Source organism: Vigna unguiculata, chromosome 8 (assembly GCF_004118075.2).
Source record: "Vigna unguiculata cultivar IT97K-499-35 chromosome 8, ASM411807v1, whole genome shotgun sequence".
NCBI lineage: Eukaryota > Viridiplantae > Streptophyta > Magnoliopsida > Fabales > Fabaceae > Vigna > Vigna unguiculata.
Window position 1 is genome coordinate 4768268 of NC_040286.1, and position 64167 is coordinate 4832434.

The 64167-nt window shown below is 29.1% G+C and overlaps 3 protein-coding genes and 1 pseudogene across 6 annotated transcripts in view; 1 reads left to right on the forward strand and 3 right to left on the reverse strand.

Annotated features, from left to right (window-relative positions):
- The window catches only part of LOC114193137 (formin-like protein 18), a 16296-nt gene extending 8163 nt beyond the window's left edge, over positions 1-8133 (forward strand). For 3 of the 4 annotated variants that reach the window (XM_028082840.1, XM_028082842.1, XM_028082841.1), the window contains 9 exons: positions 2101-2181; positions 2290-2340; positions 2428-2509; positions 2741-2835; positions 6231-6302; positions 6400-6516; positions 7009-7077; positions 7171-7237; positions 7359-8133. In XM_028082840.1, coding sequence (XP_027938641.1) covers positions 2101-2181; positions 2290-2340; positions 2428-2509; positions 2741-2835; positions 6231-6302; positions 6400-6516; positions 7009-7077; positions 7171-7237; positions 7359-7546 — 822 coding nt within the window. In that variant the 3' untranslated portion in view covers positions 7547-8133. The remainder of the gene's footprint in view (positions 1-2100; positions 2182-2289; positions 2341-2427; positions 2510-2740; positions 2836-6230; positions 6303-6399; positions 6517-7008; positions 7078-7170; positions 7238-7358) is intronic. The other variant, XR_003606228.1, reaches the window with a different exon arrangement.
- Positions 8134-8700: 567 nt separating this feature from the next.
- On the reverse strand, positions 8701-10677 carry LOC114193929 (probable WRKY transcription factor 40). The gene is made up of 4 exons (XM_028083932.1): positions 10358-10677; positions 9901-10164; positions 9659-9775; positions 8701-9251 (listed from the first exon to the last, which is right to left on the reverse strand). Exons 1-4 carry the CDS (start codon positions 10400-10402, stop codon positions 8874-8876), a joined length of 804 nt encoding a protein of 267 aa, XP_027939733.1. The 5' UTR covers positions 10403-10677; the 3' UTR covers positions 8701-8873.
- Positions 10678-27618: 16941 nt separating this feature from the next.
- On the reverse strand, positions 27619-29216 carry LOC114193721 (WRKY transcription factor 18-like). The gene is made up of 4 exons (XM_028083625.1): positions 29053-29216; positions 28571-28906; positions 28354-28470; positions 27619-28189 (listed from the first exon to the last, which is right to left on the reverse strand). The coding sequence occupies exons 1-4, from the start codon at positions 29113-29115 to the stop codon at positions 27899-27901; spliced, it is 807 nt and encodes a 268-aa protein (XP_027939426.1). The 5' UTR covers positions 29116-29216; the 3' UTR covers positions 27619-27898.
- A 21982-nt stretch (positions 29217-51198) lies between these two features.
- Positions 51199-53358, reverse strand: LOC114194257 (annotated as a pseudogene).
- Between the last annotated feature and the right edge of the window lie 10809 nt (positions 53359-64167).

Consider the following 64167-nt stretch of genomic DNA (forward strand, 5'->3'; position numbering starts at 1 on the left):
CTTGACCAAGAATGTGTTAAACAAAAAGCTGCTTGTTTTTGACCTTTTTGTACTCACCAAACTTCATGTGTGAGCCAAATTACATTGTCACACTGAATTAGGGATGGCAACGGGTCGGGTCAGGTACGAATAGTGCTTACCCGCAACCCGACTCGCAAAAGAAAATCCGCCCGCTAGCTGCCCGTTTACTCGTTGGGTATCCGCTTAAAAAATACCCGCAGATATTTTTAAAACCCGCGGGTACCCGTGGATACCCGATACCCACAAATATTTAAAAAATATATATATTTTATAAATTGTTTAATATAAAATTATAAAAATAAAATATAAAATTAAATTAAATTTTAATTATAATTAAATTTGACATAATAAAATATACAGCTAATTTTAATTTTAATTAAATTTAACTTAATAAAATATAAATTAAATTTTAATTTTAATTTTTTTACGGATAACGAGTACCCGCGGGTACGGATAGTATGATACCCGCACCCGACCCGTTTATAAGCGGGTATTAAAATACCCGTTACCCGCTATTCGCAGGTAATAAATACCCACGAGTACTAACTATCCGCTGCGGATTTTATCCGCAGATATCCACAGGCACGGGTATTTTTGCCATCCCTACTGAACAGTAGGAGTATAATGAGGAACTGAAAGATCCTTCAGAAGAGTTTGTATCCATAATGTGTGACCAGTAGGAGCAGCTAAACCCCTATATTCAGCTTTTGTGCTAGATCTTGAAAAGAATTTGTTTTATTGACCACCATGAAATTCAATTAGGTCCCAAGTAATTGGAAGCCCCTAAAGTACATCTTTTGTCATTAGCATCTGTTGAATATGGAGAAAATAGGATTTGAGATTAATCTCCCTTGTATATAAATCACACATAGGATAATCTATTTATAATAGAGAGAGGTACAACTAAAAAGAGTAATTGAAAATAAATAGAGTAAATAGAAGATATTGTTTGATATCGTGATTAACAATATCTAACAATATCTTACCAATATCAAACAATATCTAACAACATCCGTTGCCCAATCTGCATCACAAAAACTCTAATAGCTAGAGATTGATGACGAATGGCAGGATGAACAATGAGACCACCATGTAAAGCCCTTTTAGGATATCACAATATTCTCTTAACAGCAACCCAATGATATTCAAGAGGGAAAGCCATATACTGGCATACCCTGTGTTGACTTCAAAACTTAATTTTGGATGAGTTATAGTAACATACCAAAGTGCACCAACAATAGACCTGTACAAAAAAGGTCTTGTATCAGATCTGAACCATGTTTGGACAATTTGCAGTTAGATAGCATAAGAGATGAAATGGGCTTGGATTCAGCATATTAGTCATGTTAAGTCAATCTAATGTACTTAGCTTGAGTTATAACAATAGATCCATTAGGTAAATGTGAAACTCCAACTCACACTTGACTCCAACAAACTCCCCCTCAGGTGAGTCCCTTTCACATTGGTTACGTTTTCCCTCGAGCACAAACTTTCTTCACCAAATCCACATTTGTACTCATCCAAGCTGGTCACCATGACCAACGACTTTGATTCCACTTTGTTGGGGTTTGTTGAGGAGAGACACTGAGGAGATTTGAGGCATATAAGTCATAAGGAAATCCATATAAGGAACTATGACATCACCTTCAGCCCAAAACTTTAAGACAATAAGTTTGTGGGTCTTTTCTCCTTGTATGTTACTCTTTTTGCATATTTTTTTACTCAATGTGGGACTCTAACTCACATTTGACTCCAACCGTTGTAATTGTCCAATGTATTACACTAGCCAAGAACATTCTAACAGAAACCACTGCTGTAACAAAAATAACATTTAAACTGAAACAACAACACTAGCAGAGCCAATACATGTCAAACAGAGTATTACACTAACAAGACACATCAATTTTTTATTTATTTAAACCCATGTATTTGTGGGCAGTGTTAATTTTGATAAAGGAGATATCACTTAAGGTCAACCTCTCAAATATATCTTGCAATATATAGCTTTTGCAGACCATCTTCAAGATTGCTTCTTTCATTTCTATTTTTTTCTTATTTGCTTTTTGCATTTTGTTATAGTTCTTCTTAGAATTGATGAAAGTGCCAAGAGTGGAAAGCAAGCTAAGAGTTTTCTCTTTTAAGATGCAATTCTTATCCCAGGTCAGAAGATAACCACACAATATTTTTAGTTATTATTAAATAATTCTGTTTTCGTGCCACTGAAAAATTTAGCTGTTCTGATGCACCTTGCATGTAATTTTCATGTAGGTTTCAGAGCTGAAAAGAGATTTGAATATTGTGAATTCTGCATCTGAAGAGGTGAGTCATACCTTTTTTTTCTGTTGAATACTCTATTTCCTGAGTCAATATACTTTTATCTTCAGCTTCCATTGATATGTGTATCAGATAAGGAATTCAGTCAAGTTGAAAAGAATCATGCAGACCATTCTTTCTCTGGGTAATGCTTTGAACCATGGAACTGCAAGAGGTGAATTAAAGCTTTAGCTTTCACAGTCACAAATCATGTTTCTGTACAAATAATGTAGTGAAGTTTTTATTGAAACATGGACTTTTCAAATACTCACAACTCAGATAGTTTATGTTCATTCTATTGCTCGTGTTTAAGATTTATTCTTGGTCTTGATAAATTAAATTTTATATGAAAACAAAACCACTGTAGCCTTGATTGCTTTCCTATTAATTTATGTGATTACTGAAGGTTCGGCTGTTGGGTTTCGATTGGATAGTCTCCTTAAACTAACTGATACACGAGCAAGAAACAACAAGATGACTCTTATGCATTATCTCTGTAAGGTAAACCACCTGATATCCTTAAATTTCAATATGAATTGTTTCTGTACAAGAAGTTTAGTTTGTCGTCAGTTTATAAGTTGTTGGTAAAATGATATTTTCTAAGAAGCATCTTCATTTCTTAGTATATATTGATACACTGGTTGGTGAAATGCAGCAAGTAATAAAGTTGATGAAGTGATTTATAGTTTATGTTTATTATAGAACTTCTAAGTCTCACATCGAGTAGTACAAGATGCTTGGTGGAATATTTAATTATTGGGTTATTCCCTATTAATCCATAGCTTTTGAGGGTGGATTCCTCAAATGCTTGGGTGCTTATAATTGCTATCAGGTGGTGGTGTCTGTGCCTGGGAGAAACATATATGTGTGTGCATGTGTGTTTCTTCTGTTTTCTGCTTATTAATATTTTGAGTGATGGAGAGGGGACTATTTGCCACTGTCCATTTTGCCCTTAATGATAAGAATGAGAAAACTGGACCGTAGATGTCGGCAATCAATATAAAATATGATATCTCCCTCGAGACATGAAAGAAAACCTTCATAAACTTACCATAAACTTGGTAGAGCATAATTACATTTCCAGTAGAGTTGATAAGAATGAAGTCCCAAGTAAGCAAGACTTGAATTTACTGGATGTCCAAAATTCAGTGAGTAACATATATATATATATATATATATATATATATAGAGAGAGAGAGAGAGAGAGAGAGAGAGAGAGAGAGAGAGACATAGACACAGCATTTTTCATAAATTTCAAAGACTTGGTTTTGAGACCTGGAGAATTTTCAGCTTGACCTTCATCTTCTTTGCTAGCTTGATGCAGTTCAGTCTTAAGGGTTCTTTGAACTTGACTATTTTCCCAATCTCAATATGCATTCTCATCAAATTAATATCCCTAATGCATTTAATTTTTCTACATACTTTCCTTGCAACAATGGATCTTGTTGATGATTATGGTCTTTCCAAAAGGAATGTCGCAAAACTAAGGGAGGGATGTCTTTCCTTTCTTCTATAAATCCTAAGGGTTGGTGAAAGTAATTTTTTAGATTCAAAGTTTTCAAGAATGGGAAACTATAGTTGAGGTGAATTTGGTTCTGCTAAGGATGTGCCACACAGTGATATCCTAGCGAGATTTTTTGTTTGGCCTACCGTGCTACCTACTATTGAATTATCCATTAATATCTAATCATACTCTCAATATGTATATACTTTGACGTTAAGGGATGTTTGGAGATTCTGTATAAACTAGAGATAAGGTTAATTTATAGTATATAAGTGGGTGCAAATCTTACCTTACAAGTCAGTTTTATAGGATTGAGTTAGGTTTAAAGTTCACTTCTTTTTAGTTTTCTGAAGTGAATATTCCCCTTATGTCTAACATGAAATTCACTTTCAATTACATCACCATCCTCAAAGAACCTCTGCTCTAGAGCTTGCAATTTACTAACCATCTAAGAAATAGATAATTTCTTGAGATCACATGACTCTCCAATAGCAACACCTTTGGTTTCAAAATTTTGAGATAGTCTACATCAACATTTTTTCGGCAACCTTGTCTTCTACGACCTCACCATATAGTTTCATATTCACCAAACGATACAATTATGAAGTGTACTCCTTGACAGACTCATTCTCCTTCATATTTCAAACTATCTTTTTAGATTCATAATCTTCGTGAACCTTACTGTTGGAAGTCCACATCGACTAGAGATAAGGCCAAGTTAGAGTATATAAGTGGGTACAAACCTCACTTTACAAGTCGGTTTTGTGGGGTTGAGTTAGGATAAAAGTTCACTTTTTAACATGGTATCAAAGTCATTGTTAGAGCCTATACTAGTGAGATTTGTTGTTTGTTGAGCATATTGTTCCACCCACAATCACCCATTAATGTCAAATCTCATGCTCGAGATGTATATACCTATGTGTGAGGGGTGTGTGTGTTGGAAGTCACACATTGACTAGAAATAAGGTCAAGTTAGATTCATAATGCTAGAAAACATCTCATCAGTCAAAGTTGAATGGAGACTTGAGAAAACTTTCTCCTTCATAGTCTCCTCATAGTTGGATTAGCCCTGAATTGTATAGTTTGCTTACCTTGGTCTGCGTACTCTCATAAGCCGTAGGACTTTAAACATTGTCTCATTTTGACAACCCACACGTGAGAATTTTCCCTGAAAAATTGAGGAACAACAAAAACAACATTGCCTCCTGAAGTTGTATTGACCTCTGACTAGTGTTTATTCACTCATCTCAATATTTTTCAGTTTCAGCTTATAAAAATACTGCTCCAGATACAAAAGTTAAAGGAAGAAAACTTATACCATAAAAACATAAAACAGTCGTGAAAAGAGAGGAGTGGTGAATAGAAACACAGCAATTTTGTATTTGCTGCGTTATCATACTGTTATTCATATTTTGATTCATATTTAAGGATGAACACATGACAAATGACTGTGCATCGTCATACTCATACATGTTATCAGATAAAGATCACGTGCCCACTACATTTAGAGTACAAATCTGTCCAAATTCAGACAAAACCCATAACTGAACATTACTACTACGGAGACAAGCAAACCTACTTTAATAAGCAAACATAATTACAGAAGTAAAAAAGTAGGGTTTTACAGTGAACTTAATAATTACACTGGAAAGTTTTGATTCATATTGAGAAAGATATCAATTGCTTCTCCAGTAACCATCCATCCCTCTCGGCTTGTTGAGAAAAAAATTATGTTTCTTCCTTTCGTAATTTTACTGTGGTTGGAGATAGTGATATAAATAGATTGTTTTTCACACAAGGATTTTATAGCTTCTTGGGAAAGAAACATGGAAAAGGGCTAAAATCTGGATATTTGGAACCCTTCCTTCGTGGTGCTTGACTGTTCCTTTGATACCCCATATCATTTTAAAAATATAAGACAGGTGTATTCATCTGGAATTGTTAAGTAAATATGTAACTGATACTATTAAGATTACTAAAATCTTTTTCCTTCTACATTTTTTTCACTAAAGAAATAGACACTCCAGGAAAATGATAGGTTCACTCTAAAATTATAGGTCAACATAATTGCAACGCATATTTGACATTTGTTAGAATATTTCATCTTTCAGAATGTCTTAGGCTATTTGTTGGGATTAGTTTTTCTATTTCTTCACTATCACTTAGGATTGATCATCATATTTCCTTAATTGTCATGATTTTTTTGGAGATTCAGCTGCGAATGTATGCTGTTTCCATGGATGACAGTTTCCTGCACTCTGCTTATGCAACATAAGTTTGCCAGAGAATTATCAACTTCGATTGTGTTTTACTGCAATTATTCAATGTAAATCTTTGGCTTCGCTTCTTCCTGTGAAGTAATATTAATTGTTTGGTGATGGCTGAATTGTAGGTGCTTGCTGAAAAACTAGGAGAACTTCTCGATTTCCATAAAGACCTATTGAGTTTGGAGGCGGCAACCAAGGTTTTTTTTTTTTTCATTTATGTTACAGTTATACCAGGTGGTTTCAGTGTCTGTTTCAATTTTGATGTATTGAGTTATAAGCTTGTGTTCCATACAGATACAATTAAAATACTTGGCAGAGGAAATGCAAGCTATTAGTAAAGGACTGGAGAAAGTAGTTCAGGAATTGACTGCATCAGAGAATGATGGACCTGTGTCAGAATTCTTCTGCCAGGTATGATATGTAACTGGTCATCTAAAAATGCTTCAACCAGAATGAACTGATTCTGAATTCTCATGAATTTGGATCAATATATATTGTGAAGCTTGGCCTAGGCTATGTATGATACAAACATCAATGTAAATCATGGCATACTGAATATTAACATGCTGTAAACAAGAGTGCATTTGAAAGCACCTGCTTTCCTTAATAAGAATTTGACGGCACAATCATTTAGAATTTATGTTGACTTTAATTTTATGACAAAGAACTCCATAGCTAAATTGTTTTCTAATAGACTAAAGCAAATCTGGGTCAGTGATGCAGCATCATATATAATGATTAAAAGGGATGTGAAGTATCTCAGATACGTAGTTACCCTTCTGTTATGGTTACGTGCATGTGCAACTCATCTGAATTATAGATTTTGCTAATAAATTTGAATGGTGATAAAATGTTTAGCTTTACCTTTGAATGATTTGTTTTTGTTCTCTTGGTAATGTTCAGATTCTGAAGGAATTTCTTTCTTATGCTGAATCTGAAGTAAGGTCTTTGGCTCAACTTTATGCCAATGTGGTATGGATTTAGTTTTTTTAGGTAGCTTTCTGCTTACATGATGAACTGCAGATACTGGAGATGTATCTGATTTCCTGAATCTGGATGCACCAGGGTAGAAATGCAGATGCATTGGCTTTATACTTTGGTGAAGATCCAGCACGTTGTCCATTTGAACAAGGTAAACTGTATTTTTAATTAGCCTTTATTACCATTTTATGCACCAGTTTGGTCCGTTTATATGTTGTGTTTAGTTGTCTGGTTCAACTTTTTGGGGGATTTGATTCTTTTCCTTTCTCTAGTTGTATCTACGCTGCTCAACTTTGTGAGGTTGTTCGTGAAAGCACATGACGAAAATTGCAAGCAGATTGAACTAGACAGAAAGAGAGCAGAGAAGGAAGCAGAGCATGAGAAGTTGAAGCTAGCTGCTGCCAAGAAGGAGGCTGAACATATGATGAGGACCACCATAAAGAGTGGGGATATTAAATGATATGATCCTTTGAAGGCCTCAAAACAAGAGTTGTTCCACAGTGATAAAGATCCCGTGTGGTTGGATGAAGAAAACCCTTTGCGCAAGTGCAGAATCATCTTGTTCTTGGCTGCATTGACATTGATGATGACCCTATAACTCAAGTTCTCTAATGAAAGAAATGTGGTGCTCATGGCATATATGGCTGAGGATTATGTTCATGTTAAGTAATAAGCCTTCTCAAAGCTCGTTTTATGTTGATGTGTACCCTGCATAGTCATGAGTTTTTAATTGACATTCATTTCAATCTCAATTTGTTCCATGTCATGCAGAAAAGCAGTTTTATGGTGTTCACTTCAGTGAGGAGTGGTGAACTGTCAGTGTACAAATTGATCTAGTTTTACTCTTCTAGTCCAAAGTTGTGTACTCACATTAGCGATGTAAATGTTAATCCAGTGGTATATCCCCCCTATAAGATAGAGCAGTATTTAAATTTTACTTCAACTTGAGAGTGCTTAGAGGCACCAATACTGAGTTTTCATTTAACTAACTGATGAAGGAAAATGCTTTGTAAATATTGAACTTCTGGTTAGAGTACATGTTATTCATTTTACTGAAAACTGCTTTGTTTTTTTGTATCAAATCTCATCACCTCTTCGATCAAATAGCCCTTGGAGGAATACTTATGGCATGCTTGGATAGAAGAAAAATAAATTACTAATGATGATGTTATTTTTTCTATTTGGCTAGAAAGATAGTGAAAGTGTAAGGAAAATAAATGTTAATTTATAGAAACAGTTTATTTCTTCTTTCCACTATTGTCTAGATTTAAATATTAAACTTTTGCTTTCTTTTAATTGTACCAAGCAGATTAAGGTTAATGAAAAATAACTAATTGAACCTGTCTCAATTGAGCTATTATTTTATCTTAAATTTTTCCGAATGGCATTAAAAGTAAGAACAACATAGAAAAACTGCAAAGCTAGTATTCCAATCTGGCATGGAAAACTAAGAGGTGGTTTGATTTGGGTACGCGCTTTATATTTTTTATATTTTTCATTTTCTAGTTTGTTTCCAAAAGTTTGTGTTAGTAAGGGAAATATTCTTACCATTTTCTTTACAAACTTTTGAAAGAAAACCAGACAAACAATGTAACATTTGTGCAACTAGAAGTGTAAACAGAAAATGAAAAATAATATATTTCTTCAAAGTAAACCGACCTAAAGAAGTTTTCCTCTCTCTCATTGCTACCAGCTAGCATTTCACTGAACTAAAATTTGTCTTTACACTTGTATTTGGGTTTTGGGGGTTGTGGAGTTGGAGAAAGAAAAGAAAAAAGATTGAGATTTCACTCTTCCGGAATATTCAAATTGAGGTTTAGATCTTGCTGCTTGAGCTCCCCAGTGATGGTGCGAGCAACTGCTTCAGCTAATGACATGGTGAAGTCAGGATCTTTGATTAGAGAACTTACATATTCTTCAACTTTGACGTTGGTTTCATGGTTATGTTGATGCATTACTTCTTCACTGTGTCTTCTATCTGTTTGAGACAATGCAGAAAGAGCCAAAATGTTCATTGCTTCTTTGTCATTTGCTATGCTAGGCAACTGATTGGCCACTGAAGAGCCTCTAGGTGTGGATGAAGATGGCTCATGAAGAGCACCATGGTTGTGCTCTCCATCATAAGTTGCAACAAGGATAGACTTATCATGTAAACATCTTTGCACCTACAATGATCAAGTAAAAAACACTTCAGAAAACCATATGATAACACAAAACAACACTGAGACTTCTTGAACTCATATATGCACATGAAATATAGTATAATTAGTTAACCATCTTGAAGAAATGAAATGGGTTTTACTCCTAGCTAACTAAACTAATAAATTAGAAAACTTTTGCTATTTAAAATGACCGGGTCCCTTTTCCCTAATAGACTAAACCCATCTCAATTTTTGCTGGCATAATTATTTTGACAAATAATAAAATCACACAATAATTCATATTTAAAGTGTCCTAATGTTGAACATAAAGTTTTTAACTTATCCCTTCATTGATTTGAGTAGTTTATGAAGCATCCTAGATTCAAACCTTTTTATTGTGCATTCATATAGAATATATTCATTCTATGTACCTTCTTTTTGGCTGGGCAAATGGGAGCCATGGAGCACCTAAAGTAAGCTCTTGGTGAAGCATTGTCTTTGGTGACCTTTTGTCCATACTTTCTCCACTGATATCCATCTTTTACAATCTATATTCCCAAAGCAAAATTTGCATCAACATACTAACTTCAATATAGAATTTGATTTGAACATGAATTAAAGTCAGTTCACAGATACACAAACCAAATTTGTAGTGATGGGCCATAGCACATACCAAACTATCATCCATGGGATGTGTTCTGACAAAGATTTGTAGTGGTTTTTTTGCTGTGGGAAACTCTAGTCTCCGTCTCTTGTTCACATCCAAGATAGGTTCTGTTACTGATCCTATTTGATTCATGCCCTTGTGTTGTTCCTTGTTTATCTCTTGAAGATGGGACTCAAGCTTTGTGTACTTGCTGCTTAGAACTTCAAACATCACTCTTAGAGTGTTATTCTCCTCTCTCACTCTCTGTAACTCAGATTTAAGACTTTCCACCTGGTCATCAAATCAAGATTGTTGTAATAAGTCTAAGAATTAGCTACATATATGCTTTCTGAACTGTTAAGGGTGGTAACCTAAAAGCAAACCACAGAGAAACTCAAAAGTGAAATAGAAAAACAAGTTCACTGTGTGTTTCCAAGTCTTGTTTCTTCTTTGGTGAGAATACAAAAAACAAGAGTTAGTTTACCTTTTCGTCCATTATGACTGCTGTGTTGAGGACTTGAACGAGCATCAATCACAACTGATAGAATTTCTCTTAACTTAGAGCAAACGATGATAAGAAAACTGTGTTAAACATGAAGAAGCCCTCTTAATTAGAATATAATATTGAACAGGGGTAGTTGAGATGAGTGAGTGAAATGAAAGAAAATCTCTTTCTTTATATGGCTTTTGGTCCCTCACTTTCTCTGGTAATTCCACAGTATGAAAACAAAAGGGACCAAAGCAGATAGATCTTAGTATTGAGTAAATGGTTCAATTCAACTCCATGTGTTGGAAAAAAGCTTGTGTGATGGAATATTATATATAACAAGAATAAATGCTTTGAAAAGATGCATGGTGAGTCATATTTTCTAGTTTGTGCTTCGTTTGTAGAATGATGTCATGTCGGATGACATCTGCAGAACCCTTTTGGAAAGAAAACTGGTTTAGTTTTTCTTACAGATTATGATGTCCCCAACGTGTTCCAAGGTACACAAATAAAGCCAACAACTCTTTGATTATCTGGCATCGATGATAACGCCATTCAGTACACACAAACTGCATACTTTGTTTTATTCAATTATTTCTATCATAAATTTCAGACTTTTTTCAGCAACTACCAAAAATTAACATGTAAAGTTAGTCTATAAGTATATTCTCAAGTCATTGATTCAAATAAAATTATTCCAGTGTTCATACATATAAAAACGTGACTGAGAAATTTTTTTACTAAAAATTACAAGTCAAATTCACCTGAGAAATCAGCCAGTAATATATATAGCATAATTATCTGAAAAATATAAGCACTTATAAAATTTGATTGCAGTGTTATAGATTCTATCTGTGTTATTTTCCAACGAGATTTAAAGTTTTATAATGATATGCATACATACATATAATGACATAGTGTTGTCATATAGAACTTGATTAGAATGTGAACAACATGCAGTGGCAACTGTTACTGAAAATGAACATGACGCGTAAGAATTTTATTTTTCTTATTGTAGTTTGTAGACAATTCAGCAGAGAATATTTGATTGCAATGGTTTTTTTAAAATCAATTGTTGCCGAAAGTAATTTAATAATTTATAATTATTGAATAAAAATAGACAAATTATTTTCATTCTTCGAAAAAAAAAAACCCTTCCTAATTTAAAAACCACTTTTATGGGAGGGTATTTTTTTTTTCGTTATTTCTTCAGTTTCTTTATTTGTATTTTTTTATTTTATGTTAAAATGGGTCAAGGTTAAAAGGCTGAGTTATATTTTATATAAATAATCATTTTCTTACTTATGGGTGCTAGCAAGGCAATTTATTATGGGTTAAAGTTTATCGGGTTGATCGAAAATTTCATAACTCAATTATATAATTTTAGTGTTATAAGTTTTATTTATATCAATTGAGTCTTTTTAAGTGTGAATGTGTTTAGTCACGCATATTTCAATTTTGTTAATTGAATTTTTAGATATTAAATTTAAAGCTATGGTTAATTAAAAATTTGTTGTTTAGATATTGGGTTATGACATTTAGAAAACTAAAATCATATAATTGGGATATTCAAAAGATTCAATTGAACAATTAGGATATAAGAGATTCACATTGCATATATTTTTATACTTGAAGAACCAAATTGGTGCATGTAGAATATGAAATACTAAATTTACATAATTGTAATATGTGGTGGAGTTATTCAAAATCCAGACGACAAAAGAAAAATAATTGAAAGCGGATAAAAAAATTGAGAACTTATCAAAATCTTTTTTTTTTTATATTTTCTTTTATCTAGTTCTTCTTCAAAATGAAACGGTTTGGTTTGAACTTTGCTTTTGAAAATCAAGAATTAAATAACCACTTACTTTTACATAATAGAATGTTATATGTTTGCAGATAAAACTAAACATATATCATCATTTCTTCTTTTTATAACCACTTATTTCTTTTTCTTTTTTTTTATGCTCTTTTTCTTTTTCTCAATCCCTTATCATTGTTGTCGTTGTCACCTCCATCAATATTGTTGTCATCGTTATCTCATTTTCCTCCTTCTTTTTCTCCTATCTTCTTCTCACTCATCTTCATTTTCTTATAGCAAATATTTCATCGAATTTGGCAAAAAATTTGATACCTATTTGACTTACAGATTAATTGATAAAATTACCAATAGAATAAAATAATTCAATTAGCAACAATTTTTTGACAAATTTTAAAAGTATAATTACTGATTTATCAACAAATTTTAGCAAAGACAATTACTAATAGATTTATCAACAAATTTTAAAAAAAAATCATTACCAACAAATTTATCGACAAATTTTATGATATAATATAGAAAACGAAAACTTTAATATTCATTTTACTGAAGAAATTTACCCACAAAAATGACCATTGGTAATGAAAATTTTAAATTATCAAAAATTCTTTTAACGAGTTTTAACAACGAATTCATTATCGATGAATATTTTTGACAATAATTAAAATTATATAATCTATCAATAAATTTAGTTTTACTCATGAATTTTTGTTTTTATCAAAAAAATTTGTCAATGAATTCTATTTTATCGATAAATTATTTTTTGTCAATCAATTTTCATCACTAATATGACAATTTATTATATTGTAGTATGATAATAATTATACAAGTAATTCACACTGTATCTTTATATTTGAACAATTTTCATTATAAAATATTTAATTTTTTAAAAAAAATATTTTACAATTTTTTGAAAAATTTATTAATCTTAAATTAATAAAAATTGTAAAAATCTATCCATATAAAGTTTAATTATAAAACATTGATATGAGTTTCAGATATTTTATATTAAGTAAAAATTAAACACGTTTAATCTTTTACGTTTAGTTTAAGTTATTTATAACAAAGAGATTCTCTTTTTTTTTCCACATTTCAAAATTTTAATTTTATCCTTTAAAATTAAATTGTAATTATTTATTAAATTTTTAAAAGTTTATCGTTATTTTTATAATTTTTTTATAAAACTGTTTATCTATGCTCCTTTTTTCCTATTTATCAATCGTTATTCTCTTATCTTTTATGATATATTTCACTTTATTTTTAATAAATATAATTTTATTTTATATATTAACTTAATAACATAACAATATCATCACCTACTAATATAATATTATATATATTTAAAAAATGCATACACACAAACGCGATATCACACATATATTTACGCTAGTTATTTCATAAAAAAATCAAACCAAATTTAACCGTCCACACTTTAATATGTGTGAACAAAAGGTGAAACTAGTCGATTTATTAAAAAAAATAAAATTAATAAATATCATTAAATATAAAGAAACTATTATTTTTAATCAATATCAACCGGTTAATATTTCTATCTTAATTAATAAATTATAATATTCAATATTAATTGTTTTAATTAATTTGTATCAATTTGAAACAAATAGTATTAACTTGTGTTACTTAATGAAATCATTTAACTTTAATAACGATGTGACTTTGAACACGAAATGTATGGTAAATAAACAATATTTACAAATATTACATCTAAGTAAAATTGAAAGATATTTTTATAATAAATTATGTTGATAACATTTCATAATCGATCACTCTCTTAGTCTAGGAAAGAGTAATTTAATCCTTTTTAGATATTGATCTCGTATCATCTTCCTTAGAAAATATCTTTATTACTCTTTCACATACACACGATAAGACTATTGAAAAATATTTAATGAAAAGATAAAATAACAATAAAAATATGAGATTGAGCTCGATTATCACTATATTCTAACATAAAATCTTATTGGAGGCAAGATTATCTTAAATTTTGAAAACAATAAATGAACGAATAATTCTTTTAAAATGGAGTATTAGAAGAAAATAGTAATTATATAGAAATAGTTGAAATAAGTACTCACGTACAGCATAAGGGTTAGAATAGAATGATGAAGTGCAAAAATTCCATTTAGATATGATTAAGAAGAGGTTTCAGACGTTGGTGCGCAGTAATCACACTATGCATCCAATCCATGAAGACAACAACTTTACATTTTCCATGGCGCCGGCGCATAAGAGTCAAAACCTTACAAAAGTCTTTTGTTCACATTCTAAACAAAAATAAAAACACTTTCTAACATTAAAAAAATAAGGATTTTTTTACTAAACTTTTTTTAAAAACTAAAATTAGTCCATCTTCAAAATTTTAGTCCAATTTAACATTTTAAAAGTGTTTCATGATAACATTTGAGTTGTTTACATCGTTTAACAAATTTTCAATTCAATGTTAAGTAAGAAACTATCTTAAAACGCATTTAAAATATCAAATAAACTTAATAAAATTTTGGTTAAAAAAATTAAATACACACATCTTTAAAGTTGGAGGACTAAATTAGATTAAAAAATCGAAGATAAACTCATTTCAATTTTCACAAAAATTTAAAGATAAAAATATATTTAATCCAAAAAATAAAACAGCAACCCATAACTATATTATGATAAGATAATTTTAATTATACCAATTAAATTATTTAAATTTGAGAGATTTATATAAGCAGTTCTAGAAATGATGGGTTGTGAAAGAAAAGAAGAAAAGTGGTTGTTCTTGGAATTTGAAAGTCCTTGTAGAAGACAAATGATACTGCAGCAAGTGGAATACAATCCATGCACGTAACTCTCTGTTCCTTCTATTCAAGGCCTTTATTTGTTACTTCACCACTATCCACTGTATTTATACTTCTTCGACCATCTTGTTTCAATTTATTTCAATTTAAGACAAAACATCATATTTTTAATTGACTTCTCCACCTCCTAGAGGGAATGGAATTTTCTGGACCTTCTTTTCATAACGTGAAACTCACTACCTCTCCAGTTCACACATTTACAATTTTAAATTCTCATTTATTAGTAATTTAAAACTGAGACCGGTTACAAATTCCAACTATATATGACAAATTTTTTGGAAGTAAAAATTTCATTTTACAAATTTTTATATAAGTTTACTTGAGATTTTGATTTTTGAGGTAATTTTTGTTTGAAAAATGTAACATTATTGTACTAACTTCCAAACTAAGAATGGGTGAAGTGAAAATTGAATGGACATGTCTTTTTGTAAGTAGCGTACGTTGATTTGTTCCTTTCTTTTCATAATTATAACTCGGCCATAGTACTCCACCTTTGTCGACTCATTCTAAAGACTTTGACATCCAACACTTCCACATGTGATAGAAAAAAAAAAAAAAAGTTAAAATAGTTGTCACTTTGTGACATTAGTTATAGTACAATAACTATTACTTTAAGGTTCATACCAAACTTTTTATAAAAAAACTTCTTTGATGAAAAAGACTGTGTGCAATTCAAATTGATTTTAATACATTCTGACATATATTTTTATGGATTATTTATCAATTTATCTTGATTCTTATTTTTTCTAAAATTTTAGGATATTTTCTATAAATCTTATTAGTGATGAATTTTTGCCATGGAATTACCAACAAAATCCCAAATTATTAGAAATTCTAATTTAAATTCATATTAGAATCAAATAAGAAACAAGAATGATTATAAATTTAAGAGTTGAATATTGAATGAATAATTGTGATTGAAATTTTGAAGTATTTGCAAACATAATTAGTTTATCAAAATCCTAATTACAATAATCAAAAATTGATGAGGGACTAAATGATAATTATTAAAAAAATTCAAGGACTAAGATGTAAATACTAAATAAAATCAAGGGTCAATTTGCGAACGCAATTATGAAAAGTATTTTTGGAGTTAATAGAAAATACTAATTATTTTTTTTTTCTAGTAGGATTTTAAATCAATCATAAATAATAATTAATATAACTTTCTATATTATGTGATAAAATATTACAAACCTTTTCAAAAAAATTTAAAGGACAAAACTATGATTGATCTCAGAATTTCAAAATATTATCTCATAGAACATGGAGTTAGAACAACTCCTAAAAGAATATTTTCTCAACCTATACAAGATGAATAAGTAAAAAGAAATAATTTAATAACTCTTGTCCATATTCTTCTTTTTCTAAGAAATCATCTTTCTTGCTTTCATACAAATGAATCAAAGTGATTAATTTTTTAATAAACAATTGGTAGAAAAAGGTATTCAACAACAAACTGTATATAGAAGGAAAAGTTCAAGAAAAATTGGACCTAACCCACCAATTTATAATTACACCTCATCATACTAATAAGTACTATGAATGAATTAATTCATATTAAAGACGTTTAATTCGATTTTTGTACTCACAATTTTTTGGCAATAGTTTGACATGTATTCATAACAATACAAGATCAGCGGTAGAATTTGACCAATATATTTGAAAAGCAAGAAAATACACTCAAAAATTCATATATTTAATTAATGTCATTAATAAAAAACATACATTTTAAACATATAAGATGACAAACAATAAGCTTCATTTTTAGAAAGCAAACATTTTAAACCAATTAGATGTTTCTCTTAAAAAAAAATAGTTTTTAAGTTGCATTTAATATGAACCCCAATCTAAATAAATTTTTCTAATTTCATTTCTTTATTAATCAATGGGATCTTGACAAATAATTGTGATGACAAAAAAATAACACGCTCAAAATTTATAAATTTAATTATTATTATTAATACAATAAAAATTAATACAAAATTTAGTTCATTTATACAATAAAAATTAACATAATTTAGTATAATTGTAACTACTAGTATAATTGTAACTAATGCTAACTATAAAACAAATATTTTATTAAGTGAAAAAACAATAATCAATAAAGTCACAATTAAAAATTGGTTATGAAAAAAATACATAATACATTACTTTTCTTTTATATTCATAAAAAATAAATAAACAAATGGCTCGTGAGATAAAAAATAATGCTAACTATTAAACAAATATTTCATTATTAAGCGAGAAGAAAGAATTACATTTTTTTCTTCAAGAATGGTAGAGAATAAATGAGAAATGAGAACATAAATAATGAATTTGTGTTCATATTTTCTTCGGTACAATTTGTGGAAATTAAAAAAAACAACGAAAAATAAAATAAAAATATCTTAATAAATATTTTTATTCAGTTATATTTAATTTTATGTTTTATTATTTATTAATATTAAATATTGTGTTTTATAAAATAAATAAAAAAGATAACCAATTTAATTTCCATCGATTTTGAATATATACTACATATAAGTTAATAAAATTTTGAAAATTTTGAAAATTTCTAATATATACATTTAATATAAAAAAATTAAAAAATAGGAGGGCACCCACCTCTCTTATGCTATTCCCATATTTTAGGAAAATATTTTCTTGGATCACAAATGATTAATATGAAAATTTTCACCTATAAATATTTGAATATTAAGAAAGATATGTTCTAATTAATTGAGTAGTATCATGCTTCATGTTTTAAAATATGCGAAGTTAAATATGTATTATTTTGATCTTTACGTGTAACTTCATTTTTTTACAATTAAAAATCTAAGTTATGAAAAAATACATAGTAGATAATTTACATTTTATGTTCATAAAGACAAAAAGTCCATGAAATAAAAAATGTTAACTATAAACTAATATTTCAGTATCAAGTAAAATAAAAAGAGTACTACTTTTACTTTCACAAATAGAACAAAACATATGTAAAATAAAAACAAAAATAATAATTTTTTTTTCATAAACAAAAAAAAACATGTCAAAATAGAAAATTAGTACAATTGATGAATAGTTCAAAAAAATATGAAAAAAAATGCTAATAATTCTTTTATCTTTATTATATTTAATTATATTTTTTTTATTAATATTAAATTATATACTTTATAAAAAAACCTAATTTAATCGCTATAAATTCCCAACATATACTGCATAAAATTTTAAAATTTTTAAAAATTTGAAGTACCATAAGACCAATTTTAAAAATTTGTTTTAAAATAAAAAGATAATCAATTTAATTTCCATCAATTTTCAATGTATACTACATATAATTTTAAAAAATTTAGAAAAATTTGAAAATTCCTAATATATACATATAATATAAAAAATTAAAAAATAGGGGGCACCCACCCCTCTTATGCTTTGGCTCTACTGAGGATATTCCCATATTTTAGGAGAATATTTTCTTGGATCACAAATAATTAATATGAAATTTCTCACCTATATTATTTGAATAATAAGAAAGATTTGCTCTAATCAATTGAGTAGTATCATACTTCATATTTCAAGATATGCAAAAAAGTTAAATATGCATTGTTTTGATCTTTACATATATCTTCATTTTTTCACTCGTAAAAAACGAAAATATTTTTTTTTATCAATATATTTTTTTTAAAGAAAAAACATAGTTTAAAACTAAGATATAATTTATCAAAATTGAATAAAAAATTAAGACATAATTTATAAAATAAAAAGTTATGATAATTAGGCACAATTAAAAATCTATGTTATAAAAAAACACATAATAGATAATTTATATTTTATGTTCACAAATACAAAAAGCTCTTGAAATAAAAATAAATATTAATTATAAACTAATATTTCAATATCAAGTGAGATAAAAGAGTGCTACTTTTACTTTTACAAATAGAACAAAACATATGTAGAATGAAAACAAAAATAATAATTTTTTTATATAAACAAAAAGAAAGCATGTCAAAATAGAAAATTAGTACAATTGATGAGTAGCTAAAAAATATGAAAAAAATGCTAATAATTCTTTTATTTTTATTATATTTAATTATATATTTTTTTATTAAAATTAAATTATATACTTTATAAAAAAAAACCTAATTTAATCGCTATAAATTCTCAACATATACTGCATAGAATTTTAAAACTTTTAAAAATTTGAAGGACCATAAGACCTCGGCTTCCACAACGATCCGTCCACAACAATGACAATCAACTGGTTCAAGTTATTTTAAAGTAAACCAAGTGTACCAATATCTATTTTATATACTTCATAATTATGAAATTTATATCTTATTTTCATCTTTATTAATTAATGTGTACACTTATATTGGCACACTATCTACGAAAATGTTTATCAATTTTTTCTACGAAAATAGTACAAACATAATATTATAAAAAAATTCAATATAAAAACCCACACATCTTCTCTTCAATGTCAACTAACAATAAAAAATTATAATTACTTAGTTCATTTACATTAAAATATCAAATAAAGTAAGAAAAATTTAATATAAATTATATAAAAATAAAAACAATCAAATATTTACCTACGTCGCCCTCCTCTATATACTCTATTATTAATTTACTTATAATTTAGCAATCCAAATGTCAATCATTAATATTAAAAACAATTTAAACATTACTCACACAATTTTTCTTTCATCTCCAATTACAATGTCAACAAGAAAAACATAATTTGGACTCTTATAACGAAGTAAAGGCTCCACACTCTATGTTCAGATTGGTTGTGATGTGAATGAATATCATCACTTCTTTATTACTGTCAAAATTATAATAAGTGTGAAATCTGACGTGGGAGTGAGTAGACATAGTTATTATTCTTTTGGGGTTGGTTATGTTATGTGAATAATACTTCAACTTATGCCTAATTTTTTAATTCATGAATATAATAAATACAACTCTTTTTTTACACATACATTTATAAAGTCATATATAAATGTATTCGATTTTTTATTCTACATTGATCAACTAATCGATTTTCGAAACACTTGTGTTTTAATAACTTCAACCTAACAAACAACCGGTCTATTGAAATTTCAACTTCATCATTAAGAGGTTTATTTATAGAGAAAAGGTAGTGAACAATTTCACACATGAACAACTAAAACAACATGTAAATGTAGTATGATAGATTGTTTTTTTTTTTATAAATGGGAACGAAGATAGTCAAATTCAACATGAATTCTTCTACTAAAAATATTTATATTTTCTATCAATTTGTTTTAAATTCTTTTTTAAAAGATACTTATAAATTTTGTTATAAAATTTTTTTTAAAAAACTTACTGTCAATTTTTTTATAAAATATTTTGTATGAAACACTTTTGACAATAAATTTTATAGAAAATATTTGTTAATTTTAAAATTTTGTAAAAAATAATTATTCTCAAAAAAATTATTTGTTTTCTTAAAAAAATAACAAAAAAAAATCCTTTTCAATAATTTTTTTTTAACAAATTCACAAAAAGATCATATAAAAATTTTGAGTAGTGATCTTTTCGTCCTGTGGATAAAGAACTTGTCCAACCAAACACAAACTCACAAAATAGTATTCACTTTAATGATGTTACTTTGTTAAGGAATGAATGCATAGTTGTGGTTAAGCCACGATTCCCAAAAATGTTGGCCACATGTTTTGCTTCCAAATCACGTTGCTATAGTATGTCACAGCATCGAGGTTGTACGGAAAAAAAGCATCACATAGGTTTCTCTTTATCTTTTTGACAAGGTGACTCAAATTTTTTGACAGGAAAAATGATGGATACAAAATTGTCATCCATTACTTTTCGAAGGTTAGAAATTGTAAGCAACCTTTTCATATATGTGTGCGCGTGAGATATCAGTTATCTCTTCTTTCGGTGTAACATGGACAACTTCATTATGTGTCTTGCTTTTTAAAGAAGAGATCAAACCCGTGAAACACATATGTAGACGCCGAAAGATATTTATGAAAAACAAATAGAAAATGGAAAATTAATTTGGATATTGTGAAAGATATTTTAGAATATATGAGTGTTTTTTTAGTCTTTAATCATTAATAGCAGAGAAAATGCTAAAATTAGGTTTATTCTAAATCTTCTCTCGACTTTGAAGGTTGAAGTTATTTATTTATACAACATAATATAAGTTAGATATTATTAGATATATTTGTATTTGTATTAATCCTTCATTGTTTTAAGTTTGTTTTTATTACAAAAATACTTTTATAAGATTGAGTTAAACTTAAAATTCATTTTTTAAAAATATTTTTGTATTTTATTACAAAAATACAAAAATACTTTTATTCTATCAAGTATTTGTTAGACATCGTTATTGACTTGATATTGGATTATTCATAAGTTTCATGTTCGATATGTATATGTCTCAGCATAAATGATGTGTTAAATATTCTACATCGACTAGAGATAAGATAAATTTACATTATATAAATAGTGTAAATCAAACTTTACAAATTGGTTTTATTAGGTTAAATTAAATTTAAAGTCCATTTCTTAATATATAATATAAACTTTGAGAAAATAATAACTTAAGAATTACAATAAACTGATTAGATTTTTTTTTATGAATATAAGTATATGTATTTAATTTTTCTTCTTCTTTTCTTTGATAATTTGATTAGGGATCAATGTAAGGATTGGTACATTGTGTTCATTAAAATCTTATTTTGATAGTGCACAGTAGAAAGTTTTTTAATAGGTTCATTACCTAAGACAATTATTTTAGTATCTATTTTATAATATTCAATAGAAATATCGAAACAAAGACTTAAAAATGTAATCTTGATGCATAAATATGCATGTGGAAATGATTGTATATAAGCATGTGTATAGTTGTGAGATGTTTAAAATATGAACTTGAAGGTATAGAGTTTAGAAATTAGTATTAAAAGTTAATATGTTGTATTTGTTGGTGAAATTTTACTTTTGCCTGATATTGCCCAAGTAATACCTAAGCTTGAGTCATCATTGTATGGTTCTTCAATGTCGCTTAGCATGAACATGGATGGTCAAAATACAAAGTATATTGTTAGGTAAGAAAACTAATTTGAATTAGATTCTAATTTATGAATTATTATATATTGATGTTACACTTTGAGGTGTTTGAATCGAAACATGTGTGATTTTGTTGTTGTTGACCAGGAACATAGTAGTTGGTTTGGAATTTTAAAACTTAATTGTGGTCTCTTTGGATTTAAATGGGTGGATACTAAATTGTACTTGATTTCGACACTACAACAATTTATAATTTAGACCACACTAAAATAGACAACGGCTAAATAAATGTAGTCTAAACATATAATAAACAACATTTTTATAAATGATATATAAATATCATGAAAGTTCATGATTATATAATTGTTGTTTTAAACTATGTGGGCAAAACTAGTAAAAATGTGGTCTAAAAACATAGGTAAGGTATAAAATCAACATGTAAAATTGTTGTTTATTGTGAGAATTTGTAGCAACGGTTTTAAAAATCTTGTCATACTAAAAACCGTTGTCTATTACTTATAGCTACACTCACCTACACCACGCCTAAAAAATTGTGGTCTAATCTTTAGACCACGGTTTTTATAATTTATATCATAATTTTATGTTGTTGTCTAAAGTGATTTTTGTTGTAGTGCGAATATGATTTTAGTTGGGGTAGTTGAATATATATAATTTTAGTATAGGTTGCAAACTAGGTAATAAAATGTAGGTTAAATTACCCTTTTGATCCCTCTATTTGTCATGAAATTTCATTTTGGTCCTCACGTTTTTCGTTGTCTCAATTTGGTCCTCATTTTCTTAAAAATGACTCAATTTGGTCCTCACCGTTAACTTTAATCAGACGGTGTTAAAGTCAACGCCACGTGTCAATTTCTGGTTTTTTTTATTTTTTTAGTATTTTTTGATTTTTTTTTTGATTTTTTTTGATTTTTTTTTTCTTTTTGACACGTGTCACTTCACAGTTTTGCCACGTGTCAAAGTGACTCAATTTGGTCCCTATATTTGTTTTTAATTTCAATTTAGTCTCAATTTTTGTAAAAATGAAGCAATATTGTCCTTCCTCAAATTGACACTAAATTTACTTTTTTATAAATTTTATGGTGATATTCTTACTAAAATTAACGTTTTTATTAAATATTTCTATAAATATTTTAAATTAACTTTAAATTCTACACAAAATATTAGACTTTGATTTTGTTTTGAACTTGAAATTTAGTTCCTAAATTTATGTGTGACAAGTTATTTGATTTTTAATCTTTACCAAATTTGTATAATATGATACACTTGATGCCTTTATATATGATGACAAAATTGTTAATTTTTGAAATTAAGTTTGGGGTTTCACTTTGTTTAATAATAAAACTAAAAAAAATTATTTAAAAATATTTCTATAAATATTTAATAAAAATGTCAATTTTATTAAGAATATCATCATCAGTTGTATACAAAGATTAAATTGAGTCTCAATCTAAGGAGAGACAATATTGCTTCATTTTTATAAAAATTGGGACTAAATTGAAACTAAAAACAAATATAGGGACCAAATTGAGTTACTTTGACACGTGGCACAACGGTGAAATGACACGTGTCAAAAATAAAAATAAAATTCAAAAAATTCAAAAAAAAATTCAAAAAAAATTCAAAAAAAATTAAAAAAATTAAAAAAAAACTAGAAATTGACACGTGACATTGACTTTAACACCGTCTGGTCAAAGTGACATTGACTTTAACACCGTCTGGTCAAAGTTAACTGTGAGGACCAAATTGAGTCATTTTTAAAAAAATGAGGACCAAATTGAGACAACGAAAAACGTAAGAAGCAAAATGAAATTTCATGACAAATAGAAAGACCAAAAGGGTAATTTAACCTAAAATGTATTGAGATTACTCTGAAATGTTAGAGAAGTAGTTTGCAAACAATTTATGATTGAATTGAAATGTATATTTAAGCTTAAATTAATTTGAATGACATGTGTGTATAATATATAAATGTTTAATGACATAATATTTACCTGAGTTGGACTTGCATTTGAATAATTATCAATTTATATTGAGTGCATGAAATTATATTGTATGAAATCATTTGAGGTTACCTGGTGAAAATATATTGACTAATTTGTAAAGTATAAGTATTAATTAAGCACAAGAAGCTATAATTAATAGAGATATATGTTTAACTTATTATTTAAACCATTGATATTAAAATATTAAGTGATAAAAGAAGAAGAAAAAGTTCTTGAACACCAAAAACACATTGGTGGATGTAGGAATGTTGGTGCAATAAATATCCTGACTTGTAAAGTTGAGATCCACTCATAAATTATTTTTGTTTTAAATTAATCAAATATTAGTTTATAATAGAATATTCTTAATTCAGATCACTAATAAAAAACAAAAATGCTTAATTTACATGATAGGCAATCAACTTTCTTAAATTCAATACATATATTTGTCATTTGAATTAAATGTTGCTCATTCTTAGATCAACACAACTACATGTATTTTTGTCAATAAAAAATGACAAAGTAGATTAAGTTGGAATGAAAAGTGTTCCAATTAAATTAGATAATAAATTATTCTAAAAGTAAAAGTAAAATAAGCAATAAATAATTTTAACATTTTATATGATATTTGTATATATATATATCCATCACGTCAATAATGATTTCCTAACACAATTTTTAAATTGAAAACATTATTCACAAACTAAATGCATAGTAAATAAATAAAAATGAGTTTAATTACATTTAAATTCTCTTTTTACTTTTACCGATTTTCTTAGTTCCAAATTTCATTTTATTCGATCTGATAGTTTATCAACAGAGAAATAATTATCTGATACTTAATTTATGTCTAGTGAAATAATTCACGTAAAAAAGCGTAATAACATTTTTATAAATAAGTAGAAGATATTTATGTCAAGCTCTTTATTAGCTCACATAAATAAGATAATTTATGTCAAATACTATTGGGTCTAACATAAATTGTCTAGTCAACCAATAAGGAGTTTGACATAAATTTACTTTTATATATCATATATAGGTTCTCATTATTTTTCATTGTGCGAAACATGTCAAAAATGCTTTTTCGAGTTAGTTTGTCTCTAATGATGAAATAATGCTAGTTTGAGATTCATTTCTGACCAAGTCTTCTTTTTCTTCTTCTTGTATGATGGGCTTCTATTGGACAACTTTTGTCCAATTTGTTTCGTCGTTGAGTTTTGTTTTTGCTAAACTTTTCCTTTTAATTTGTGATCGTGATTGTGATTATTTCTTAGAGAACTCGGTTGTGGTTTTGCGTGAGCGTCTTGTTGTTTGTATATCATGTTTGTCACATTAAGAATATGTTGTAGTGGTAAGAAAAACTTGTGTCTTTTGGATTTTTATGACATTTAAAATCAATAATGAATATTTGTTCTTACCTTAGTTTATTTCTATCACAAATAAAAAAAAATGATAAAATGAGTATTTCTGAACTTGTTTCAATTTTGTGTGTTGTCTATCAAATAACATTTTTTATAAATTTGAAGAAGAGTTACTGAGTGTTACTTATTTGAAATATATTATAATTTATGTATTATAAGTATGTAGATAAGCAAAAACAAACTTTTCATTTATTAGATTAGAAATTAATGGGTGGTCTGTTAGCGGTTCGATAGCAGGTGCAATTGTCTTAACCCGTTCGTAAGATGAGATTTGCATCTCATATATATATTATGAAATTGTCTTATCTCTACTTGATATGGGATTTTCAACACTATACATATATTGTTTACTTTTAATTTAAACATGAGATGGATATAATTTTTTTCACCAATCAGAGACAAAAAGAAAATACGAGTTGATTTATAAAAGTTAAATAAGAAAATGGTAGTTATGTTTTTAGGTTAAGATAGAAAAAATAAATGTTTTTATTTCTCATTTATCTTTCTTTATTTCTTTAAAACTCTTTCTTTATCTCTTTTTGGGAGAAGTTTTTTTTTCTTCTATAATTAGGATTTCAATGTGGTTCTTTACCAAGCCTTTGGAATCGTAATAGTGTATTGAATTAATGAAGTTTTGGAATAAAACTTTCTTAGCTAAATTTGGAGTAGTTTTACAATATTGAATGAACAAAAATGTGAAAATATGATTTCAAACTCTTTTATTTTTATTTTTAGATCGCTAACCTAAGAGATAGTGATTTTGTATTAGTGTTGATTTAATGATGTGATTTTGAATGAAATAGAAAGACATGTGTGTATTGATATGTGAAAACCTTCACATGACTTAATTGTAAGTGTTTTATGATTTTTATTTTTTACATCTCTCACTTAATTGACTTAAGTGCAAGTGATTTATGATTTTTATTTTTTAGATGTCTCACTTTGATTAGTTATTACTCAAGTGAGATAGATGTTGAATACTGATTTCCAAATATGGAGTTTTTTTGCAAGCAATGAGGTACATCATTCAAGCAATAACTCATCATTCAATTTATGGTTTTTTTATTGAATGATGTTTCTTGAACAATGAAGTGTCACTGAAGTAACAATTCATCTTTCAAGTGAAAAAAAAGACTAAATGCATTCTTTTTTTAGGATTATATCGTTTAAGTGAGAACAAATCGCTCGATTGAAGGTAGCTCGTTCCAGCAATATTTCCTATTTTTGTATTATATGTTTTGCTATTTAAAGGTGTTTTCATATGATATGATTTGTATATAATTGTATTGTTATATGGTATTTTGATTTCATTCTTGAAAAGTTAAAGGTTGTCTTCTAATGAATAATTGGAAATTCAAATATAAATTTTATTAGTGGTGTGAAGTATGGGTGGCAATGCGGCCCGCCCCGCCCCACATTTGGCACGTACAATGCGGGTTGGCACGCCCTACCCCACATTTTAATTGTGGGTTGAAATGTTTGGCCCGCCCCGCATAACTACGGGCTCGCGGGCCAGGCCGCTTTTTTTTATTTTTTATTTTTAAATTCTGATGATAAAACTTTCAATATTCAAAAAATTGGAAAATTTTAAGAAGTTCACAAAATTAAGCAAAGACTTTGGGAGAGTTTGATGATAAATTGATAATTTAACATTTTTATCATGTTCGTACTATGACATACACGATCTATTCTTTAAATTTTAGCACAGTAAACAATACATAATACTTGTCTTTATCAGTCATATAAGAATTTGAAACATTAATGCAAGAGTCCATAAAAAATAATTGATATACACAAGTACAAATTTTTAATTTTTAATTTATTATTATTATTATTTTTATTTATACTGGCTTTGTGGGCCAGCCCGCGCGAACCACGGGTTAATATGAGCCTACGGGTTCACTATCCTGGTCCGCCCCATGCTATTTTTGCAGGTCTGCGAGCCGATGCGAGTCGGTCCGACAGGTCATATCAAATCCATATTGCCACCCCTAGTGTGAAGGTTAGTTATACAAGATTTCACTAATAACCCAAACCATATAAATGAATGTATCTAGTGGTAAGAAGTTGACAAAGGATTCACAATACTTTAAGATTTAAGTGAAACTAATTTCGCTGGTCAGAAAAAGAAAAAAAGTTCACAAATTTATTGGAAAGGAAATGCAAATACCAATGGAATTTCAACCTTTTTTTTCCACTTCACTTTTTTATATACAATCCTACGGTGTATATATATATATTTGACTCTGCAGCCTCTGAGAAAGAAGCAAACAATCTAACATACTCCCTGCTAAGAGCATACATGCTGTGGTTGAACTTATTCTAAGAAAATAACCTTTTTCAATCTTGTTCCAATTAAAAAAAGATTATTTTTAAAATTAATAATGTGTGTGTGTGTGTGAACGAATTCACCATTTGGCCTCTAGAATTTTTCCTGAAATGGCAGTGGCAAGTGCTGTAGTGAAATTGGGATCCCTTGTCAAAGAAGTAGCCATTTGTTGAACCAAAAATTGTTGGATAGATGACTTTTGGGCACTTTCAAACAATCCTGATTTGACCAAATCAAGCCTTACAGTTGGACTTGACCCTTTTCCTCCTTCACTTTGCTTTGAACCAATTTCACCTCTTTCATTACAATGGTTATGCTCTCCTTCATATGTTGTAACAAGTATTGTAGGGTCTTCTAAACTCCTTTGCACCTGCACAATATTTGTTCATCACAAAGTTACAAAAAGTTTCACCAATAACTAAGATAAACTTACATAAGATATTAATATCAATCTCGTCTAAAACCTAATACAATGAGTTTATCGGTTTTTTTAACAGTGATTTTGAATTACTACTAAAGTGTGAAAAAAGTTACCTTCTTTTTAACGGGGCAGGTTGGGGCAAAGGAGCACCTGAAGTAAGCTCTAGGAGAAGGGTTATCCCTAGTGACCTTTTGACCATATTTCCTCCATTGATATCCATCCATCACATACTTCAATTACACCCAAAAAACAAAATCAAGATTGTTAGTATTATTATTCAGAGATAACTAATCAAAATTGAAGATGCTAATCACAAGTTTAGTAACTTACTAAGCTGTTATTAGAAGCTTCTGTCTTTACAAGAACCTTCTGAACCTTTGGGGAGGAGCTGAAATCCTTGTACCTTTTGAAGGAATCCTCTGTTATGGAGCTGCACTCACCATTGTTGTTGTTGTTGTTGTTAACAACACCAAATTTGTTGGTACAACACTCACTCTCTGCTTTTCTCTTGCGTGATTCAAGTTGCTCTTGCTCTAAATTTGTGTTCATCAATTGGGTCAATTGCTTCTGCAAAACCATGTAGCTGTCACACAAGTGGGTCAACATCTCAGTCAACCTCTTGTTCTCACGTCTCAGCCTCTGCAACTCTTCCTCCAAAACCATGTCCTGCTCACAGAATGTTCGGTGTCAGAAATTCAAGAAGTAAAATGATTCTTTTTGTACCCTTTTCTGGATACAAACCTTCATACACAACAACAATTTTGATTCTTACAGAAAACTGATGCTTTTTGTGTATGAGAATATGTACTGACCGTGTGAAGAGAAGAAGGATGAACGTTGAGATTGAGTGAAGTATCCAAGCATGTTGGTTCCATTGAAGATTGTTGGAAGAGAAAATGAAATTAATGTTTGGGAGAAAGTGAGGGGAGAGATATATAAGAGTGAGGAGAAGAGAGGAAAGTTGCAGGAAATGAGAAGAAAAAGCAACATGATGAACTCACGTCACCCAAATGTCGTCACTGCTTTGCTTTGGTGTATATTTAAGCATACACGTTTTGTTTTTGAAACATTATTATTATATATTAATAAAAGGTTAAGTCTGTTTTAGTTATTAAAATTTTACATGAAATAAAATTTAGGTTCGTATAAAATTTGATTCAAATTTTACAAATAAATAAATATAATTTTTTTATTTAATTAGTTCAACTTTTTTAAATGTTAAATCCATTTTTTAACTTATTCTAAAGTGAAATTATGTTAAATTATATAAACAATTAATATGTTAAAAAAAACTTAACACAATAAAAAATAATTGAATTATAGAAAGGGTTAAATATATTTTTGATCTCTTAACTTTTAATGAATTTTGGAATTAGTCTATTTTAAAATTTTTGACCAATTTAGTCCTTCATCTTTCAAGATATGTGTAATTAGTCCTTTTAATCAAATTTTGTTAGGTTTATTTAATGTTTCGTATGCATTCGAGATTGTATTTGAGTTGTTTATACTGTTTAACATATTTTTGTTTTAATGTTAAGTTAAATATTATTATGAAATGTGCTTGAAATATTAAATAAACTTAACAAGATTTGATTAAAATGACTAAATTCACACGTATTTCGAAACATAATAAATTGGTCCAAAGTTTTGAAATAGACTAATTTCAACATTTACCAAATGTTAAGCAAAAAAACATATTTAATCCTTCAAAACAATTTATTTATTTAAAAAATTTGAGAATTAAAATATATAAAAAAATTTCACAAAAATAAATTTTAATTTTGCATCAGAATTTAAAAACTAAAAAAATATTTATCCCCTTAATAAACCGTCGTTTTATTTGTCGGTTGTTTTATATACAGGTGACACGACAAAGTTAGAACAAAACTTCTTCCATATTTTATTTCAGCTTCTACCTTCCATATGTCATCTGTGAATTACCACTTTTTTTCCCAATTAATAAAACTGTTTAAGTTCCTTTTCAAGTATTAAAATGTATATTAATTTAGCATCTAGATTAATATTTTCATTGACATTAAAGAATTCATTTGAAGACTGTTTCATTAATTGAAACACTATGTAACATGATTTTGAGGATCGAATAAATAATATGTTTATTATAATAAATGTTATAAAATTATAATTATATAACACTTATTATAATAAAAATGTATAATTTTAGTATATATATTTTAATTTTATTAACTTTATTAATTCTATTTAAATTTTATTAATAATTGAGATAATAATTTTTTTATTAAAATTGTAATCTTTTACTATATTAAAAATAAAATATTACTTGTTATAATTAACAATTATTTAATTTTTAAATACAAAAAAAAATGTATGAAATTTTTATTTAAAATATATTCAAAAAATATTTCGGAGATGAATTTTTTTTAAATCATTTGTACTATTGAAAAAATATATAATTTAAATATTTAACGCAATCACCTACTTAAATATAAAACAACCAAGTTAGAAATAATATGTATAACCTCCTTATCTTTTATAATAATAACAATAATAATAATAATAATAATAATAATAATAATAATAATTACATCATTAATATTTTTTCATAACTACTTTATATATATATATATATATATATATATATATATATATATATATATATAAATTCACAATTCTATCTTATTTAAATTTTGTAATTATTTTTCTCTTTTAGATTTAATTAACTATATGTAACAATTCAATTAAGTACATCATCCTATTAATTATAGTATCACAAAGTATTAAGCATAGTTAAACTTATAAGTAGATATTATACTATTCCACAATAAATTATATTTTAAAACTTTTATACATATGTAAAATTCCATAAAGAGGATGATTTCTACAATATAAAATTCTTATACCTAAGGTATAATTCTTTACTATTCAACCTTCAATAGTCTCATCGTTGTTCATCTTTCTCACATGTATTATCATTTGTTCACGTACAATATACGATTATCGCAAATAGATATCACACACCACAAAAACAAAGGGTAAACTTATTTATGAATTTCTTTCATGCATTTCATACTACGTCTTTCGTGTTTGAATTAGATAATTATCATTCATCAAAATATTGATATGATTTAGACTCAATTCCAAAATAACATGTATTAAGTCGAATATGAATGAAGTCATGCACTGTCATGTAGTCTTATAGTACAATGTCACGATCGACCTAGATTTACACGGCCTATTACAATGTCAATCAGAAAACTAATATATTCCTACCAAATAATCATTCATTCAACATAATCCAACAAAACCTCCAACTTGTTCTTGTTTCACATAACCATTGTAATTTCAAACCATACTCATTTATCTATTCGATTGAAAATCTTTATATATTCAAAGAAATGTATCTTTCAGATTTCATGGAGGATTATAAATACATGTTATATATAATATGTGATGATTTATTGCTTAATACGTAACTTGTAATAGTTTAGTTAGTAATGTAAATCAACTGATCCCACTAATATTGATAACTAAAATAACCAGAAAAGATAAAACCATTTTACAGAACAAAAATAAACTTACTTTGTTTTAAAATCTGATATGTTCAAAATACTCCTTAGCTCCTCAATTTCAACGTGACATTATCACATTTTAAAATAGATGAGAAATAAAGAAGAAATTAAGTAAGTCTATCCACAGTAAATAAATTATCAAGGATAAAATTGTAAAAGTAATTAAATAATTATTCTAATAATTATTCGTTATTTTTAAAAATATAATGTATTTCAATAGTAATTATTGTAATTTATTTTTTATACTTTATTGTTATAAGAAAAAAAAAAGTAGACAAACATACGCCTAATAATGGTCTTCTATCACACTTCTATCCTCTCTTTTTTCATTATTTCTATTATCACATCATTTGTTATATCACTCTTTTTTCTTCTTCTATATCTCGCTCCTTTTCATTTTCTACACTTTTTTTTTTTAATTTCTATTAACGGTTATTATGATTTTGTATTACCACTAGGGATGGCAACGGGGCGGGGCGGGGACGGGTTTCACTATCCCATACCCATCCCCGCATAAAAAATTCATCCCCATCCCCATACCCAAACCCAACGGTATCAAACTTTTTTCCCATCCCCATCCCCACCGGGTAACGGGTATAATCTCGTACCCATACCCGTACCCATGTTCTAACTACTTCAATATTAATTTTTATAAAAGAAAAAAAATTACGGTAAAGAAAACATAATATTATGAAATATTCAATATTAGGAGGATTTTCTTCGATGCCAAATACATTAAAATAAATTATAATTGTTTATATTTTATATTAGAATACCAAATAAAATTTCATGTGAACCAAAACATTTATTAAATTTGCAAACTACAACATTAATGAACTTAGTTGATAAAATTAAAAAATATTTCAAAAAAGTATAAAAGGAAAACAAATATTCAAATTAAAATATATTTTAAATGTTTGTTTACTTCAATTTTTTAAATTCTAATGAATCTCTTTTTTATACACTAATAAAAGTTATAATATATCACTTGATCAAAATGACACAAAGAACAAATATTCAAATTAAAATATATTTTAAATATTTGTTTACTTCAATTTTTTAAATTATAATGAATCTCTTTTTTATACACTAATAAAAAGTTATAATACATCACTTGATCAAAATAACACAAAAAACAAATAATAAACATAATAATAAAATTTTGACATAGATTTTGTATCTTTTGAACTTCAATATATGTTGCATAGTGACAAAAAAATATTCATAGAAATTACATTAAATTTTTATATTGTAGTAAATAAAAGTTATTTATACAATTAAAGTAAAAAAAATTACAGTATGATTAATAGTGAGTTATAAAATAACAAATAATTAGATAGAATATATCGAAATATTTTATTCTACATGATGAAAATAAACAATAAATAAAAATATTAAAAAACTAACAAATGTGTGTTTTAGAAATAATTTGAGAGACTATCGAAAGAAATCGCACAAAGGAAATCAAATGTATAATTAAGGTATGATAAAATGAAAAAAACCTTAGAGAACTAATTATTAAATTATGTTTGAAGTGGTTAAAAATAAATAGAAATATCATTAGTGACCAAAAAATTTATCATTAAATTACAAATAAATTAGTAATTAAATTGGTCACTAAATCAAGTACCGATTCGATCATTGAATCAGTCACTAATTTAGACAATAAATCAACTACTACCACCAATGACGAAAAATAGTGACTGATATGGGTTACTGACTAAATCAGTCACCATTTCATTTTTTCTTGTAGTGAATTATCATATACTATTCCTAAATATCATTATATATATATATATATATATATATATATATATATATATAATTTTAACCACTTCAAACAGAATTTAAAGTGAAACAATTACATTATGATATATTATTCTACATGATGAAAATAAAAACAATAAATAAAAATATTAAAAAACTAACAAATGTGTGTTTTAGAAATAATTTGAAAGACTATCGAAAAAAATCACACAAAGGAAATCAAATGTATAACTAAGGTATGATAAGACGAAAAATATCTCAGAGAACTAAGAAAACTTTTCAAATATCAACATATATACTTAATGGTTGAAAAATAACGAAAATTACTTTAATGAAACAAAAGAGTTCTTCAAATTAAACAAAAATTAATAATAATAATAATAAGTGAAAATTTTTTTTTATATTACCTTAAATTGAGAGTATAAACATTCTCATGTGAAAGGAAAATTTATAATAAATAAAAATATTAAAAAATAATATAAATATTCAAATGTAAGGCATAATTTTTTTATTAACATACATTATTTTAACATAATTACATAAAGGTTATGATAAGATAAAAAATATATTGGAGATGAGAATGAGTTTAATGACAAATGAAATAATTAAAAGAAATAAAAAATAATATATATATATATATATATATATATATATATATATGGGTTACTTGATTAATTGTGAATATTTTAATAATTTAAACGAGAATGAAGATATGGCGGGGACGGGTATTATGGCGGGTATATGTACATCCCCATACTCATCCTCATACCCAACTGAAAAAGTCGGGGATTCCCCATACCCATACCCATACCCAGTCAATGCGGGGATTCCCCGTCAAAACGGGGACGGGTTCGGACAATACCCACGGGGACGGGTTTATTTGCCATCTCTAATTACCACCAACTAATAAAAAATAATCGTTAGCATAATTTAAAAAAAAAGATAAAAATCAACAACTTCATCAAATATATTTAACTTTAAATTGATTTGATGATAGTGTTACAACATTTACATTTTAATAACACTATCATCTGTTTCTCATAAATAAAAACAAAATATGATATTATTTTTTCAAATTTAGTTAACATCAACTTATCCAATTGGTATTAAAATAAATTTGAAATTTATAAATTAATATTTTGATATATCATTTCAAATTAACGAGTGATTCTAAAACAATTTCATAAGCTGAAATATGTAATGATTTTATTAAAAAAAAAAAAACACATCAAACTATATTAGTGTGGAAAGACGTTGATGTTTGATCTTCTAAGAGTGCTTGAAAATTTAATTTCACCAAGTGGTTAAGCTTATCTCTTTAAACATTAATTGTTGACGTTGAATTTAGAAATATTAATTTTCAATCAGTAATAAATAAAAAGAGTACCTCTTTGACTTTGTAACATTTTAAGCTTTTCATTTCTCATTGATAATGAAGTCTTTCTAAAATATTCAGTATTGTATTTCTTTTCATTTTTTTATGAATAATTTTTTTTATAATTTTATTGTAAAAATAAATATTTTTTGTGATTTTTTAAAATAATTTTTATTTATTTTGTAGGTACTTTTATAACTAAAAAATAATTAAATTTTAAAAAACAGTCAATTAAAAAATATTATTTAAAGGATAAAATTAATAAAATAATTATTTTAATTAAAAAATTATACAAAGGATAAAATTAAAAAAAATGTGGAAAAAAAAGGAGAAAGGAGGTATAGAGTCAGTGATATTTTTTTTCTACCACTATTGTATTTATCTTATTTATTTTTACTCCTCCCTCGTATACTTTAAAAAGTTATATAATTTCTATTTAAAAAAGTGCATCACGTTTCATGCATAAACACAAAATTGAAACAACCATAGCTTGTCCTTTCTGATAAAAATAATTATAAAAAATATTACATGTGTTGAATCTTCAATCTTCTGTTTTCATGTAATTATTGATGAAAAAACACGTTTTTGCCTCTTGATTTTCTGAACATTTTAATTATATTTGTTTGGAAGATAAATTAAGATAACTTTATTTTTGTGAATTTCATTTGTTTGGTTTTAACTTTTCCCGCAAAAGAAATACTGTTATGTAAAATACAAGTAATGTTATAATTTAAGTTTTCAGGATAAATATTTTGTCTTTCCGTGTGATCTTATTAGTAGTATTTGATGATTTTTTTTGCTAGTTGAAGCATTTATAAAAAAAAAAACGTTTTTAAAACACTGGTAAGTAGTTTCAACATATTCTTGATGGAAAATTTCTCCTTAACTAATTCATTTGAGAAGAATAAAAAAAAGGACATAAATTTAGATAAGTTCGATTATACTTAAAAATCAAGTTTTTATGGATCCAACTTTATCTATCGTAGAAAGAGAGAAAACATTTTTTGTAAGCTGAAAAATTTAGAATGAACAAAGAGTTTGTTCGGATAAATATTTTAAAAAAATTGTTTATTTTTTTTAGAGGATTTTAAATATTTTACAATAAAAGATGTTATTTGGATAAGGTGTTTTAAAAGAAATTGGAATTTTTAGAATTCTATTAAATTAATAAAATTATTTAAAATTAGATAAATTCACATTTAGTTTAAAAGATGAATTTGAAAAAATTTATATGCTATCATTTTCTTTTATATATTCGTATTTTTCTCATAGTTCAACTTTTTTTGTGCATTATTGATTTGATTAAAATCGAGATATTATCAAAATAATCATTTTTAAGTTAATATAATTATAAGAATTTTGTTTATTATCAATATTTTTCACAATAAATTTTAATTTATTAACGGATTTTGAATGTAAATTTTACTGATGGATATTTCTATTGAAACAAACTAAATCAATAAAATTTGTCGGATTGTCAATACTTTATCATTATATTTATTAACAATAGATGGAAAATGAAACCTAAAAAGATAAAAATAATCTGAACCGGTGGTGGTGGTGCGATTGTCAAGGGAAAAAAAAAAGAGGTAAAAAAAATAAAAGAATAAAGAGGAAGAAAGAGATCCTATCGTGCATTTAATAAAAAATTTTACCGATAAATTTATGTCTGTCGATAATTCTTGATAAATATAATTTACCGATAAATTTTGGTTGTTACCAACAAATAATGACTTTTTATTATTACTGACAAATAATAGTGATAATATATAATATTTTTGTAGTGTATTAAATGGAATTTTCTTACTGGTATTAATTAATAATTATTTTATGATTTAAATTGTTAAATTATTTTTTTATCACAATTATATATTACTCGATATTAATTAGAGTTTTATCGGACGGTATGTCAGGAAAATTACTTTATTTTACATATGTGAATTATATTTCTTTTAATTGACGTCTGGCATGATTTTGTTTATCAATGTATAAGTTGATTTTTATCATTTTATGAGAGATACAAAATGTTATTCTTTATTAATAATTCATTACAAAAAAAAAAATCTAATGTTATCTCAAAAACTCTCAGACAACATTAAGTATGGTTTTTTTTTTTTTTTTTATCAATATCAGTTGAGGCAATTTTTAGCCAACGTCAATAAAAAGTCGGCTAAAATCACCCAACTATCAACATTCTAAAAAATAACATTAATTGATTTCAACCTAAACAATTATAGCAAATATCAACTTAAAACAATATTTGTTAACATTAATTGAGAAAAGTTTCATAAATATTAGTTAATTTTTTATTTTATAAACGTTGATAAAAAATAACATCAATTAAGATTGACTACCAAATATCATCAATGTTAGAATTTTTAAATTTTTACTTTTATTTAATATTTAAATAATTTTTACATTTAGTGTAATTAAAATACTTCATCCAAACAAGAAAATAAAATTCACTATATTTGAATTAACTTATTCACACAAAACATTTAAAAAATGAATCAATATTTAGGGATTTGTAACTATTTTGAAACATTGTAACAATGTACAACTTTTTTATGCAAGGATAGTGCAATATATTATTGAATATATTGTATTGTAGTATGGTGGGTGATGTTTGAATAAATTGTATATATGGATTTTATGTTTTTCACATTGCATCCAAAATAGCAACTCATTTTAAAAATATTACGGAAAAGGTTGAATTAATGTGTTACTTTCAACATGGTTATTGACACGACTATTGAAAAGTCACAAATTTTCAATATTGATTGTCTACTTTTAATACCAATTTTAAGGTTAAAAATACCAACTTGTTTCACCAAATTCAACTCACTTTGATATATATGAATGAATAAATAAATAAATCCCTATATCTTAATGTATGAGTAAATAATAAAATAGTTGGTACTTACTAAGCAAATCAATCTCTTATACTATTTCATGCAACACGTGTCTTTGAGTTAGCCCTTGCATAAAATAAACCTTTTTTAAAATAAACTTTTTTTAAAATATGAATCTCGTGCAACTGTCTGCATTCACTTTTCAGAAGCTTGAGGAGTCGCCAAATCCACGTGGTTATGGTTGTGGTCGGAATACAAATATTAAATGGTTTCAAACTAACTTGTGAACTCAACACATTTAACGAAATTATAATTAAGTACTACTTGATTTAGGTTTGAATAGGTAAATTTTAAACAAAATCAATGAAGTTTCATCATTAAGTTCCAATATTGATTTCATATTTTCAGCTTAATGTAAGCTTTGAATCAATCTAAAATAATCCCATCTCAACATTGTAGTAGAAAAAAAAAACAAAAACATATTTAAGTCAGTGCAAACATTATTTTAGAAGTTGAGTTAAATTTAAATTCACTTTTTAAAATGGTATTAAAATTGTTTCAAATTCATTGCAATAAAAAATGTTATTTATTGGACATATAGTATCATTCAGTAAGCTACTCTTATAAGTCAGTTTAGTGGAGTTAAGTTGAATTTAAATTCAGTTTTTAAAATCATATCAAATTATTATTATTATTATTATATATATTTTTATTTTATTTTATTTTATTTTATTTTATTTTATTTTATTTTAATTTATTTGTATATATACTTAGAAATTAATATTTAAAGCATATTTAATTATATAAATATTTTATAAGTTTTGAATTGATTAATTGGTATTTTTAATTGGATAAATTAAAATAATTATTATGTTAAATTACTCTATTATAACTAATAATTAAAATTTAATTTGTAAATTTTAATAATTCAAATTATAATAGTATTGCATATTTACGCTCTTAACCTGCTAAATTTGGCGGGCTAGACTAGTCGGACCAAAATGGACTGGCGAGTTGAAAATTGCAACTCAATCTGTCCTGTTTTGACAAGTTGATGGTTGGTACGTGCTAGTGCCCATTTTGACACTCCTAAAAATAACTCAAACAAAACTATTTATTTATATTTTTTTTATAATAAGTATAATTTGCTTATATTGTGCGGAGGGTAATTTTTATTATGAATTTAGTGTGAACCTCCATACTTTGTATTCATTTATTTTATTTTATTTTATTTTTAATAAACTTTATATGATGACAAAATATTGATAAGTTATGAGGTGTCAACATAATTGAAATGTTAAAGTTTATAGTGATATCTAACGTGACCTTATTTAGAATGGGAGAAGCCTTATATTGAAAAACTCTTCGCAAATCACAAATGTTGTATAATATAATTAAGAATTAACAAATAACCTAGGAAAAGATATTTCTTATTCAATTTATAAATAAATTTCTTAGAAATGTTTGAAAATGTATAAGTATGGTCATCTACTAATTTACTAAAAAAATAACTCTTATTATTTAGTATCATGTGTACCTCCTATTTATTATAGTTTCATCTTCGGTTAACTAAAGTATGGTGATTGCATTTTACCATTTCTAATAGTATTAATAACTAATCATTTGTCAAGAATCTTAGTTTGGTAGATAAATTTAATGAGTTTAATTTTATATGTTAGGTTCACACGTGGTCATGATACTATTAAATTGGTCAGACCCACAATTTTGCTATAACAAATCAAATTAGTCAAAAACATCATAAAATAATAAGTTTAAATGTTTCATATGAACGTTTGAATTTCTCTTCTATGTAATTTTTTTAATACAACATCTTCCAATTTAATCAACGCATTTAAATATATCCACTACATATATCAAATTACACGTGATTGTTTTAAATTTTTTAAATATCTTAAATTCAAAATTTTATATGTAAAATTGTTTTAAATATCTGGACTTAATCATAGTAGGCATTTTTTTTTCATAAGCAATATTTATAAGAAAAATAGTCAAACTTTCATACAAATAAACAATAAGTTAATATTATAGCATAATTAGTAACGTGAGTCTTGTATTTAGAAATTGATTGTTTTAGTTATTTTATTATATTTTTATTCAATTGAGTCTCATGCTAAATTGAGTTAATGTAATCTTATATGTTAATTTGATATTAACATAATTTTAAAGGTAGATGCTAGTCCAATAAAATATTAAATAATAATTTAATTTCTATATTTAAGCATATGAGATAACGTGGTTTTTATAAAGTTTTTACTCCATTGAGTTATTATCATTTTTTTTAAATAGAGTTATGCGTTTTTTATTGTGAAATCAGTATTAACATTGTTAAGATGTGACATATGTGGTTCCAAATATGTATTCTTTGTGATACAATCTCTCATATTTAATATATTTGTTTTTGTCTATTGTATTATCATTTTTTTAAAATAGAGTTATGCGGTTTTTATTGTGAAATCAGTATTAACATTGTTAAGACGTGACATATGTGGTTCCAAATATGTATTCTTTGTGATACAATCTCATCAGGATTGTCTCCTTCATATTCAAGATATTTGTTTTTGTCTATTATATCATCACAGATAGGTTATGAACTCAATTGTGACTTTTTAATTCATTTTTCGAATTGTTCTAACGATGCTGATAAAAAAATACCACATTATCTTTATATAAAAAGTATTAAAATTCAATTTAGTGAAAAAAAATATAGAAACCAAATTATTAATTAGTTTTTTTATTAAAAAAATTAATTTATTCAATCATATTTATTCTATTTAATAAAATTTGATACTCGATTTAATAAAAGAATAATTTAAAAACCAAAGATCGAATTATTAATTAAACCTTGATATTATTTAGTTTTGCTAATTAAAATATATTGTTTGAAATATTTTTCACCAGGACTTAATATTAGGATTTTGCACTAAGAAAGATAAATTTATTGGGTTTTTGTAGTTTTCCATAGATAATAAAAAACAAGGCATGGAGAATAAAATTTCAATTGTTTGAAGGGATTTTGAGATAAGATAACAAATGTAGCTAACTGTTTTTTATATTTTATTATAAAATATTGTTTTTATTTCTTGTAATTGAATCAATAAAGAGTGTATTAATAATATGTAAAAAAAAAATCAACTTAGATAGATAAACAAACGTCAAATCTAAAATCCGAGTTTATTTTAATTATGAATGAGAGACATTAGTTAAGACAATTATATTATTGAACTGACAACAACTATGGTTTTGGATTCCAATGCCAATATTAATCAAGATCAATACGTGTTCTTAATTAACAATTTAATATCATAATTTGAAAATGATATGGGTGACACCTCATTCAATCGTAGACATTTACACGTCACTCGATTACGTTAGGGTAGGTTCTTTAATTATTTCTATGTTTTTTTCCACACGATTCAATTTCCATACTTTGAAAAAGTTGAATTTTCTTTGTTCTTTCTTTTTCTTTCCAACGAATATCTCAGTCGTTTTCATATTTTCCTATCTCAAAGGAAATTGCTCTCTCTTTTGAGCATCTTGTTCTACACAAAACATTTTTTTTTCTTCGACGTTGATTTTTATCCTCCATTAATGGCGGGTCTAAATCAAAGAATAGTGTTGTGCATGAAATTCCATATCTTTGATGAAAATGGAAACTGGGTTGCACTTGCTTTCAGTCAAAAACTTTTTATTAATTAATTTCCCAACTTTTCAATTATTAAACTCTTAGTTACTTACACTCGTGCCACCACACTTATTTAGGTGTTGGAAAAATGGGTGGGTATGTTTCTTTCTATCTTAAATTTTCATAAAGTGCTTTTGAATTTGCATTTAATATATTTCTGAATTAATTCAATTTGTTGGTGTATCATATTGAGTTTTAGTGTTTAAAAAAAAGATTATAAAATTATAATCGTGATATACTTTATAATATATTCTATGATATTTTAAGAGATTCTCATATATTTATAAATATTTGTCTTTCTCAAACCACAATAATTTTAACAAAGTAATTAAATACTCAAATACAAATTTTACAGCATGTAGTGATTCTAATGTATCATTACACTTAAAATTGAAATACTAGCCTTAGATAAATTATCTAAATAAGGATATTTGTTTTCATAAGCGAGGAGTCTTAAATAATTTAAAATATTGAGGTCAAAATCCTCACATTATTTAAAAGTAAAATAAAAAATCTCGTGTTCCTTAAAAAGTATGGTCAATATTAGTTTGCTTATAAATAACAATTTTTACATGTAACGTGCTTTATTATCTATTCAGCTATAGCTAGATGAAATATATAATATTAACACCAAATATATATAATATAAAATACAAAATTTAATTACATTCTTAAAAAATTATTCACAACAAAACTGAGGGAAATAAAACACAATACAACAACTATCTAATTTCAGTTAACTTTTTTACTTCCATCTTTAATACTATGTGTTGTCTTACCAAATATAATAATAACAATACATATAAAAAAGAAAAGGAGTGAGTTAATTTTAAAAGAAACAACGTACAACATAAAACATAAAACATATATTAATCATATCACACTATTATCATAACAAAATATACATAAAATATATATTAATCATGTCACACTATTATCATAACATGCACACAAAAAGTTAAAAACTAATCACTTTCGTAAAATATTACTTTGATGCATTATTATAACACTTGAATAGTCTTTGTAGACAACATAAAATTCACGTAAAAATACATGAAAATAAAAGTTTAAAATACATAAGTATCTATTCAATGAAACTTCTATTCTATTATTATAATTATGAAAACTTAATCATAAGAGTAGAGAGTATACTTAAAAAAAAGTTCACTAGTTAAGACAGATTCATGAACTAAATATCATATTAAATGATTTTTTTTAATTTAGTCAATTAATGTTGTTTAACTCATTTTTTTAATATAACAATTATTATTAAGATTCAAACGAAAAAATAATAATCTAAGGAAACAATAATTTATTTAATAAGAGAGTATGGAAGCTTAAATATCATATTAAATAAATCATGTCGACAACATACAACATGCAATGCAATGCATTTTCGTGTATAAATGCATGAAAGACCATAAATTGGTGATTTAGGTCAATCATAATAATAAGGTTTTCAAAAGAATGTTTCAAAATCAAGCAAGTCAAGTCATGCCAAACTACCAAATCGTTTTTATAGTAATGTGTGGTCATCATGATGACATGTTCAGATGACATCTTCTTGCGTATTTTATTATAAGGAAATTATAATGTCATATAACTAAACGAAAAAGTAAAGTTTAAACATAATTATGAAAAAAAAAAAACATCTTACAAATTGTCTTATTACAAATCGGGACAAACTTTTTAAATAAAAATACATCAAACTCCTTCTCTTTGATAAGCAATGAAGAAGTGATAAAAATTACTAAAACTGAAGGGTTAAATGCAATTCAAAAGTAAACTTTAAACAATTTGTTAACAAAATAAATGTATATTTTTTAATTTAAGAAAAATACTTATAATTTGAAACTGATGAGTGCGCAAGAAACAAAAAATGTAGTCATCAATGCAGGCTAGCTGCGGACCCACGGGACCGGATCTACTCAGACTCACATCTTGCGACTCATGAGTTCAATGACAATTTAAATGATATTATATTTTATAAAATTAATTTTTTTTGTTATGTAAATTTTATTACAAATTATGCAATTTCTTATGGAATTATTTGAACAACCGCACTCTACATAATTTAGGATGTGGTTAGATTAGTGTTTAAAATATCAAGTTTGGTTAAACTTAATTTTGATTTTAAGTTAAAAGTAAGTTTGATCTAGCTTGTTTAGATACTTTTATTTTCGAAATTACAATCAGAGTTATTTTGGACGATATTAATAAAAAAACACTTTGTGAGTATTAAATTGACCATGAATTTTATATTATATTATTAAGATAATTCTTTTTCATAAATCTAAATCGATAATTTACAATTAATATATCATATTTTGATATCGAAAGAAAATTATATATTGTTTTGATCTTAAGTTTGTCGAGATAATATTTTCAAAGTCAATCATCACATATGATGTATTATATACTTTAGAGCTTAGAATTTATTCACAATTTTATTTTTAAAAGGTGTCTCAGAGGATAGAAAAATATGTATTTAAATTGTTTTTAATGTTTCGACCTCAAATTTATTGAGATAACATTGTTATGGTCAATCATCGCATCCAAGGTATTGTCCGTTTTGAAGTTTGGAGCTCCTCTATGGTTTTGTCCTTAAAAGGCACCCTAAAGAGTTGAACAAGAAAAATGTATTTAAATTTTCCTTGGTCTTTACTTTTAAACAACGCGCCACTATTGAGTGTATTGAAACAAGCCCCCTAGTTGAGGGCTAGGAGAGTTTTTGTCCTCAAACACAACACCAATATTCTGACTTCAAGTTCGTTGATATAACATCGTTAGGTCAATCACTACATCCAAGGTATATTGTACACTTTGGAACTCAAAGCTCTGTCACAATTTTGTTATTAATATGGATGTATGTAAACTAGCATTGATTTCGACTCTTAAACAATGTTGAACTATTGGATGTATTGGAACAAACCCTCAATTGAGGTCTAAAGGAAAATAAGGGTTCTTTTTTGGTAAGAACATATATTTTGTTATGTTTTAGTAAATTTGAATTTGTATAGTATTTTTATTTTATGTGATTAGGGATAACAACTAGATGGGACGAAAACGAATTTCATTATTCCATATTCATCTCCAAAGTAAAAGTTCATTATCATCCCGGGGGTATAAGATTTTCATCCCATCCCATCCTTATCTCCCATCGAATAAGGGAAAACTCATATTCGTGCTCATACTCGCTTTCTTACGGTTTCAATATGAATTAATTATTTTTTATAAAAACAGTATAAATCACGTCAAAAGAAACATAATATTATCAAATATTTAATATCGAAAAGACATTGTCATATCTTCAATGTGAAATATTGAAAAATAAATTATAATTATTTAAATTTCATACCAAATAACAATTGGATAAAAGTGAAAGAATATTATATAAAATATTTCACAATTATACACAAATAAGATTTCATAAGAACCAAAACATCCATAAAGTTTGCATACATTAATGAAGATTCGATACAGTTAAAAAAGTTTTTTTAAAAATTATAAAAAAAATCAAAAAATTTTAAAAATATTTCAAATGTCTCTTTACTACTTTCTTTTCTTAAAGATCAATAAAGATTATATTGAATGAAATCACACCGAAAAAAAAAATATTAAACTAATAATAATTCAAATTTAGACATAAATATTTATCTTTTGAACTTCAATCTATGTTGGATGGTGTAAATAAGATTTATGACAAAAACATTAAATTATTATATTATAGTAAATGAATGATTGTTATGCAATTGTAATGGTAAAATTATATTTATGAGAATGGATTAGAAAATAAGAATAATTATATAAAAAATTATCAAAACACTATTCTACACAATAAAACTAAACAACAAATAAGAATATTGAAAAAAAAAGATAAAAATATCAAACGATTTCATTTACCATTGAATAAAATTGCACAACGGACAAAATGTACAATTAAGGATATAATAATATAAAAAATACTTTGGAGATCTTATAAAACTTTCCAAATATCAAAAATATCAAAATAGTTAGACCGCTGAGAGATAATAAAAATTATTTTAGTAAAATAAAATCAAAGAAAACAAAAATTATGATTATAAAATAGAATACAGAAGATAAGTTTTTATATTAACTATTAAATGAAGGACTAACAAGATTGAAAATTTGAAATTGAGAGTCAAAATTTTTTAAGTGAAAAAAGATAGACAATAAATAAAAATATAAGGAAGGAGTAAAAATAAGCAACTTTGTTTTATTAACGTTTTTGCAAAATTAAGAAATATTTTTGTTGTTAGAAGTCTCACATCGACTAAAAATAAGACAATTTCATAATATATAAGTGAGGTGCAAACCTCATCTTACAAACCGATTTTGTGGGTTGAGTTAGGCTTAAAGTCAACTCCTAACAGTTATAATAAAATTTTATATTTGATACTCTAATTTAAAATATATAATTAGAATTTGTTTTTAAATATTTAATAATATTATGATTTTTATCATAATTTTTTGTTTTTTATAAGTTAATTAATCAATACTAAAATAATAAAAAATAGATATGAATATACGAATGTATACTCACTGTAATAAAAATGAATAAAATGGAGACGAGTTTTTTCTTTGACAATAAGTATACAGTAATGAATCTCCGTCCACCCGCCACTGCCATTCCTACTTCCATGAATCCCAATTGTGTGAATCTTAATGATATATACTATTTTTTTATCAAGCTAACTAGTCTTGAATTCATTTTTATATAATATTTGATTGAAAACCAGATGAAATTTCATTACTTTTAGTAAATTGTGAACGATTTCTTTATATAAGATTTCCACTTCACATGAAAAGATGGCAAAAGAAAACATTAAAATATAATATATTTAACGGAATCCAATTAGTCTCAATATTTTATTAATTTTTAAAACATATTATACTTTTACACGAGTGTGTGAACTAAACCAGCTTGAAAGTGTGAACATGACATAAATATGAAGTCACTAATAAGCATCATCCCATGACGTAACATGATCAAACGCCTCATGTTAATATTCAACCTCTTCTACCGCAAATTTTCTGGGAAATTTCCAATTTATTTTGTTCAAATTATACGTGGAACCCACTTTTTATAAATATCCTTTTCTACAAGTTATAAATAGTTGTTTCTACATAAATGTTTTGTGGGTTTGATAAGGGATTATGGTTGTAATTATATTTATATTTATTGAAGTTTAATAAATTCTCTAGTTTCAAATATATTTTTCTTATATGGAAAAGATGTTTATTCGGTTATCATCATGTATTTTCTATTTTTTTTTCTCCATTCTTTTGTTTTTGTAAGGATTGAGATAATCCTATTGCTGTTAGGTTTATAGAGACGATTTTTTTAGAATATACAATATTAATGAGATCTGAGTTCAATCACATAAAAAATTGATATCACTCTTAACTAAAAAGACAGTGAATTTATGAGTCTTTATCTTTATATAGTGTTCTATTTTTTCATCTTTAACCAATATGAGACTTAGACTCATCTTTAAATTCCTAATAATTACATATTCTCAATATATTTGTTATTGTTGATAAAAAAAAGTATTTGATAAAAAATGTATGAAATGGAAAAAGAAAAGTATGGAAACTTTAAATAATGAAAGGTGTTTATGAAAATTGTTATTCATATATAGTGATATTTGCTTTGTGATTCTTTATTTACAAGTCAATGTCATTTAGTTTGGTGGTGTTGTTGCTTTGTCACATTTATCAGTGCCTCATCTTGTTCAAATAGTGATGGTTCCAGAAAAGCCATGTAAATGGTTTTAGGTCAAATTCGTTTCAAGGTACTTTATATAAGTTTCAGCACCACGAGCCCCACGATACACATAATGCCACCTTTTTTGGCTATACGAATTTTTGGATGATTCTTACGTGTGTAACGTGAAAGATAAAACCTTTGAATAGTTTTCTAACAATTCTTTGAAAGAAGGAGCACCTACGTTCCCATGTTAATATTGAATTCATAGAAAACACCTAAATATGTATTCATACGTTACCTATATTGGTGAAAAAGGTTGTATGTTTGGTTGGTTATGAGTTATCGGCAAGTGATTTTCCTTTGTTGAAACTTTTCATATTCTCTAATGTTTAGGAGAAGTTGCATCAGAGGAAAATATTTAATTCAAAAAGAGGAGCAGTGGTGTTTAATTAACAGAAAAGATAAATATTAAAAGTCGAAGTATGAATCTAAATTTCACATTAGATAAAAATGAAAAAACTGAATTTATATAAAGAATAAAATTTATGAATTCATTGTCTCAAGATTTTTGGTATAATATGGTGTCAATTCCTTATCTAAATTATCTTCAAGTCTCATTAGTGATGATTTTTGAAGATAAAAAGTCCGATGAATTCTTCTCTTATTAAATCCATCAATAATATAAAGTTGATAATTAGTTTTGATGAACGACTCATAAATATAATATATTCCTATCATTATCTTAAAACTCTAAAATCTTTCAAAATCAACAAAATTCTTAAATTTTCAACACTCAAAAATATAAATTGTAAAGTAAGTGAAAGTTCTGATATCATTATTTAGAACTAAGCCCCTCAATTTTCTAAGGAAAAATATATTTTTCAAGTTAAATCTTGTTTACTTGTAATTTTAAAGTAAAAATTAAGATAACTTCCTTTACCTTATTGCTCTTATATTATAAGGAATCTAAGTCTTTAAAAGGAGTTATTGATTCACTCAGAAACCTAAAACCTAACCATCACATTAAACCCTAACTCCATATCCAAAGAAAGTTGACATGCATGTCTTAAAATAAGGGTGGATAAACAAGAGGATTTTATCTTTAACTTTCAAAGATCTTAACTTCATAATAAGAGGAAGCTTCTAAAAGATGGAATTAGCCAACTGATCTTTCTGAAACCGAGAAAAAAGAAGGAAGAAAGAATAAACAATAAGTAAGAAAAAAGAATAACCAAAATCACTCTCTATAATTTGTTTTTAGTTGAGCAAACCAAGCCCATCATCATACTAAGCCCATCTATATCCACACATACCAAGTAATACAAGGTCTTCTTTCTGCTCCCCATTAATACTAACCACAGTCCCATATGAACAAGAAAAAGACTAAAATATCCTCTCTCACTACACAATGCCACCCTGCCACCACCGGTGCTGCACTGTCATCGCTGCATTTCCGTTCTCCGTTGTAATCTTTTTGTGGAAGTAAATTAGATAACTCATTCTAAAAACTCAATCTGAAAAAGCTTATTTTGAAAATTTGTTCTGAAAGCTATCATTTATGCTTTGGAAAGCGTGTTCTAGAAGTTTTTTTTCCTAGAAAGATAGTTCCAAAACATATTCCATATTTTTGGAAAGCTTGTTCCCAAAAAAGTAGTTTGGAAAGCTCATTTCTATGGTATGATATATGTTTTGGAAAACTTATTTCAGAATTTATTTCATATTCTAGAAAATTTGTTTTGGAAAATCTTATTTCATTTTTTTTTTCGGGTTCCAAAAATCTACTTTGGAAATTTTATAAAGTTTGTTCTGGAATATTTCTTGAATAGGTAGTCTAGAAGTCACTTTTTTGAAAGATAAAATGACAATTTTAGAATGGATAAATACTTGGTTCAGTATAACAAATATTAGCATATTTAATTTCTAATATAAAAACATTATAATCTTAATGCAAAACACTTTAATCCAGTTAATTATATTTGCAGTGCATTAATAGTTGAAGTAATTAAACACATAATTGATTTTTAGTATATTAAAAATTAACCTTGAATGTTTTTTGTTAATAGAGTTCAAACAAAATTAATAGAATTAATTATTTTTACTCAAATTGCAATTAGTTTTTTATTGTGTTAAAAATGAAATATGTTAATATTTATTGTAATCAATCAACTATTTATTCTTTTAAAATTGTGTGGGTGTAAAACAGAACAACTTTAATATAATATCCACAATAAATAATATGGACATGCAAATAATCACAACAAAATTTGGTATTGATTTACATAATCATAAAAAATGCAAAGGTTTTTCAATATATAAAGAGATCCTGACTTGGTTTAACCTGACAAAATTTCATTTGGTTTTGTATGTTTCTGGGATTGGATCTTAACAAGGAAAGAGACAAAAAGATAAGAGTAACATATTTTTCTCATCAAAGATATAGGAAAAAGAAAAGAAGGAATAAAATATATTCTTGTACTATTTATAGTCATTGTACTATTACTTTCTGGTACTATTAAGTTAAGAAATGACAACGATAATTGGTTATGCGTTGTGCTCTAATTTAATCAGGGCTAGCTTTTGTTAGCCCCCCATAAACTGGAGGTAGGTAAATATTAGCTAACTGCAGCTTGGATAAATTCACATTGAAGAGGAAAGATGGGTGGACTTTAGTGAAAATGTCAAAGCAATTGGTTTGAATAGGAAACTGAAAGCAACTGTATGAGACCGGTTTGTGATTTCTCTCTAAGTAGATGACAAACAATGTCTAAATACTTCGTCCATTCATGAAAAATAGGGTTGGCAACTATGTGACGAGCCTTTTGATTATCACAATATAGGATAGGTTGAGGTGAATGAAGAATATGCAAATCTACAAAAATAAAAGTAAGCCATTGAAGTTCACAAGTTGCAGGCAATATTCAACTTTGGAAGAAGAACAAGAAATCATATTTTGTTTCTTTAACTTCCATGAAACCATTGAATTATCAATGAAGAAGCAAAATAAGTAGTAGTCAATTAAGGATTGCCTAGAGTCTACACATGTTGCCCAATTTGCATCTCTGAATCCACGAATTTGAGTATTACAATTTTTGAAAAAAAAAGAGAGCCTTTATTGGGAGATAACGGAGAACCTTGATGGCAACATTGTGATGAGCTTTAGTGGGTCTTGACATAAACTGGCTCAATTGTTGTGTAGCAAATGTTATGTCAAGCCTGGTGATAATAAGGTAAATTAAGAGACCAACCAACCCTAAATATGACATTGGGCCAAGAAGAAACCCAGAGGAGGGCTTGCAACCAAGGATCCCAAAATCCTTGAGAAGATCAAGGCAATTTTTTCTCTAGCATAGTGAAATATCCCTTGTGTTGAGTGGGCCACTTCGATTCCTAAAATATTCTTCAATGTGTCGAGATCCTTAATGTGAAAATTAGAATGTAAAATCCTCTTTATGTTGGTAATTTCATGAGGATAATTATCAGTTAAAACAATGTCATCAACACATATAACGAGAGCATTGAATTCAGAATGATGATTCTTAATGAAAAGACTATGATCAACATGTCGATAGCCATAAGTCAAGAGAAGGGAGGATAATTTCTTATACCACTTTCGGCTTGCCTATTTCATACCATAAAGGGATTCGCGAAGTTTTCAACTCTGAGAGGGGTTGAATCCAGGCAGTCCAACCAATATCATCATATAAACATCTTTAAGCAAGTTTTTGTGTAGAAAAGCGTTACTCACATCTAATTGTTGAATGACCCAATGATTAAGTGAAGTTAGAGTAAGCACCACACAAATTGTGGACATTTTGACCACAAGAGAGAAAGTTTCAAAGTAATCCACACATTCAATTTGAGAGAACCTCTAAACCAAATAGCCTTCTAAGTTAAATTCACAATCTTCAACTCCATCCTTCCTATCTCCTTCGTCATTCAAATCAGCCATATCTAAGTCTTGACTATGTAAAGTTTCATCTTCCTAAACTTCAACTGGAATCAAGTTCTCATCCAAATCCAATGCTTCATTTTGCTCATGCTCATCTTCCATAATCCACTCTTCATCGGATGAACAATCATCAATGTTAATTCGAGCTGGTTTTCTTGTTTGTTTCTTCTTGGCTAATTTTGAATTGGCCATAACAAAAACAACATCATTCATTGTGCTTTGCTTTAGCCTATTTCTTCTCTTTGTATGGACCTAAACAAATGCAAAGACAAATATGATAAGCGAGCACTACTAGTAATTTATTATAGTGATATATTCTAACATTAACTTACCATCTCAAAGGAACTCCAATTACGCTCACATCCGAGGAGCTACATGTCAAGCTTAATACATGAATCGCAAATTTTTGGAGTTCAGGATATTCATCACCATAAGACTCCCACCAATCTGCTGGAGTCTTTAAATTAATTGACCTAGTAGCCAAAGGACAACCAAAACATTTTGCTCATTTTCTAAAATCATCAATTTGAACATCAATGAGAGTTTGTTCATCCTCATCTTCAACCATCCTAGTTATACATTCCATCAAACCTCGTTTCACTTCCAAATCTGCTTTAAATTCGGGACGATAATGCATTTGAGGGTTAAGAAAATAACCTGCAACATGCAAAGGCCTATGGAGCTGCTTGTCCCACCTTTCATCAATGATGTTCCACAAAGGCAAATAACTAACCAAAATACATTACATTGAGTTAGTTTTTTGTTTTCCATTAACAAATATAAATAGGTAGAATACCTTTTTTTGACAGCATTGAAAGCCTTTTGAATCTTCTCCTTTGCTTGATCCATTGCTTCATAAATGAATCCCATGGTTGGCTTTTGATCTGAATCAACCAATCGAAGCACTTCAATTAAAGGCAATGCACCCTTCAAACAAGTTATTATATTCTTCCAAAACTCCTTATCTAAAACAACATCTTCAACTATTTTACCATCATTGGTTTTAGCAAACTTGCTAGACTTCCACTCATTGCTAGTAAACATTCTAATCAAAGCTCCTTTATTCTCATGTAGGCATCCTAACGTCAGACATGATGTAGCGAAACGGGTAACACCCGGCCTCACCAAATCCCTTCCTTTTGGGAAATGTTGTAATAGACAAATTAGAGAAGATCTTGAATATATAAAGGTAGTATTTTTTTTACCTTTTGGAATTGTCTCCTCATGAATGGGGATCTTCTTTTCATAATCTTCTAACATTAAGTCGACACAATGTGCAGCACACGGTGTCCAAAATAGCCTTTTTCTCTTTGTCATCAACAAGTGGCCAGCAACTTTATAGTTTGCAGCATTATCGGTGACAACTTGAATGACATTTTCTTTTCCCACCTCTTCAACAATGCTATCCATCATCTCAAAAACTTTCTTAGCTGTTTTAGATATTGAAGAGGCATTTATGGATTTCAAAAACACAGTTCCCTTTGGACTGTTCACCAAGAAGTTTATTATTGTCTTTCTTTTCTTATCAGTTCAGCCATCAGTCATAATAGTACATCCCATTTTTTTTCATTCATCCCTATGTGCTTGCAAAGCAAGGGATGTATTTTGAACTTCCTCGTTCAATTATTTAACTCTAATCTCATGATAAGATGGAGGCTTAAATCCAAGACCATGTCTTGAAACCAAATCAAGCATAACAATGAATTCTTCACTTTTTGCCACATTGAAAGGTATAACATTGTTATAGAAGAATCTAGCAATTGCTTGACAAGCTTCCTCTCTCATACCTTTCTTAAATATGTTGTTGATGGTAGTTTGTGTACCAACTACTCTCTTAAAAATATTTGTAAGACTTGAAGCTTCACTATTTTTTCTTTTCTCACTAGCTTCTATTGTTTCCTCTTCCATATTCAACCTTGATTTCTTGTTTAAATTTTGTTGCAAACCAACAACAATTTCCAACATCTCTTTCTTCACTTCATCAGTAACATCCTTGCAAGCACCAACATCCTTTTGAGTACCAGCCAAGTGATGCTTCAATCGATAAACTCCCCCTGTTACTACCTTCTGACAGTATTTGCATTGCAGCTTTCTAGTATCCCCACCAACAGAATTACAATGCTTCCATGCTATATCACTCCTATTTCCTGGGGCATTTTTTGGAGGTACAAGTATAGAAGATTTTGAAGTCATTTTAATAATGCAAAAGTGGACTGCAGTTTGGATGTCGTGAATAGTGTAAGTTGAAAAATTGGTGTGGTGATGGTGTGGAAGAAGCAAAGGGAATGGACGTTTAGTGAAAACAAATAGACAGAATAGAGGGAATGGTAATTTTACTGTGTAGTACAGTAGTCTATGTCATGTGTGCCATGGTAGTTCTACTATTTATAAAGAAGAGGGAGTAGTTTTTTTAATCTTAGCAAAAGGAGAGAATTAATGATTTTTAATTGTAAAAAGTGGTAGCAAGGAGAGAATTAGTAGTTTTTTAAAGTAAATAATCACTGTCCCACTTTTTAATATTGGAAATTAGTGATTTTTAATTGTAAAAAGTGGCAGCAAGGAGAGAATTAGTAGTTTTTTTTTAAGGTAAGTTGTCCCACTTTTTATTTTCTTAATCTTTAAGGAGTAGATTTTTTAATCTTAATAAAATATTTTCTTAATTTTTAAGGAACAAATTTTTTAATCCTAATAAAATATTTTTTTAATCTTTAAAGAGCAAATATTTTAATCTGATAAAATATTTTCTTAATTTTTAAGGAGCGGATTTTTTAATCTTAATAAAATATTTTCTTAATTTTTAAGGAGCAAATTTTTTAATCCTAATGAAATATTTTTTAATCTTTAAAGAGCATATTTTTTAATCCTAATAAAATATTTTTTTAATCTTTAAAGAGCAGATCTTTTAATCTGATAAAATATTTTCTTAATTTTTAAGGAGCAGATTTTTTAATCTTAATAAAATATTTTCTAAATTTTTAAGGAGCAGATTTTTAAATCCTAATAAAATATTTTTTTAATCTTTAAAGAGCAAATTTTTTTAATCTGATAAAATATTTTATTAATTTTTAAGGAGCAGATTTTTTAATCTTAATAAAATATTTTCTAGATTTTTAAGTGTCGCAACCTGGATCGCGATGGGACGACGAACCAAAAAAAAAGGGTTTGAAAAGAGATTTGGAGTCGTCACCATAGTTATTCTGGAAAACTATGGAAAATCATAAAAATAAGACAAGTTGCAAAAAACCAGATTTTAGATCCGGGAGTCGGTTACGCGTAGGAAAAGTATTAACACCCTACAGCGCCCGCCCAAGGGCGATACCCTTAATTAAAAATGCAAAGTAGATGTGGTTTTCAAAATGTTAATTTTCCCCAAAAATAACAAGACAAAAATGCTAAAAAGAAACAAAAATATTTTTTTAATTTTTTGAGCCCGACAAGGATTGACCTTAGTCCTACGTATTCTTGTTCAAAATGAGAAATCAAGGTTACGTAGTTCTTTAAAAGATATGAGAAACAATTGAGAAAATAATTTGATTTTTTTGGAGGTGAACCTGACAAAGACTGGCCTTGCTCCTACGTATCTCACGGTGGAGAATCAAGGATCACGTAGTTCTTAAAAAGCTTGTTTGTTTGAAAGCGTTGATATTTTTATATTTTGAAAATTTATATTTTTTTTGGTATTTTTGCATTACTTGAAGATACGTGTCACACAATGCGAGCGGTCGGACAGACACTAAAAGAGAAAGAAAACTATTTTTGATATTTTTAGAAAATGAGTGTCATACGGTGCGTACGACCGAACAGACACAAAAAAGAGAAAGAAAATTATTTTTGGTATTTGTTTGAATTTCTCATTTTATGTGGTTTTTTATGATTTTCAAACTTTTTTATATATATATTTTTTGAAGTAGATTTTTTAATCCTAATAAAATATTTTTTTAATCTTTAAAGAGTAGATTTTTAAATCTGATAAAATATTTTCTTAATTTTTAAGGAGCAGATTTTTTAATCTTAATAAAATATTTTTTATATTTTTAAGGAGCAGATTTTTTAATCCTAATAAAATATTTTTTTAATCTTTAAAGAGCATATTTTTTAATTTGATAAAATATTTTCTTAATTTTTAAAAAGCAGATTTTTTAATTTTAATAAAATATTTTCTAAATCTTTTTGAAGAGTAGATTTTTTAATTTAATAAGAGAAAGGAAATAAAGGAGTTATTATCCCGCTGATTGATTTTCTTAACATTAGATGTGTGATAGAGAGGGAGATAGTAACTTTTTAAATAAAAGTTACTTTTACCTGCAATTATGGTTTTACTGTGCAGGTTACTTTGCAATTTTACTTCTGAGTGGGCTTTTAAATTTGGGTTTTTTGAAAGTTAAAAAGTTAGGTTAGAAATTTAGGGTTTTTGGAAATTAGGTTAAAAAGTGTTGTTGTAGCTGCGAAGCTTATTATTGTTGTTGCCGCTGCAAAGCTTACTGTTGTTGTTGCCACTACGAAGCTTACTGTTGCTGCTGTCGCTGCGAAGCTTACTGTTGTTGCTGTCGCTGCGAAGCTTACTGTTGTTGCTGTCGCTGCGATGCAGAGTTGGTGCCGTTGCTGCGATGTGAAGCTGGTGTCGTTGCCGCTGCGATGCGAAGCTAGTGTCGTTGCCGCTGTGATGCGAAGCTCGTGTCGTTGCCGCTACGAGATGTAAAGCTGGTGGTGGTGCTGCGATTAGCACCGTCGCGATTGGAAGGGACTGCATCGCCGGAATCGCTACTCCCAACCGAGTTGCGATTTACAACGGCGATCCAACACGATCCTTGAAGATCGCGTATTTTAAGTGGAGCGGGATCGAAGAGGATGCAGAAGATCGTAGGCTCGTACGATCTTACGTTTTGGGTCACGATTTTGACAACCATGTGTATAAATGTTTGTGACACACTATTGTTAGCCTCTTCTCCTCAATGAGGTTAAGCTGGTCAAACCGGGCTTGAACCCATTCTGCCTCTTCTAGTTGGGTCTCCATTAACACTTGTAAGGATGAGATTTCTACTTCGAAAGGTAGCACTGTCTCCATTCATAAATGTGAATCCTTCTTAACCCCATCTCTTTTCCTTGCATGCGATCCATATCGCGTCCTCTCTTTTCTTCCACCAGCCTTCTTTTGTCTTCTCGAGTAGGCTTGTATCTTAGGCCGTATATATTCCTTTTCTCAGTGACCTCCAGAGGAAATAACAAACCTTGCTTGTCCTTGCCTAACCCTTTTTCCGTACTCATATCCTTCTTTCAGCATGACCTTGGTAGTCAAAAGGGAAGCACGAGACAAGCGTGGGTTCATTGGATATGGCTCTACGTAGGCACTGCCCACAATTTCCAAAGACTGGAAGGCTGTCTCGAGGGCTTCCTCTGTTGCTTTAATATAGCGAGAAGATGAAGGTCCACTCACCAAAATATCTTCCTCTCCTGAAACTATCACTAGTTTATCACCCATGACATACTTCAACTTTTGGTGCAAGGTTGAAGGCACCACACCCGCTGAGTAAATCCAAGGGCGACCCAACAAGCAATTGTATGCTGGGAGGATATCCGTCACTTGAAAAGTTACTTCAAAGACACACTGCCCGATTTGGATTGGCAATTCTACCTCTCCCATCACTTCTCTCTTACTCCCATCAAAATCCCTCACGATCATTGCGCTTGGTTTCACGTGAATACCCTCACACGGTAGCTTTTCCAATGTTGCTTTCGGCATTACATTCAAGGAAGAACCATTATCGGTTAATACTCGCGCTATGACATGATCCAAGCATTTTGCATAGACATGAAAGGCCTTGTTGTTTCCTCTCCCTTTAGCAGGTATCTCCTTGTTGGTAAAAGTGAGGTAATTGTTAGCAGTGATGTTACTAACAATTCCCTCAAAACTGTCCAGAGAAGTATTTTGCTCTACATGCGCTCCACTGAGTATCTTTATTAGTAGCTTTGTATGTGAGGTTGAATGCATGAGTAAATCCAAACGGGAAATCTGAGCAGGCATGCGATTCAACTACTCGACCACTTTATGTAACATCCCGGTCGGATATTACTAATTTAAGTAATAAAAATTAAGAAATATGATGAAAACCTCATTTATTATACTCGCTTCCCAAAAATGCGGGAAATTTTATAACATTTATTAATCAGATGTTATCCAAAAATATCCATAATTTATGAAACTCCAATACAGTATCCAAATTCACAAATCAGTAAAACACTGTTTACAAATTTCATAAAAATAATAATGATAAAACTCCAGTAAAAGCTTTTCCCAGTTAACTCTCTCTCCGATGCTATGCCTCATCAGCACCACTTGCAACATCATCTGCTCCCGCGTAACGTATTACACGATCATCGCCAAACACAAGCAGATAGGGTGAGCTTATAAACAATTAACATATAAGTTGATAAAAAAGTCAATATACACCCATCTATTTTATTCTAGTTAATTCTTGGCCCAGACCTTAATCCCCAAGGCTTTTCAACCCTTAAAACAAACGAATAGTTAGTCTCGGATTCAGGGTTTATGATGCTCACACGAACCTGCCCGCTCGTGGTCATACCTTTACGAACCTCCCCGCTCGTAGTCCTACTCTACGAACCTTCCCGCTCGTAGTCCTGCTCTACGGACCTACCCGCTCGTAGTCCAACACACGTGATCCACCAGCTATGTACCTCCCCGCACGCAGCATCTCTCAAGTGTGAGCACGGAACATACGAACCTACCTCGCTCGTATCCCCACACGAGAGTAACATGATATGAACCTCCCCGCTCATATCATCACATGTTCACCACAATCCATGAACCTACTCGCTCATGGCACAACATCCCCTGATCCAAGTTTCACATCACAACATGATAACGAAAACAAGCAAAGCACCCTACACAAGGTACATACTCAAGCTAGTCTTAGGGATTCCAATGCTTCCACGAACCTGCCCGCTCGTGGTCCAACTCTACGAACCTCCCCGCTCGTAGTCCAACACACGTGATCCACCAGCTACATACCTCCCCGCACGTAGCATCTCTCAAGTGTGAGCACGGAACATACGAACCTACCTCGCTCGTATCCCCACACGAGAGTAATAGAATATGAACCTCCCCGCTCATATCATCATGTGTTCATCACCAGTCATGAACCTACCCGTTCATGACAACATCAAGCATATCTCAGACCAGGACCCACACCACAAACCATGCAAAACATATCACAATGCACCCTAGCACTACACCATTGCCTAGCGTAGCCTAAGCAGCGCTGGCAAAATGGCAGTACAGACCGCCTGGCGATTCCACATCACCGTCGGGCGCTAACACTTATAAGACATTCCTGTTTCATACTATCGCCTGGCGGTTCAGTCTACACCACTAGGCGCTACACCAGTAATGTGACCCTACTGGTTTTAGGTACTCTAATTCATTTCCTAGAATTCAACCATTTAATTCTCAAACATCCAGAAATCAACATACACATTCATATATTCCAAATTACAACATCACAACACATATGCATCTTTAAAGTATAAGCACACATTCCTCTCTTTTATAATTTATATATACTTACCTCTTAAATCAATTCCAACACACACTTTATTTTCCCCTTCTCATTTTCCCAACCCTTTGCATGCTTACAATTCCATTACATTTAAAGTATGATTATCATGTTCCCATACTTTTCCAAAACCCGTCATGATCATGCAACATTCGGTCATAGTGATATCATCAATAGTGGCCTTATCCCCACACTTATAACATCTTACATTCGAGCTAACATATATAGGTTCATATATTCAACATGTCTCAGCAAGCACTACCAAAAACATAGTCATCAATCATGCATCAATATATTTATATATATACATTCACCAATCAAGGCCATACCAGCACTTGATCACACTTAATCATCCATTAGTAATCATACTATTAGGGAATTCAACAACCAATCATGAGTGACGTATATCTCCCTCTTCAGGCATCCAAAATGAATCTCCACCGTTCAACGTGAAGAACAACATGTTGTGAAACACCTTACAAAATTTCACCTAAATCGGACGGTTAACGAAGCGGGAAATGCAGTTTCACGAAAACTGCGCAGACCAAAAAAATCGGTGGCGCCTGGCGGCATTAAACTACCGCCGGGCGGTTCCTGTTCCACGAAAAGTATGAAAAACAGCGTTTTTCGTGAATCAGACACCATGTCTCACTGGTATGGAGCCTGGCGGTAACCAACGTGCCGCCAGGCGGTTCCTGCTGTTCCAGGAACCCCAACATTTTTCTTTGCACCTGCGAATCTCAACCCTTTCAGAACAACTCTGAGTTCAACCAATTTATGACTCTATAGGATACGATTCCATCTTTTAAGATTACAATCCATTCTCTAACACTTCCCATACCCGAATTCGTTCACCCTTTCCATTTAGATTAGTGTCGTTTTCGAAATCCCCAATTCATCAACCCTAAGATAACCTTCATGCAATCTTCTTCTCAATTAAGCCCCAATTCCACGAATTTCCAATGAAATACTATGTTTAATCATTCATAAATATTAGAAAGCAATTTCTCATTGAGTACAAACCTCCCAGAACCTGTGAAACATCAAAATCGAGCCAAAAGTGGCTCGCGTCGCCTAGCGGGTATTCGTCACCGCTAGGCCCTTCATAAAACCCAGAAAACTAGGTACTCTAACATGCACCGCCTGGCGGTTAAGCCCGTGCCGCCAGGCGGTTACGTCTCCAGAACCCCCAATTACCTAGAAATAAGATGAGTAGCCTGGCGGTGATTCATCACCCGCCAGGCGATTTCTGGAAAATTGCAGAAAATACGAAAATACATGAAATAGCAGAGTACATGCATTCAAATTCTCATACATTTCATACAAATAAAAACAAGAAATAAAAGATTCGGTTCAGCTCCCCTAACCTCTGATCCTCGCTTCAAACACGAATTGCACGTGACTTTTAATTCAAACTCACCCTTGCTCTTGCCTCACTCTTCCACAATGGTTTCCCACTCCAATTCTCCTCTACAATTCGTGCCAATCGCCCAGAAGTCTGTGATTCCGTATGCACTCTCCTGTCTCAGACCCTTAATCCCTTAATTATACTCTCTCACTCTAATTCATTCCACTCTTAATTTCACTTAACCTACGAAAATTACAATAAAAGTGTGTGTTAATGTCTACTCAATATCCCTCACAGTGTATTTTTCCAGCACTCACGGCTGCCTTCTTGGCTACTAGGTTTTCCAAACCTTTTCACATTCATGCCAAAGGAAAAACTGGCAAAAAGAAATTATTTAGTTCTCAACAAGGTTTGAACTCACACCCATGCACATACCAAACCAAGGCCAAACCATTCAACCAATCCAGATTTCATGATAACTCCTACAATTCTAGGAATTTATCATCACCCCATGCATTCAATATATAAACACACAAAAACGCATAATTTAAATAACACCCAAGTGGCACACATAAGACTCTAACCCAAGTCCTCACACACAATAAAGTACTCTCAACCACTTGAGCTAGTACTTTTCCATGTCATAGTTCCTCACATTAATTGCTTTAAATGTTTCTATTACCCGCCATAATTAAATAATTATTTAAATAACTATTTAATTTTCTCGGGTCTTACACTTTATACTCGCTCTGTTGTATGAACTTCAAGAACTCACTAGCCTCTTCATTAGATATTTCTTTCTTGTCATCTTTTCTCGGACCTTCATCGGTTTATATGATCTTTCCCTTCAAGAGTTCTTTAGACTTTTTGGCCATCACCAATTCATCATTTTCAGCTCCATCTTTCATCAGGAACGGAGGTGTAAAGATTCGACCACTCCTAGTTATTCCACTGATGCCCGATATATTTTCAACCGCTGGCTCACCACTGATAGGTTGACCTTCTGTTCTTTGTTCTCCACCCGACACACATGCACCATATTTCCACGGGACAACTTTCTCACTCTTGTAAGAAAAAGAGGAGGGATTAGCTTTCTCAATCTTTGTTCCCTATCCTCAATGGCATTTGTCGAAGGATTCCCATGTCCTGAAAGGGAATTAGCTTTGACACTAGGTTTGTCTTCGTGAAACTTTACCCACCCCGAGTTGATTAAAGTTTTCACTTTGTGTTTAAGGGCTACACACTTCTCAGTAGAGTGACCAACTCCCCTTTCATGATAATCACATTTAACATTTGGATCATAATTCTTTGGGAACGAAAGTTGCATAGGTTTCATCGGACAAATTGCCACCAAGCACTTTTGAAGAAGATGAGGTAACAATTACATATACATCACAAGAATGAGAGTGAATTGAAAAAAATTTCTCTCTTGATTCCTCCTCAGATTGACATTTTGTCCTGCATTTCGGTTGAAATTCGAATTAGGTTCAGTTTTCCAAGCATTATTTGGGGCATGCTGCGGTTGATAAAGATTTGATGTTTGATAAAACCCTTGTTGTTAAGGTTGTGTTTGATGAACAGACACTACACTAGCCACATAAGGAGGTTGGTTCAGGTGTGGTCGATAGTTATGATTAGGAGCCCTACCATCCCACACAGGCATTACTGAGGTTGCATGTACCTCGACTTCCTTCTTTTTTCCAGAATTAAAACTGGGTTTTTTAGAAGTTGCAGCCGCGAACATGCCATAAGCAATCTTTCCATTTTTTAAACCAATTTCTATCCTTTCGCCGATAATAATGATATCAGTGAAATTAGAAGACACATTCCCCAACACATGCTCATAAAATGGTGATTGTAGGGTATTTACAAACGTTGCCACCATCTCTTTATCAAGTAGAGGTGGCTGGTGGCTCGACATGAGCAGCCAACTCTCTCCACCGTTGTGCATATTCCTTGAAGGACTCAGTATCCTTCTTGGCCATGTTTTGCAATTGCAATCTATCTGGCGCGCTATCTATGTTGTACTTATATTGCTTCACAAAGGCGTCAGCCAAATCCATCTAGGAATGAATTCGAGATGGCTCCAAGTGTGTATACCAATTCAACGCAACACCAACCAAACTATCTTGGAAACAATATATCAACAACTTGTCATCATAGGCATAAGCAACCATCTTTCTACAGTACATTGTTAAATGGCTTTTAGGACACGTGGTACCCTGATACTTTTCAAATTCTGGGACCTTAAACTTATGTGGTATCATCACACTAGGAACCAGGCTTAACCTCGTAACATCGCTAAACCCATAGCTTCCACCACCTTCAATGGCTCGAACCCTTTCTTCAAGAATCTCAAGCTTACTTTTAGCCCCATCAACACCGGTGGACATTACCTGGGTTGTAGCGTGCGGTATGACCTTAATCAAAGCATCTTCGTCGATATTTATGTTCGGAGTCTTAAGTGTGACAGTCACCCTCGGTCCTGCAAATGTGGTTGTCTCATTCATTCTCATTCCTGTCACGGGTGTTGAAGCTAACATCGACCCTTGAGTATTGATCGGTAATGTGTTGTTAGTCACAGGAAAAGAAAAGGAAGTCTGCTCCGCTTCCAAATATTCTCCAATGGGTAGAGTGTACCCCAGAGGCAGACCATACATTAGGAACGAGACTGGCGTGCCCCGAGTGTTCTAGACTTCATATCGCGGAACTTGAGAATGAATATTTTTCTCAATCCTCGTAGAGGAGGCTTCTCCCAAAGCCTTCAACGACTTTAAGGCCTCCAAGATCTGGCTCACTTGATCTTTCAGCTGGTTAATGTCAGCGTTCACAACTTCATGAGCCTTTTTCCAATCTTCCATGCTTCTGTGGTTAGCTCGTGTGCGGTAAGGGGTGTCGTGGAAATTTTGCCGTTGTATTTGCTTTTGCTCTCTACTTTTATTAAATGAAATGAATTATGAAAAATGAAAAGCATTAAAATGAATGCAAACATTTATTTTAGTCGGAAATTTTAAAGCCGTGAAAACCTTGAGGTAAACATATCATAGAAATTAACATGAAACTGAGTCAATCACATATTGTCAATACAACCCGATCATCCACAAGTCTTTTACATTCATTATACGAGAACAGAAAGAAAGACTATTCCCTAGCCCTAGCTATCATGTTCTTCATCTCCCTCATCAATTCCCTACAATGACTAAAGAATGCTTCAATTTCCCTAGACGGATTGAATATCGGTAGTGCAGCTTCTGCTTCAACCAATAATCGCGAAATATCTTTGATGCTCCATTTGCCAAGGAAGCCAACTGTGAGAAACATCTCCTCCAATGTTCCATGGTCATTTCCTGCTCAACTGAGTATTCATTCATTCGACTTATCACCTCTTGATGTTCCTTTTCCAATTCAGCTCTGTGCCAACGTTCTTCATCCATCTTCACCTCAAGGTCGACACCATCTCTTTCATCTGTCGTTCAACCTCACTGATCCTAACTTGAGCGTTGTGCAACCGCTTTAGCGCTTCAGTCTTCTCTCTTAAATTCTTCACACAATTTTTCTCTTTGGCGCTTAGATGTTGTTGCTGCATCTCTCTCGGTCCCTCGATTTTAATGTGGTGGTGGCTACAGCCAAATCCTATTTAACTCTGAAAGCATGATCTCGTTCTTCTCTTTGTTTCCTAAGAATCCCTTCATACGCTTTTATCATTTCCTCATTATCACGTCTTAGATCCACATACTCATGTCGACGACTTTGAAGCTCATTAATTAATTTGGCATTTTTGAGTTTCATCTTCTCCATTTCCTCTTTCAACCCCTTCATTTCCTCGGACTCAGCAGGTTCTGACTGCTCAGGAGCAAGAGAGTCTGATTTGAAAGGTAACTTGATCGTGTTAACCCTTTCCAGAATCCATTGTTGGTAAGATATCTTCTCGTCAATCACCCATGGCCTTAGGTCCTTTTCTACACGCAGGATCTCACCCCAAGCACTCCCCTAATTCGCCGAATTAGATCGAGGGAAATTCCTTCTTCATAATAAGTCCAAATGGCAACCAAAGTTTATGGAGTTGGGGAGCTCTTGATC

Bases quoted from the DNA above. Each gene is read 5' to 3' on its own strand.
- LOC114193929 (XM_028083932.1), bottom strand. From the start codon at position 10,402: ATGCTCGTTCAAGTCCTCAACACAGCAGTCATAATGGACGAAAAG. The intron at 9,776-9,900 runs GTATGTGCTATG...TTGGGAATATAG, and splicing joins ATCCCATGGATGATAGTTTG to ATTGTAAAAGATGGATATCA. The intron at 9,252-9,658 runs GTACATAGAATG...TGATCATTGTAG, and splicing joins TTTGCCCAGCCAAAAAGAAG to GTGCAAAGATGTTTACATGA.
- LOC114193721 (XM_028083625.1), bottom strand. From the start codon at position 29,115: ATGGAACCAACATGCTTGGATACTTCACTCAATCTCAACGTTCATCCT. The intron at 28,471-28,570 runs GTAAGTTACTAA...GTGTAATTGAAG, and splicing joins AAGCTTCTAATAACAGCTTA to TATGTGATGGATGGATATCA. The intron at 28,190-28,353 runs GTAACTTTTTTC...AATATTGTGCAG, and splicing joins CCTGCCCCGTTAAAAAGAAG to GTGCAAAGGAGTTTAGAAGA.